Below are 72,089 nucleotides of genomic sequence, written 5' to 3' on the forward strand. Positions count from 1 at the left end.
GAGAATCCATATCCGACGTGCCCAAAGACCCACTCGACGAAGCGGGAAGATCATCCTTGGGCGGACTACAGGGTTGTATGCGGCATTAGAAAGACATAGTGTGGCGAAAAGAAAAATCATGAAGTTATTCGGGAGTCCGGATACTTACGATCTCGCCAGGGGTTTGGCCCTTGAGGGCCACTCCTCGTCGCCGTCGCCGATGTTGGCGGAACAGTCCGGGGGAAGGGTCCTTCCCTTCTTGGACCCTTCGGCCTCCCTCGCTGGGGAGGCCTTCCTCTTCTTCTCTCCCCCCGCTGGGGGAGAGGCCTCTTTCTTCTCCTCCTCGTCCTCGTGGGAGGAGTCCGCCTCGGAGTCATCGGACGATGAGTCCGATACCACCTGACGCCGGGAACTCCTTCGGGTTCCCGTGGCCTTCTTCTTGGCCTTCTTCTCCAACACTACGTAAAGTGCCGGGACCAGCAGCCCTGTCAAACGAGCATCCGCTGGATCTTCTGGAAGAGGAGCCGGACAGTTAACCTGTCCGGACGTCTTCTGCCAGGCCTGTTAAAGGCATTGGGAGTTTAGATCCCGCATAGAGTCAAACTATGAAAAGCAAGTGTCCCATAAAGGATAACCTGGCTTACCTCGCCAGTCGGACGCTACAAGCTGAATCCGCGATCTTCGGTAGCGGATGCGGGGGCCTCGCCGCCCTTAAACAGCACCTTCCAGGCATCTTCGTACATAGTGTCGAAGAGCCCGCTCAAGGTCCGGCGCTGTGCCGGATTGAACTCCCACAAATTGAAGTCCCGTTGCTGGCATGGGAGAATCCGGCGGGTGAGCATGACCTGGATTACGTTGACAAGCTTGAGCTTCTTGTTCACCAGGGTTTGGAGACAGGATTGAAGTCCGGTCAGCTCTTCCAAATCGCCCCACTACAGGCCCTTCTCTTTCTAGGAAGTGAGCCGCATGGGGATGCCAGATCTGAATTCGGGGGCCGCTGCCCATTCAGGGTCACGCGGCTCGGTGGTATAGAACCACCCCGATTGCCACCCTTTGATGGTTTCCACGAAGGCGCCCTCGAGCCAAGTGACGTTGGGCATTTTGCCCACCATGGTGCCTCCGCACTCCGCTTGGCTGCCCTTCACAACCATCGGCTTGACATTGAAGGTCTTGAGCCACAAGCCGAAGTGGGGCTGGATGCAGAGGAAGGCCTCGCACACGACGATAAACGCCGAGATGTTGAGGATGAAATTTGGGGCCAGATCATGGAAATCCAGGTCGTAGTAGAACATGAGCCCCGGACAAAGGGGTGGAGTGGGAAGCCCAGTCCGCGGAGGAAATGGGGAAGGAATACCACCCTCTCATGGGGCCCAGGAGTGGGGATGAGATGCCCCTCGTCGGGGAGCCGGTGCGCAATGTCGCTGGACACATATCCGGCACTGCGCAGCTTCTTGATGTGCCCCTCCGTAACGGAGGAGGCCATCCACTTGCCTCCCGCTCCGGACATGGCTGGAGAAGGTCGAGGTGAGATGGGCGGACTTGGGCGCTGGAGCTCGAGTGCGTGGAAATGGATAAGCAAAGGAGGAAGAAGGCGTAGATAAAAAAGGAGGATCCTTATCCCCTTATATATGGGCGGACGAAACTATGCGTCCCCATCGGCCTGGTAAAACTCGCTTATCTCTGAAGCGCCACAATTGATGGCGTGGTTGGGTTACCCACGTCCGTATTGATGGGAATCCCGGAATAAGGGGAACACGATCTCTGCTTCGACAAGACACACCAAGGAAACCGCTTCGCTAAACGCGCTGAGGTGGTATAATAAAAACGATTCAAGTAAAGGCTTGGTTGTGGTGTGACGTCACGCCACAGAATACGTCAGCAGATTGAACTTGTGTAAATATTATTCTCTCTACGGTGGTATGTGGAATTTATTTTACAGAGCCGGACACTATCCTGGTGTTCACAATCTTCTATGAATTATTCGGAGGAGGAACCCGCCTTGCAATGTAGACAATATGCGCGCCAGACTCGTCGTCATTGAAGCTTGGTTCAGGGGCTACTGAGGGAGTCCTGGACTAGGGGGTGTCCGGATAGCCGAACTATCATCATGGGCCGGACTCCAAGACTATGAAGATACAAGATTGAAGACTTCGTCCCATGTCCGGATGGGACTTTCCTTGGCGTGGAAGGCAAGCTTGGCGATACGGATATGTAGATCTCCTACCATTGTAACCGACTCTGTGTAACCCTAGCCCTCTCCGGTGTCTATATAAACCAGAGGGTTTTAGTCCACAGGACACAACAACAATCATACCATAGGCTAGCTTCTAGGGTTTAGCCTCCTTGATCTCGTGGTAGATCCACTCTTGTACTACCCATATCATCAATATCAATCAAGCAGGAGTAGGGTTTTACCTCCATCGAGAGGGCCCGAACCTGGGTAAAAACATTGTGTCCCTTGTCTCGTGTTACCATCTGCCTAGACGCACAGTTCGGGACCCCCTACCCGAGATCTGCTTGTTTTGACACCGACAGCAATCATTTTATATTATTTACGTGCCATTGAGGAATATATAACTTTATTTAATACTAACGCGTCAAGTCGAACTTTGTTCCATCTAGGCATGGTACCCGACCCTCCTTCGAGTAAACAACCGCTACACGCGTCAAATTATCATGTGGGTTGCCTTTTCGTACAGAAACGAACTCCACCGCGTACCTGCGCGGGTGTGGCCGGGAACGAGACGTGAGTACATGCGTCCTGCGTGCACCTCTTCTTTAGGTGCAGGTACGTACGTGGGTGGGTGTGAGAGAGACGGTTTGTGCGAAATAGAGGCAATGTGTCGATGATATCTCAAACAAAAAATGTAACATATGCAATGTGTGTGAAACAGAGTCATGGACGTGAGATATCGATAGAATTGAAAACAGGGATGAAGTTTGTGGCAGCGCGATCGATAAAGAGTGCCATCGAATTTGTGTTTGCCCACGTCAAAGATACAGGGCGGCTGGCCTACTAGAATTTGAGAGGCCAGAGGTGCAGTTTTTCTCTGTGGCATGGATACCTACCTACAACGTTCGACTATTGGTGTGTGTGGGGGGGAGGGGGCAGAGACTGATCGATAGTATATGTGTGGGGAAGGAGAGAGACCTAGCTATGTATTGAGGGAGATCGATCGCATCCATGGATATGTGTAGCAGAGGAATAAGGTTGGGAGAAAGGCAAAGGTAGAGTATCGAAGGGTTGGTGGTGGAGTGGCGTCTCACAAATGGTGGGAGAGGCCTTCTAGACAAACAGAGGGTACAAGTGCAATATCAATAAGAGAGGGCGGGGGATATCTGTCTGTCTATGCACGTGCATGTGAGAGACTGGTCGGGAGGTATGCAAGGATGATGAGGGGAGACGATATGGTTGTGGTAATCATAGTAACTACATAGGAAGATCAATCGTCGTGTGTCCGAGAAAGGGAGAGACATAACTAGCGAGGTAAGTGTATCGGTGCGTGGGGAAAACGGATTATAGTCGACCTGGCTATATGTAGGGAGATTGGTATGTATACATGCATGCATGTGTTAGAAGCAAATAAGGTTTGGAGAGACAGACAGGGGGAGAGGGGTGTGGCTAGGAGGTGGTGCGAGAGGCCTACCATGTCGAGGGGGGAGGAGTGTGCGAGTATGAGATCAATGAAAAGAGGGGCGGGAGTGTGCACCTACGTGGAACCGTATTGGACATAGGGGGCATGGACGGTGAGAAGAGAAGAGGGGAAGTATATATGTGTTTGTGGTAGGCACACTTGGCTAGAGAGGTATATTGACCGGTGTGTGCCAGAAAGGAGCCGGGGGGCCTACACACACCATGGGTGAATGACCTAAAGAGAAATAACAAATGTGCGTGATGGAGAGGATGCTGAGGGAGGGTGCGAGGGGGGCGGGCGTGAGCATGCATGATAGAAAGTTAGCACTAGCTAGCTACAAATAGAAGAGGATCATGAAGGTGTAAAAGACGAACATAGATCATAATTCATTATAAAAAAGTGGATATGGATACTTGAAGAAGATATCATAATGTAGAACATTGATTATAATTTGGGCTAATGTGTGGCTTTTGCAGCTCAGGGCTAAATACTTGTCATAATGTAGGGGGCGGGGCACTATACTTTGTGTGATAAACATGGTGTACGTATGGAACATGGTTTAGATTATGAATATATAGTTAGTACATCAAATGTACTATTATTTGGAATCAACATCAAGTGTATTCAAAAAATAGAATTCGAGTTGATATAGTACACATAGTTCATATCTATCTCTATAGTAATCATGTGGTGTGTTATTAAGGTAATACAGGAATGATGGTTGAAGTTGGCAACAATCGTGATTGTAGATTCTTATTGAAATAGAGAAACGAATTCAAATTCAGTTTGAATTGCAGCGGTAGTATAGACATTTGGAATGCACTAAAATGTTGGTATGAGTAGGTTACATGCATTATACAACCAGCAAAAAAAATTAATTGGACATAACATGGATTCATACTCCCTCATTCAATATATATAGGGTGTAATGCGCTTTTTAAGACCGCCTTTGACTATTGACAATATTAATAGTACATGACATGCACAATGTGAAAATTATATCATTGAACGCTCCTTTCACACACGAATTTAACGGTGTTCTTTGTTTAAGTTGCATGTCATATATTATTGCTCTAATATTTGGTAAAAGTTAGCATCAGAAAACGCATTAGGCCGTATAAAGATGGAAGGAGGGAGTAAAACGGGACAAGACACTCTCTTTGTGTGGTGTGAATAGTTTTATTTTTTTTGTTTTTCTTTGTTGAGGGAAGTGTGAATTGATTTGGTATGTAAAAGTACAATATTACATGTTAGGCTTGTCCCTAAAACTCAACCCACGCCTTGTTATATCCCGAAAATTCAGATATCGTGCTCCCAAAACTGGTGCCTTCACAACCCACGCCGTGCTATCCTGAAATTACAACGCGCGTGAAAAATCCCTCCAGCTGCCAAATCCCGACAAGCGAAATCCCCCTTCTAACCCTGAGCCGAAAGGGCTGCTAGTTCAAATCGGTGGGGGTACTTTTGTAACACACCCTACATTTCGGACAACCGCGTCCCTAAGTCATGGTTCACCCCCTCCCATTGCCTCCTTTTCGCCATTCGAAATCCCAGGCCGCCATAACCTCTCCGCTCCAGCCGCGAAACCCCACCCTCCTCCGTTCGCCACCTCACCGCTGCCCAACCGGAGCCTCTTCCCCGACGACCTCGTCCACAACAACAGCTCAACGTCCCTCGTCCACCTCCCCGGATGAGGAACTATCGTCCATCTCATCGTCCCGCCGGCCGCCCCGTCCTCCACCTCCAAGGAGCTTCTCCGATGATCGCCTCGTCTATCGCGGCTGCTCCATCCCCATAGCGTCGCCTTAACCTGCTCCACCGGAACGCAGCATCCTCACCGACACCTCGGATGAAGCCGAGGCCTACTCGGCGCCACCAAAGAGGTTGTACACTCATCACATCACACCTTCTCCTTAACTCGACCTCCTGGTGCCGATGGTGCTCCATCCTGCACCCCCATGGAGCGGCTACCTTGAAGCCGGCGCCATGGGCGACATCTCCACGGTGGCTCTCCCCCAGTGCAAGGCCCCTTCCGCGGCAGCGGCCATACCAGCCGGATCTGCTATTGCTGCTCCGGCTCTCGCTCACTCGCTCGCGATTCTGCTCCGGCTCTCGCTTGCTCGCGCAGCTGCTGCTGCTCTCCCTCTCGCTCGTGCTACTGCTCTGCTCCGATTTAGCTACACTTCAATCAACTGAATCGACTTTTGGGTCCTTGATTTTCAGGGGGGCTCGCCGGAGTTAAAGAAGAACCACCCGCAGTGGGGAGGGGGCTCGCCGGAGAGGTACCCCACTATCTATCTTAGGGTTCAGGGTGGGGCGGGGGCCTAGAGAGCTGGCCAGGGCGGTGGGGCAGCGACAGACCGGCAGTGGGGAGTTGTTTCGGGGCAGCGAGGTGGTGCTGGGGCCGGCGGTTCGGCCGGTGGTGGCTGGCGGCTCAGGGGGGTACGGGTTGAAGATGAACTGCAGGCCCTCCCTAAACTACATGTCAAGTGCCTCTCTGCTACCATTGCGTTCGGTTTCGATAGTAACATTCAGATTCCACAATAAATTTCAGTTTCGACAGTTAAGTTCAGAGTCAACAGCTTTTACCTCATCTATTGTAGTCAGGTGGTTTTTGGTGATGTAAATTTTACATCTAATTTACATCATCTATTGGAGATGCTATTAGAATCCCACTTGAGATTAATGATGTTTGTCTTGTGCTGCTTCAGCCTTGACGTCTTACAGCTCACCGGAGCTGCTCCAACGACAAAACGACCCATCACAATAGAGCACTGTCCTAGACGCCGTCTACAGATTCCTCAGATCTTCCTCCGCACCTCGAACAGCCACCTCTGCCTCAACTTCTTCAGCGACCAACCCAATGATGTTGAGGTCGACACGGCTACAGCAAAGAGGTTGTACACTTGTTGCATCACTTATTACTCTACATTCATGTCGATCCATTAGGGCTATTTTGGTTCAACGGAAAAACATAGCAATAGGGAATTTTCCTATGGCACTCTACTATTCAATTATTCATGCATTTTGTTGAAAGGAATGGAGCAAAACATCCACCTGGAGCTAGTTTTCAAAATCCTATGCAGGAAAACTAGACCAAGTGCATTAGTGGCAGAATAACATTCTAACTGTACACGCTTTCATATGGTTTCACTTTATTTTGGCCATGTTTCTTTACATTCCTCTGCTCTTCCAATTCCTGTGAACTAAACACCCAAGTTGACAGAAATCCTATGTTTAGAAATGCTCTGTTTACCATGTGCATTCCTATACTATTCCGGTGTTTTTCCTATCCCTGCGTTGTTAGAATCATGCAATCCAAATGAGCCCTTACAGAATTACTTCAGTTACAGGTAGGTGTCGAAGGGAACTTTGTGTGGTTTGTCCTGCTCCAGCCGCAACGTCGTCCACCTCACCTGAGCTGCTCCATCGATAGAAGCATCCACCAAACCAGACATCACGACTCATGGCCGTCTTTCGCCGTCTCAGATCTCCTTCCCTGCCGCCGGCACCCACCACAACGACATCACCATCATCGACTCAGCAAATGAACCTGAGGAGTACACGGGTCCACAAGAAAGGTCGCACTCTTTTGTTTCTGCTTATGTTATGCATTGCTTAAAATTACCTGCTACTTTATCGTCATGTTCACCTCTTAGACTCCAAGTCAGGTCCAAATTAATGTTCAAACTTGAGTTCTAAATTAGTTGTGGGGCACATATCGAGGCAGCAATGAATAGTAGCTTTGTCTAATATCTGGTTCGCCTAGGGTATGCATATGTTGTTCATCTTGGGTGGAAACAAATAGTAAAGCAATAATCATCTATCTTTTTATTAAATTAAAGCAATCATCAACCTGCTATCATTATTTCTGGATCCATCCACTAGTTGTTACCATCACTCTAAATTTCTACATGCTCTCCTTACATAATCTCACCATATTTTTTTCGTATGCATGTCAGATATTGTACATAGTCATGCTGAACATGTAGAGAAAAGGAGAAGAGTTTTGCGCGGCAATACAATGTCATGCAGACATCTCTCCATGGTGGGTTCAATGGTAAAGTCTCCCCCCCTCTCCAGATTGTAATCCAGAGGAAGATATCTGTTCAGAGGCGGATTCAGACGCAGCTGACCACTCCTATTTACCTCCCAAGGTGTTCGCTCTACCTTGGCATGATGATGATAGTCATATCATGCATATGTTGCCTTGCAGTGCCTACTTTTGACATCATATATGTCATTGCTTAGTTTAGACATGTTCTATAATGCCACCTGTTTAGTTTCTATATCATAGATGGGAATTATGCAGTCTCATGTCTTTTAGCCGGCCATAATATATGTGAAATGTGCAATGCCATCCTGTTTAACCAGGCATCATATATTTGAATGATATCTTGCCCATCCTTTTCTTCTTTACATTTCCATTTGTCGACAATGTTTGTACATTAAACTACTCTTCCTGTGAATCAGCCATTTGGGTGGGAGATGGAAAAATTTGAAGTGAAAACAATGCCTTCGGAGCAGACAGTGCTACATGTCGAAGCAAATCTCTTGTTGGGCCTCGATAGCTCCTCAGAGATGGATTCAAGAGACAGATGACCAGTCCTATTCCCCCACCGAGGTGTATGCTCTAACTTGGCACGGTTATACTGCTCATATCATGCATATGGTGTCTTTCATTGCATAGTTTAGACATCATATACACAATATTCAACACCATGTTCTTAGTTCAGACATCATATCGAATGCTCTCTATTTAGCATATAAATCACATATGTGAATTAAATCATGCGATCTTGATTACTTAGATAACATGTAGGTGAATTATGCCATGCGATCCTGTTTAGTTATTCATCATATCTTTGAATTATGTTATGATATGCTATCCAGTTTAGATAGACATCATATATGTGAAATTATGTCATGCTATCCGTTTTAGTTAAACAATATACATGTCAACTATTTCATGCCCTCTTTTTTCCACACTATCTATTGCATCTGTCTCTCATACAATGTCTGTACATTCAACTATGTTTCCTGTTTATCAGCCACTTGAATTGGAGTGGGTGATGCCAGTATCTAGCAGAGTAAAAAAACGGTCTTCAAATAAAATAGTGCTACCTCTTGGTGGAGATAGCACCCCGGTTGTACATGCACGAGAACCATCCCAACCACACATAACCCAAACTCTCGCAGATTGTACCCCTACTGCGATGGACAGAGAACCAGCTTCACCCAATCTAACCCCAACCCCAGTAGACAGTAACCCAGTTCCTGTTGACACAGCACCATCTCCACCACAGAGCTCCCAAACAAGAGCAGTTAGTAAGGCAGCTCCAGTGCCCCAAGGGCCAGTAGTACCATGGCGAACCCCAACTCCACCAGTTAGTAAGCCTATTCCTATGGAGGAAGCACAACCAACTAGTCGTAGTTTAGCATCTATCGCAGTTGATGTTGTTAAATCCTATGTGCGTATCTTCCCATCTTGGAAATATTATACTGAAGATGAAGGAAAATGCCAGTTGCAGGTGTTTGTCCAGGAGTTATGTGTAAGTAATGTTATTCATGGCAATTACTTTTCTTTGTCCCATACATCCTACCTCCATGATGGTTATAATACAGCAAATTTTCCCATTTTTCTCTATAGAGAAGGACCGATTTGGAAACTCGGGATGAGGTAACCTGTGCTAATACCTCTGCAATCTTCAAGAATGCTTGGTGGCAGTATCGGAATTACCTGAAGAAAACATACTTCACCGGCAAAGAAACTCATCAAATTCCCTTACGTTCTCTTGAGACACATCTACTAGACGACTACTGGGAACGCCTTGTTCTGTGCTCGTCCCGAACCAAGAATGTGGTAATGTCTATGAGCTCATTTTCTATTTTTAAGTACTATATTCTTGTGTCTTACTGTACTCTGTTCATGTAGAACAAGTGCCTAAACCTGAAGAACAACCGTTCTAATTTAAGATTCCATTGCTATCATACATACTGCTTTGCTCTTGTATCACTATATTTACTCATACAAACTTATTTTTAAATTGAAGGATCCAATCGAAACTCCAATGGCACAACAGGTATGTTCACGCTGTTTCTTTAACAGGTTTGCTCTTATCGGTAGCTCTGTTGATTTCAATTTCAATTGTATATACAGTTGACTTCTCATATCATGCACATTACTAACATCACAACAGAGCCAATAGTGTTGTTGTACATGTAGACCCGTGGTACCCATATGAAATCTTGTGCTGTGTAGTTTCCCACGCTTTGTATTCTTTCACTGCTGCTTTGTCTTGAACTGATATGATTTGAACCGTGTCTCTATTTTGATTTGGCAAGACAATGCAATGACCATATGACATAGATATATGTTTGTTTGATGCTTTTATCATGTACTAGTACTTGGCAATAGAAGACTTGGTAGTTTAATCATGTCCACCTTACTAATGAACTGGTTCACCGAAATGAGTTTCATATACTAGTACATGCTAAACCTGTTATGTGTCTGCTTGTTTCTTCTTTTAGAATGCTAACAAAATATTGGGGAAGAGTGCCTTATTAAGCAATGGTAAAGGAAGTAATGCAGATAAGGTTCAGGATAGTGAGACATCCTTGTTGGTCTCCAACAAAGATGATAAAATGGCTAAGTAAGACTATCTTGAAGACAGTGAGACAACCCCAAAGTCCTGCTTGGTTTAGTGTTCGAGTTACTGGCCACTACCGCTTGCACAAGCTATTCAAACTCACTGACTGAATTAGTTCGGTTTCTTGAGTCTCAACTACAAGATGAAAGACATTGATCAGCTGTGCTGCGACAAGAAGTGGAAGGACTGCGGAAGTCCCTGGAGCATTCAGATGCATACTTTCTGGTGCAACAGCAAGCGTTGGAGGATTTTAGTGCCAAACAGGACAAAGCTAATAAGCTTGCTAAGCTTATTGCCAGCATGGTGGATACCTAGGATAATATTTCTTAAGCTCTTCTGAAGTTGTTTTAGTTATGCTCTTGTTTTGCTACCGCGTTTATTTGCACTGGTGGCCAACTTTGACGGCCAGTGTATGTAATATGCTGCTTTGTTCCCTATATTTGCACTGGTGGCGAACTTTGATGCCCAGTGGATGTAATATGTGTAATAGCGGTAATAGGCTAGCGTTAGTTGCTTGTTTATTTATTTCCTTGTTGTCTTGTTTAGTTGTTTGCTTGTAGTCAGTACAGTTCTTTTTTGTGTTTCTCTAGTGGCCACAATAACCTATTTTTGGTAACTAGGCCACAATAATCATGGAAACACACGGATTGTTGTAACCATGGGCCTCCTACAGGTCGTATGATCCATGGGCCTTCTACGGGCCGTAGGATCCATTGGTCTTCTATATGGGCCGTAGGATCCATGGGCCTTCTACAGGCCGTAGGATCCATGGGCCTTCTATGGGCCGTAGGATCCATGGACTTTCTATGGGTCGTACGATCCATGGGCCTTCTATGGGTCGTAGATCCATTGGTCTTCTACGGGCCATAGGATCCATGGGCCCTCTACGGGCGTATAATCATATCGCCAATCATGGGTCATACTATTCATGGGCCATAACGGGCCATTAATAGGCCGTATTTGATAACTCTATGAAAACAGCCCAACGGTTTTTTTACATGAAAATGGCCCAACGTATTAATAGGCCCCAAACGGGCCGACTGTAATCACGGGTTGAATTTGGCCCACAAGCAAAAAATGACAGTAACAGGCCGTAAGTAACCAAATGCTGGAAATGAGCCGAAGAATAAATGGGCCCTGCGAAGGCCGAAAGATAACATGGGCTGGAAATGGCCCAATGGAACAATGGGTCATTAATGGGTATAAAGTTATACACTGTTCATTAGGGGCCAGTTTCACCACAGGCCGTTAATGGGCTAAGAGTTACAAAGGGCCTCATATGGGCCGAAAGACGCTACTAGGCCTAATTCAGATAGGTCGTAATGGGCCCTGGGTTAGCGGGCTGTAAATGGGCTATATGCGAACAGGCCGTTAACTGGCTTTCCGTGGGCCGACCCGCCACCTTTTGACCAAGTCAAACGGTCCGGCCTTTTCACAGGAATGGGCCTCTGTTGGGCCATGCCACATGTCGACGTATCATAGGTGCCTTCGGTCCAATGAGTGGATGACATCTGTCGTAATGGTGAGCCAACACATGTTTCCTCCATCCAATGATGATTTTACACGTGGAAAATCCCCATTGGTCCGGGTTGTTAACGGGTTATCGGATCCAAAACCGGACCCAGTAGCTTAACGGTGTTTCGTTATAGTGGATGCCACGTGTCGGTCACCCTTGACAAAAGCACTTCTGTGACGTGTGATTTATCATCATGGAAGTGGACACTTCCGTGATGATAATTTTGGTAATGTCATGGAACACTTCTACGACAGCACATGTATGACTATATTGATTCTATCATAAAATCTTCATGGATGTACATGCATGACAAAAAATGCGACCTACTGTGACAAACATGTATAATCACGGAAGTGTATTTTTTTGTAGTGCTTTGAGTTGTTTTCTTCTTACCCATGTATGCTTATATCCCTTTTTATGTTTTTTTTGGTTGCTTAATTAGGGTTCTGGAAGTCAGTCCTTTTGTTGAAGGGATAAGTGTGCTGCTAATCGCCAGCCACGCCCTATGTGTAGTGTTCAGGAGGGAGAGGAAGTTGAGGTAAGTGGCATGCTGATGACACAAGCACATTATTTTTGTTTTGTTTGGGTCATATAATATTTTTTTGTTTTTTCCCATGCCCATGTTTTTTTATTTTCTTAGGATGGTGATCAGGTTCGGGTTGTAAAGCAGACTAGACGTGCAGCAGTTGCAAGGGGAGCTGAATAATCTACTATGGTAAATAAATCCTTGAATATGAATCTTTGTCACTTTTTAGATGTTGATGAAATTATGCAGTTGTTGGCACCACTATTTGTTGTAGTTGCTCAATAACAATCTTCTAGTTTGACATCACTGCTCATCTTGATCTAAATATAGTTTTCTGAGAAGTTGACATGAGTTGGCATGCTCTATTTTTCATTGGTGTAGAATATTTTATTTTTGTATTAGTTGGTATGCTCCTTGTTTTGTACATGTGATCTTTTCTATACCACTATTTTGTGCAGGCAGGAGTTGCTGGAGGAGTTGCGTCATCTTCCGCAGCAGATGCTGAGGTATGTGGATTTTTTGTGTGTGTTTATGAGCTATTGAACGGTTCCTTGCAAACTTCTTTTAGTTGCTTGTTATCTTCTTGCTATATCATGCTTATCATTGCACATCCCCTAGAACTTTTTGTAGTTGTCAGGTCAAGTATATTTTATAGTTTTCTTGCAGGTTGCACACTGGTAGTCTGCAGTTGTCATCATGAGCTTTCATAGTTGCATAAGAATATCATATTAGTTGGCATCATCCATTTTATGTTTGTATAGTTTTAGCAAAGCAGTTGGCTCTCCTCTTCTTCTTTTTTGCTATACTAATCCAAATGATCATTCCTAGTTGTTTTTTCAGTCTAGTTTCTTATCTTGTGTTTAATGTTTTTATTTTCTCATCAACAGGGCAGCGGTGAAGGATTTGAGGTGGCTGCAGGGGAAGATGTGGAGCGAACATCACAAGTGGACATGAAAAGGGCATCACTAGGGCTGTTTGCGAAGTTCAACAGCTCTCTATCCCCACCGCAGAAGTCTGAGTTAGTTTCAAGGTTTTTTGGGGGCCTCTTGAACTTATCAGAGATACTTCTAGTGGACCTCACTAAATTCCTGGTGCAGTCCTACCAGCTAGAGAGCTCTGAAATGGTGTTCCCAGGCAGGGGAAGGATCCGTGTCGATGCTGATAGTATTCACAGGGTATTTGATCTCCCAAACAGGGGTCAAAAACTCAGATATGTGGTAGACAAGGATGTAACTAGGAGATTCAAAGAGGCTTTCAACATAACTAGAAGTTCTCATCCCTAGATCAGTATATGGTGCAAGATGATTAAGGATATGGCGGGAAGAATGGATGACACATTCTTTATGGCCTGGCTTTCCGTTGCATTCAGCACTTTTCTAGCACCAACCACGGCCCTGAAGCTGAGCCCAAAGTGCTATGGACTTGTGCTTGATCATCAAATCCTCAAGAACACAAACATCTGCCTCTTTGTAGCAGAACACATTACTGAAGCTTTCCGGGACATGGACCAGGCGAAGCAAACCGTTTGCTACTGCTTGTATCACTTGATGGTGAGTGAAAACTAGCACTTCCATGTTTTTTGTTCTTTATGCAGTTATATTTTCTGAAATACCCCTCATAATAACTGAAGTTGGGTTTCCTTTTTTGGTTCTGCGGTAGATCATGTACCTTGATGCGCTCGTTCATGATATCCCAGTAAGAAACTGCACCATATGAGCAAATGCATGGGATAGTAGGCTAATTGCCAAGGTGATCAAGAAGGACTCCATATCTCCTGGTGTGTTCGAAAAATTACAAGTGAGTTATTGATACGTCCATTTGCATCATGCTTTTATATCGATATTTATTGCATTATGGGCTGTTATTACACGTTATGTCAAAATACTTATGTCTATTCTCCCTTATTTTACAAGGTTTATCATGAAGAGGGGGAATGCCGGCTGTTGGGATTCTGACTGGAAAAGGAGCAAATATTGGAAACCTATTTTGCACAGCTCCAAAAGTCCTGAAACTCCATGAAAGTCATTTTTGGAACTAAAAAGAAATATTGAGCGAAAGAAGTACCAGAGGGGGCCCACACCCTGGCCACGAGGGGGGGGGGCGCCCACCCCTATTGGGCGCGCCCCCTGCCTCGTGGGCCCCCTGGTGGCCCTCCAATGCCCATCTTCTGCTATATGAAGGCTTTTACCCTGGAAAAATCATAAGCAAGCTTACGGGACGAAACTACGCCGCCACGTGGCAAAACCTTGGCGGAATCAATCTAGGGATCCGTCGGAGCTGTTCTGCCGGGGAAACTTCCCTCTGGGAGGGGGAAATCATCACCATTGTCATCACCAACGATCCTCTCATCGGGAGGGGGTCAATCTCCATCAACATCTTCACCAGAACCATATCCTCTCAAACCCTAGTTCATCTCTTGTATCCAATCTTGTATCAAAACCACAAATTGGTACCTGTGGGTTGCTAGTCGTGTTCATTACTCCTTGTAGTTGATGCTAATTGGTTTATCTGGTGGAAGATCATATGTTCAGATCCTTAATGCATATTAATACCCCTCTGATTATGAACATGAATATGCTTTGTGAGTAGTTACGATTGTTCCTGAGGACATGGGTGAAGTCTTGCTATTAGTTGTCATGTGAATTTGGTATTCATTCGATACTTTGATGAGATGTATGTTGTCTCTCCTCTAGTGGTGTTATGTAAACGTCGACTACATGACACTTCACCATTACTTGGGCCTTGATACGTCTCCAACATATCTATAATTTATGAAGCATTCATGCTATTATCTTATTTGTTTTGAATGTTTATGGGATTTATTATACACTTTTATATTACTTTTGGGACTAACCTATTAACCGGAGGCCCAACCCATATTGCTGTTTTATTGCCTATTTCAGTGTTTCGAAGAAAAGGAATATCAAACGGAGTCCAAACGGAATGAAACCTTCGGGAGCGTTATTTATGGAATAGATGTGATCCAGGAGACTTGGAGTTGAAGTAAAGGAAGTTTCGAGGTGTCCATGAGGGTGGGGGCGCGCTCTCCCTACTAGCCCCCCCATTGGGCGCGCCCCCTGTCTCGTGGGCCCCTCGAGGCTCCCCCGACCGACCTCTTTCGCCTATATATTCCCATATACCCTAAAAACATCGAAGAACAAGATAGATCGGGAGTTCCGCCGCTGCAAGCCTTTGTAGCCACCAAAAACCTCTCGGGAGCCCGTTCCGGCACCCTGCCGGAGGGGGAACCCATCACCGGGGGCCATCTTCATCATCCCGGCGCTCTCCATGACGAGGAGGGAGTAGTTCACCCTCAGGGCTGAGGGTATGTACCAGTAGCTATGTGTTTGATCTCTCTCTCTCTCTCTCTCTCTCTCTCTCTCTCTCTCTCTTGTTCTTGACTTTGCACGATCTTGATGTATCGTTAGCTTTGCTATTATAGTTGGATCTTATGATGTTTCTCCCCCTCTACTCTCTTGTAATGGATTGAGTTTCCCCTTTGAAGTTATCTTATCGGATTGAGTCTTTAAGGATTTGAGAACACTTGATGTATGTCTTGCCATGCTTATCTGTGGTGACAATGGGATATCATGTGATCCACTTGATGTATGTTTTGGTGATCAACTTGCGGGTTCCGCCCATGAACCTATGCATAGGGGTTGACACACGTTTCGTCTTGACTCTCAGGTAGACACTTTGGGGCACTCTTTGAAGTACTTTGTGTTGGTTGAATAGATGAATCTGAGATTGTGTGATCCATATCATATAATCATGACCACGGATACTTGAGGTGACAATGGAGTATCTAGGTGACATTAGGGTTTTGGTTGATTTGTGTCTTAAGGTGTTATTCTAGTATGAACTCTATGATAGATTGAACGGAAAGAATAGCTTCATGTTATTTTACTACGGACTCTTGAATAGATAGAACAGAAAGAATAACTTTGAGGTGGTTTCGTACCCTACCATAATCTCTTCGTTTGTTCTCCGCTATTAGTGGCTTTGGAGTGACTCTTTGTTGCATGTTGATGGATTGTTATATGATCTATCTATGTTATTATTGTTGAGAGAATTTGCACTAGTGAAATATGAACCCTAGGCCTTGTTTCCTATCATTGCAATACCGTTTACGCTCACTTTTATCATTAGTTACCTTGCTATTTTTATATTTTCAGATTACAAAAACCTATATCTACCATCCATATTGCACTTGTATCACCATCTCTTCCCCGAACTAGTGCACCTATACAATTTACCATTGTATTAGGTGTGTTGGGGACACAAGAGACTCTTTGTTATTTGGTTCCAGGGTTGCTTGAGAGAGACTATCTTCATCCTATGCCTCTTATGGATTGATAAACCTTAGGTCATCCACTTGGGGGAAATTTGCCACTGTCCTACAAACCTCTGCACTTGGAGGCCCAACAACATCTACAAGAAGCAGGTTGTGTAGTAGACATCAAGCTCTTTTCTGGCGCCGTTCCCGGGGAGGCTAGGTAAGCGGCACTCACACCCTGTTAACTAAGCTCTTTTCTGGCGCCGTTGCCGAGGAGGTGAGTGCTTGAAGGTATATATTTAGATCTTGCAATCGAATCTTTTTGTTTCTTGTTTTATCACTAGTTTAGTTTATAAAAGAAAAACTACAAAAAAATGGAGTTAAGTTTGTCACATACGCTTCATCTTTTTAATATCTTTCGTGAGTATGATGAAAAGGAAAAATCGTGCTCAAGTGCTAGAAGAAGAATGCATTAAAATGTTTGGTACTAGATCTTTGTCTGATGAGCATGATTGCAATGTTGTTTGTATGAATTCCTTGAATATCCATGATGCTAATGATATGCAAACCCACAAGCTTGGGGAAGCTATGTTTGATGAATATGATATTTTTTTGTCCCCCAAGTTTTGATGAGCAAATTCATTATGATGATAGCATGCCTCCTATTTATGATGGTTATATTGATGGAAGTGGATTTGGAGAGGTCATGACTTTATTTAGTGATGATTCCACTATTTCGGAAGAGGTTCCAATTGATTACGAGAACAAAGTTGCTATCTATGATGATTATTGTGATGACTTGTATGCTGTTGAGAATAATGATAACCATGAAACTTGTCATCTTGATTTTAGTTTTCAATTGGATTATGCCTCACATGATAATTATTTTGTTGAGTTTGCCCCCACTACTATTCATGAGAAGAAATTTGCTTATGTGGAGAGTAGTAAAATTTCTATGCTTGTAGATCATGAAAAGAATGCTTTAGGTGCTGGTTATATTGTTGAATTAATTCATGATGCTACTGAAAATTATTATGAGGGGGGAACATATGCTTTGTAGGAATTGCAATAATGTCAAGTTTCCTCTCTATGTGCTTCAAGTTTTGAACTTATGCTTGCTTTGCCTTCCTATGCTAGTTGATTATTGTTCCCATAAGTTGTTTGCTCACAAAATCCCTATGCATAGAAAGTGGGTTAGACTTAAATGTGCTAGTCATATGCTTCATGATGCTCCCGTTATGTTTCAATTCTTATCTTTTATGTGAGCATCATTGTCATCATCATGCCTAGCTAGAAAGGCATTAAAGAAAAGTCCTTGTTGGGAGACAACCCAATATTTATACTTACTGTTTCTGTGTGTTCACATGATTATGCTACTGTAGTAATCATGTTTTATAGATTTTGTTTCAATAAAGTGCCAAGTAAGACCTTTAGGATAGCTTGCGGTGATAGTTGTGTTGATCCTGCTGAAAATCAGAAACTTTTGCACCCAGTCAATTAGTTTCTATAATCCACATAAACGTGCTTTTGATCTGATTCTTTTTGATCTGGATTGGTCCACAAATTTCTCAGGTCCTCCTAATTTGGTAGAAATTTTGGAGTTCCAGAAGTATACGTTTGATACAGATTACTACAGACTGTTCTGTTTTTGACAGATTCTGTTTTCTATATGTTGTTTACTTATTTTGATGAATCTATGAGTAGTATCGGAGTGTATGAACCATAGAGAGGTTATAATACAGTAGATATTACACCAATATGAATTTATAATGATTTGATTACAGTACCTAATTGGTGGTTTTATTTTCTTATACTAATGGAGCTTACGAGTTTTCTGCTGAGTTTTGTGTTGTGGAGTTTTCAAGTTTGGGTAAAGATTCGATGGACTATGGAATAAGGAGTGGCAAGAGCCTAAGCTTGGGGATGCCCAAGTCACCCCAAGGTAATGTTCAAGGACAACCAAGAGCCTAAGCTTGGGGATGCCCCGGAAGGCATCCCCTCCTTCGTCTTCGTCTATCGGTAACTTTACTTGGAGCTATATTTTTATTCGCCACATGATATGTGTTTTGCTTGGAGCGTCATTTTCTTTTGTTAGTTTTTGCTTTCTGTTATTTAGAATAATGTTTTGCATCTATATTTTCAATAAAAATGTCAAGGATAGCCTTTACCATGCTTATTTTGCTAGTATACATGTTGCTGTTTGAAAATACAAAGTTTACGGCTGTTGCAAAAATTCTTTAGAAAAGTCAGAGAATGATATATTGTTGAAACTTTTTGCATATTGAGCTCTGATAAATCTTCTACAGCGTAGTATTTTTCTCATAATTTTTGGAGTTAGGGAAGTATGATGAATCCTGCATTCTTTACAGACTATACTGTTTTGGCAGATTGCTGTTATGGTTGCATTGTTTGCATATGTTTGCTTGTTTAATGATTCTATTTGAGGATAGGAGTATTAAATATGCAGAGGCATTTAGTATGCAATGTTGAATAATAATTTTAGTGATTTGTTACAGTAGAAAATGATAAGGTTTTTGCATTGGTTTATACTAACCTATCTCGCGAGTTCTTGTTGAGTTTAGTGTGGATGAAGCTTTTGAGAAAAAGAGAAAGCATGATATGAGAGGAATTAAGGAGACACAAAAGTTCAAGCTTGGAGATGCCCAAGGCACCCCAAGATAATATTTCAAGAAGTCTCAAGCATCTAAGCTTGGGGATGCCCCGGTAGGCATCCCACCTTTCTTCTTCAACAACTATCGGTTAGTATCGGTTGAGCCTAAGTTTTTGCTTCTTCACATGAGTTGTGCTACCCTTGCAATGTCATTTTATTTTTCTTTGATTGCTGTTTGAATAAAATACCAAGATCTGAAATTCTTAAATGAGAGAGAGTCTTCACATAGTTACATAATTATTTAGCTACTCATTGATCTTCACTTATTTCTTTTTGGAGTAGTTTGTCATTTACTCGTGTGCTTCACTTATATCCTATGAGTAAATGGTTGAATGAGTTGAATGCCATAAATCTGAAATTATATATCTCTCATTTGCTTATCCCATGGGGAGTAATGACTTCACATCTAAGAAGTAGAGGTTGTAAATTTATTGAAGGTTAGCAAGCATTGTATTGGTCATTTGAACAATGCATGAAAGAATATTGAAGGAAGAGAGATTTCACATATAAATATACTATCTTAGACATCTTTTATAATTATGAGCACTCATTAAGTATGACATGCTAAAGAGTTGATGTTGGACAAGGAAGACAACATGATGGGTTATGTTTTCTCACATCTCAGTTAAAGTATATTGTCATGGATCATTCAAACATTTGAGCTTGCCTTTCCCCCTCATGCTAGCCAAAATTCCTTGCACCAAGTAGAGATACTACTCGTGCTTCCAAATATCCTTAAACCCAGTTTTGCCATGAGAGTCCACTATACCTACCTATGGATTGAGTAAGATCCTTCAAGTAAGTTGTCATCGGTGCAAGCAATAAAAATTGCTCTCTAAATATGTATGATATATTAGTGTGAAGAAAATAAGCTTTATATGATCTTCTTATGGAAGAAATAAAAGCGATGAACTGCATAATAAAGTTCCATATACAAGTGGCAATATAAAGTGACGTTCTTTGGCATTAAGATTTTGTGCATCCAACCATAAAAGCGCATGACAACCACTGCTTCCCTCTGTGAAGGGCCTATCTTTTACTTTATGTCTTTGACTTTATGCAAGAGTCAAGGTGATCTTCACCTTTCCCATTTTCATTTTATCATTTGGCAAGCACCTCATGTTGGAAAGATTCTGATATATATATCCAATTGGATGTAAGTTAGCATGAACTATTATTGTTGACATCACCCAAAGGTGAATACGTTGGGAGGCAATACTATAAGCCCCTATCTTTCTCAGTGTCCGATTAAAACTCCATAACCATAAGTATTGCGTGAGTGTTAGCAATTGTAGAAGACTATATGATAGTTGAGTATGTGGATTTTGCTAAATCAAAGCTCTGACATAGACCATTCCTGAAAATAAGATGAATTGTAATTGTTTGATGACTGAGAATGAAGTTTGATAGTTTTCAAGAAAGTTTATGGTCTATGCTTTACATGTGAATAAGTTGTTACTTGATCATGAGAAGTTTTATGAGATGAACTACTGTTATGACATATAATCATGCTAGAAAAGGTGATTGAAATTATCATTGATCAAACTTGTGCACCTTCTAGCATTCACAGTTCATAAATTCTTTCTTTTATCATTTACCTACTCGAGGACGAGCAGGAATTAAGCTTGGGATGCTGATACGTCTCCAACGTATCTATAATTTATGAAGGATTCATGCTATTATCTTATCTATTTTGAATGTTTACGGGCTTTATTATACACTTTTATATTGCTTTTGGGACTAACCTATTAACCGGAGGCCCAGCCCATATTGTTGTTTTATTGCCTATTTCAGTGTTTCGAAGAAAAGGAATATCAAACGGAGTCCAAACGGAATGAAACCTTCGGGAGCGTTATTTTTGGAACGAATGTGATCCAAGAGACTTGGAGTTGAAGTAAAGGAAGTTTCAAGGTGGCCACGAGGGTGGGGGGCGCGCCCCCCTACTGGGCGCCCCCCCCCCCATTACTGTGTGTGCCCCATGTCTCGTGGGCCCCTCGAGGCTCCGCCGACCAACTTCTTTCGCCTATATATTCCCATATACCCTAAAAACATCGAAGAACAAGATAGATCGGGAGTTCCGCCGCTGCAAGCCTCTGTAGCCACCAAAAACCTCTCGGGAGCCTGGTCCGGCACCATGCCGGAGGGGGAACCCATCGCCGGGGGGCCATCTTCATCATCCTGGCGCTCTCCATGACAAGGAGGGAGTAGTTCGCCCTCGGGGCTGAGCGTATGTACCAGTAGCTATGTGTTTGATCTCTCTCTCTCTCTCTCTCGTGTTCTTGACTTCACACGATCTTGATGTATCGCGAGCTTTGCTATTATAGTAGGATCTTATGATGTTTCTCCCCTTCTACTCTCTTGTAATGGATTGAGTTTCCCCTTTGAAGTTATCATATCGGATTGAGTCTTTAAGGATTTGAGAACACTTGATGTATGTCTTGCCATGCTTATCTGTGGTGACAATGGGATATCACGTGATCCACTTGATGTATGTTTTGGTGATCAACTTGCGGGTTCCGCCCATGAACCTATACATAGGGGATGACACACGTTTTCGTCTTGACTCTCCGGTAGAAACTTTGGGGCACTCTTTGAAGTACTTTGTGTTGGTTGAATAGATGAATCTGAGATTGTGTGATGCATATCGTATAATCATGCCCACGGATACTTGAGGTGACAATGGAGTATCTAGGTGACATTAGGGTTTTGGTTGATTTGTGTCTTAAGGTGTTATTCTAGTATGAACTCTATGATAGATTGAACAGAAAGAATAGCTTCATGTTATTTTACTACGGACTCTTGAATAGATAGAACAGAAAGAATAACTTTGAGGTGGTTTCGTACCCTACCATAATCTCTTCATTTGTTCTCCACTATTAGTGGCTTTGGAGTGACTCTTTGTTGCATGTTGAGGGATTGTTATATGATCTATCTATGTTATTATTGTTGAGAGAATTTGCACTAGTGAAAGTATGAACCATAGGCCTTGTTTCCTATCATTGCAATACCGTTTACGCTCACTTTTATCATTAGTTACCTTGCTGTTTTTATATTTTCAGATTACAAAAACCTATATCTACCATCCATATTGCACTTGTATCACCATCTCTTCGCCGAACTAGTGCACCTATACAATTTACCATTGTATTAGGTGTGTTGGGGACACGAGAGACTCTTTGTTATTTGTTTGCAGAGTTGCTTGAGAGAGACCATCTTCATCCTACGCCGGATTGATAAACCTTAGGTCATCCACTTGAGGGAATTTGCTACTGTCCTACAAACCTCTGCACTTGGAGGCCCAACAACATCTACAAGAAGAAGGTTGTGTAGTAGACATCAGGCCTAGAGGAAGGCATTGGGAAGTAATAAGTAGATGATGGGTTGCTAGAGTGACAGAAGCTTAAATCCTAGTTTATGCGTTGCTTCGTAAGGGGCTGATTTGGATCCACTAGTTTCATGCTATGGTTAGGTTTACCTTAATACTTGTTTTGTAGTTGCGGATGCTTGCTATAGGGGTTAATCATAAGTGGGATGCTTGTCCAAGAAAGGGCAGTACCCAAGTACCAGTCCACCCACATATCAAATTATCAAAGTACCAAACGCGAATCATATGAGCGTGATGAAACTAGCTTGACGATAATTCCCATGTGTCCTCGGGAGCGCTTTTCTCATTATAAGGAATTTTCCAGGCTTGTTCTTTGATACAAAAAGGATTGGGCCACCTTGCTGCACCTTATTTACTTTCATTGCTTGTTACCCGTTACAAATTATGTTATCACAAAACTATCTGTTACCTACAATTTCAGTGCTTGCAGAGAATACCTTACTGAAAACCGCTTATCATTTCCTTCTACTCCTCGTTGGGTTCGACACTCTTACTTATCGAAAGGACTACAATATATCCCGTATACTTGTGGGTCATCAAGACTCTTTTCTGGCGCTGTTGCCGAGGAGTGAAGCGCCTTTGGTGAGTGGAACTTGGTAAGGAAACATTTATATAGTGTGCTGAAATTTTCTGTCACTTGTTACTATGGAAACTAATCCTTTGAGGGGCTTGTTCGGGGCATCTTGGCCCCGACAAGTAGAGCAAAGAGTTTCTCCTCAACCTACTGAACCTACTAAATTTTTTTACTTTGAGATTCCTTTGGGTATGATAGAGAAACTGCTAGCTAATCCCTTTGTAGGAGATGGAACATTGCATCCCGATTTACACCTTATCTATGTGGATGAAGTTTGTGGATTATTTAAGCTTGCAGGTATACCCGATGATGTTGTCAAGAGGAAGGTCTTCCCTTTATCTTTGAATGGAGATGCATTGACATGGTATAGGCTATGTGATGATACGGGATCTTGGGACTATAAATGATTGAAGCTGGAATTTCACTAGAAGTTTTATCCTATGCATCTTGTTCATCGTGATTGTAATTATATATATAATTTTTGGCCTCGCGAAGGAGAAAGCATCGCTCAAGCTTGGGGGAGGCTTAAGTCAATGTTATATTCATGCCCCAATCATGAACTCTCAAGAGAAATGATTATTCAAAAAATTTATGTTTGGCTTTCTCTCAATGATCGCACCATGCTCGATACTTCCTGTGCTGGTTCTTATATGCTGAAGACTATTGAATTCAAGTGGGACTTATTGGAAAGAATTAAACGCAACTCTGAAGACTGAGGTTCCGACGATGGTAAGGAGTCAGGTATGACACCTAAGTTTGATTGTGTTAAGTCTTTTATGGATACCGATGCTTTTCGTGGATTTAGCACTAAATATGGACTTGACTCTGAGATAGTAGCTTCTTTCTGTGAATCTTCCGCTACTCATGTTGATCTCCCTAAGGAGAAGTGGTTTAAATATAATCATCCCATTGAAGTAAAAGTAGTTGCACCTGTTACGGTTGAAGAAAAGACTATCACTTATAATGATCCTATTGTTCCTACTACTTATGTTGAGAAACCACCTTTCCCTGTTAGGATAAAGGATCATGCTAAAGCTTCAACTGTTGTTCGTAAAAGTAATACTAGAACATATACACCTCCTGAGCAAATTAAAGTTGAACCTAGTATTGCTATGGTTAAAGATCTCTTAGCTGATAATATTGATGGGCATGTTATTTATTTCTGTGAGGAAGCTGCTAATATTGCTAAACCCGATGCTAAGATACATAGACCTGTTGTAGGCATGCCTATTATTTATGTTAAAATAGGAGATCATTGTTATCATGGCTTATGTGATATGGGTGCTAGTGCTAGTTCAATACCTATTTCCTTATATAATGAAATTATCCGTGATATTGCACCCGCTGAGTTAGAAGATATTGATGTTACAATTAAGCTTGCCAATAGGGATACTATTTCACCATTTGGGATTGTTAGAGATGTTGAAGTCTTGTGTGGTAAAGTTAAATATCCTGCTGATTTTCTTGTTCTTGGTTTCCCACAAGATAGCTTTTGTCCCATTATATTTGGTAGACCCTTCTTGAATACTGTTAATGCTAGGATAGATTGCAAAAAGGATGATGTTACTATTGGTTTAGAGGATATGTCTCATGAGTTTAACTTTGCTAAGTTTCGTAGACAACCCCATGATAAAGAATCGCCTAGTAAGGATGAAATTATTGGTCTTTCTTCTATTGCCGTGCCTCCTACTGATCCGTTAGAACAATATTTGCCATACCATGAAAATGATATGTTTATGAATGAAAGAAGGGAGATAGATGAAGTATTCCTTAAACAAGGTCCTATTCTGAAACACAACTTGCATGTTGAAATCCTAGGGGATCCTCCTCCACCCAAGGGTGATCCCGTGTTTGAGCGTAAACCATTACATGATAATCTTAAATATGCTTATCTTGATGAAAAGGAGATATATCCTGTTATTATTAGTGCTAACCTTTCAGAGCAGGAAGAGGAAAGATTATTGAAAACTCTGAAGAAGCACCGTGCTGCTATTGGATATACTCTTGATGATCTTAAGGGCATTAGTCCCACTCTATGCCAACACAAAATTAAATTGGACGAAGACGCCAAACCAGTTAGAGATCATCAACGACGGTTAAATCCTAAGATGAAGGAAGTGGTAAGAAAGGAGATACTAAAGCTCCTTGAGGCAGGTATAATTTATCCCGTTGCTGATAGTGATTGGGTAAGTCCTGTCCATTGCGTCCCTAAGAAGGGAGGTATTACTATTGTTCCTAATGATAAAGATGAATTGATTCCACAAAGAATTATTATAGGTTATAGGATGGTAATTGATTTCCGTAAATTAAATAAAGCTACTAAGAAAGATCATTACCCTTTACCTTTTATTGATCAAATGCTAGAAAGACTATCTAAACATACACATTTCTGCTTTCTAGATGGTTACTCTCGTTTCTCTCAAATACATGTATCAGCGGACGTCAATCAAAACTACTTTTACTTGCCCTTTCGGTACTTTTGCTTATAGACGCATGCCTTTTGCTTTATGTAATGCACCTGTTACCTTTCAAAGATGTATGATGGTTATATTCTCCGACTTTTGTGAAAAGATTTGTGAGGTATTCATGGATGACTTCTCTGTTTATGGATCCTCTTTTGATGATTGCTTGAGCAACCTTGATCGAGTTATGCAGAGATGTGAAGACACTAGTATCGTCTTGAATTGGGAAAAGTGCCACTTTATGGTTAATGAAGGCATTGTCTTGGGGCATAAAATTTCTGAAAGAGGTATTGAAGTTGATAAAGCTAAAGTTGATGCTATTGAAAAGATGCCATGTCCCAAGGACATCAAAGGTATAAGAAGTTTCCTTGGTCATGCCGGTTTTTATAGGCGGTTCATTAAGGACTTTTCTAAAATCTCCAAGCCTCTGACTAATTTATTGCAAAAAGGTATTCCTTTTGTCATTGATGATGATTGTGTAGAAGCATTTGAAATACTTAAGAAAGCTTTGATCACTGCACCTATTGTTCAGCCACCTGAGTGGAATTTACCCTTTGAAATTATGTGTGATGCTAGTGATTATGCTGTAGGTGCTGTTCAAGGGCAAAGAGTTGATAAGAAATTAAATGTTATCCAGTATGCTAGTAAAACTCTTGATACTGCCCAGAAAAATTATGCTACCACTGAAAAAGAATTCTTAGCAATTGTATTTGCTTGTGATAAGTTCAGACCTTATATTGTTGATTCTAAAGTAACTATTCACACTGATCATGCTGCTATTAAATATCTTATGGAACAGAAAGATGCTAAGCCTAGACTTATTAGATGGGTTCTCTTGCTACAAGAATTTGATTTGCAATTATTGGTAGAAAGGGAGCTGAGAACCCCGTTGCAGACAACTTGTCTAGGTTAGAGAATGTTCTTGATGACCCACTACCTATTGATGATAGCTTTCCTGATGAACAATTAGCTGTCATAAATGATTCTCGTACTGCTCCATGGTATGCTGATTATGCCAATTACATTGTTGCTAAATTTATACCACCTAGTTTCACATACCAGCGAAAGAAAAAGTTCTTTTATGATTTAAGACATTACTTTTGGGATGACCCACACCTTTATAAAGAAGGAGTAGATGGTGTTATTAGACGTTGTGTACCTGAGAATGAACAGGAACAGATCCTACGCAAGTGTCACTCTGAACCATATGGAGGACACCACGTTGGAGATAGAACTGCACATAAGGTATTGCAATCCGGTTTTTATTGGCCTACTCTCTTCAAAGATGCCCGTAAGTTTGTCTTGTCTTGTGATGAATGTCAAAGAATTGGTAATATTAGTAGACGTCAAGAAATGCCTATGAACTATTCTCTTGTTATTGAACCATTTGATGTTTGGGGATTTGATTATATGGGACCTTTTCCTGCCTCTAATGGATATACACATATTTTAGTTGTTGTTGATTACGTTACTAAGTGGGTAGAAGCTATTACAACTAGTAGTGATGATCATAACACCTCTATTAAGATGCTTAAAGAAGTTATTTTTCCAAGGTTTGGAGTCCCTAGATATTTAATGGCTGATGGTGGTTCACATTTTATTCATGGTGCTTTCCGTAAGATGCTTGCTAAGTATGATGTTAATCATAGAATTGCATCTCCTTATCACCCACAGTCTAGTGGTCAAGTAGAATTGAGCAACAGAGAGCTCAAATTAATTTTGCAAAAGACTGTTAATAGATCTAAAAAGAATTGGTCCAAGAAACTCGATGATGCATTATGGGCCTATAGAACTGCGTATAAAAATCCTATGGGTATGTCTCCATATAAGATGGTTTATGGAAAAGCATGCCACTTACCTCTCGAACTTGAACATAAAGCATATTGGGCTATTAAAGATCTCAACTATGACTTCAAACTTGCCGGTGAGAAGAGGCTATTTGATATTATCTCACTTGATGAATGGAGAACCCAAGCCTACGAGAAGGCCAAGCTGTTTAAAGAAAAAGTTAAAAGATGGCATGACAAAAGAATACAAAAGCATGAGTTTAACGTAGGTGATTATGTGTTGCTATTTAACTCTCGTTGAAGATTTTTTGCAGGAAAACTTCTCTCTAAATGGAAAGGTCCTTACGTTATCGAGGAGGTCTATCATTCTGGTACCATAAAAATCAACAACTTCAAAGGCACAAGTCCGAGGTTGGTGAACGGTCAAAGAATCAAACATTATATCTCAGGTAACCCTATAAATGTTGAAACTAATATTATTGAAACTGTAACCCCGGAGGAAAACATAAGGGACACTTTCTAGAACGTTTCAGACTCCGAAAAGGAATAGGTATGTGGTACGGTAAGTAAACCGACTCCAAAACAGTTCTAATGGCAATTTTTCTCCATTTTGAAATATTTAAGAATTTAGGAAAATAAGAAGTAGTCCGGGAAGGACACGAGGCCTCCACGAGGGTGGAGGGCGCGCCCACTGAGGGAGTCCTGGATTAACGGGTCCTCGGACAGCCGGACTATATACTTTGGCCGGACTGTTGGACTATGAAGATACAAGATTGAAGACTTCGTCCCGTGTCCGGATGGGACTCTCCTTTGCGTGGAAGGCAAGCTTGGATATTCGGATATGTAGATTTCCTTCTCTGTAACCGACTCCGTGTAACCCTAGCCCCCTCCGGTGTCTATATAAACCAGAGGGTTTGGTCCATAGGACAACAACAATCATAATCATAGGCTAGCTTCTAGGGTTTAGCCTCTACGATCTCGTGGTAGATCAACTCTTGTAATACTCATATCATCAAGATCAATCAAGCGGGAAGTAGGGTATTACCCCTGAGATCCGCCGGTTTTGACACCGGCATTGGCGCTTTCATTGAGAGTTCCACTGTGTCGTCGTGATAAAGCTTGATGGCTCCCTCGATCATCTTCAATGATGCGGTCCAGGGGGAGGTTTTCCTTCCCGGACAGATCTTCATATTCGGCGGCTTCGTATTGCGGGCCAACTCGCTTGGCCATCTGGAGCAGATCGATAGCTATGCCCCTGGCCATCAGGTCAGGTTTGGAAGCTTAAACTATATCGCCGACATCCGCGGAGCCTTGATCTTCGACGGATTCGAGCCCATGACAGGTGCGCCGAACAGTCACGATGGACATGACTTTGATCTGCCATCGGACAGTATTCGGGAGATCGCACCTGCCTTGGCGCTAGGAATCAATCCGGAGCAGATCGTGCCTTCTGAGGACGGGTGGATGGACCCCGCCACGGAGGCCGCACACTCATCGGCGTCGGAGCCGAACACTGATCCCACCTGCTATGAGAGTGGTGTCATCGGACCCTCAGACTAGTCTCCGGCTACAGGATCCGAACCGCGTGCGTCCGTGCCTGTCGAATCTGATTGGGCACCAGTCATGGAGTTCACTGCCGCGGATATTTTTCAGCACTCGCCCTTAGGTGATGTGCTGAACTCATTAAGAACTCTTTCCTTGTCAAGAGATTCCTGGCCGAACTATGTTCGGCTCGAGTGGGAAGCGGACGACGAAGAAATTCGTTCCCCACCCACCACCCACTTCATAGCCACTATCGAGGACTTAACCGACACACTCGATTTCAACTCCGAAGACATCGACGGTATTTACGACGACACAGGAGAAGAACAGGAACCACCGCCCACTGGGCGCTGGACTGCCACCTCATCATACGATATATACATGGTGGACACACCAAAAGAAGGCGATGGTGACTATATAATGAAGGATAATCCCCTCGATAAGCCACCAAAGCGGTGCCGTAGACGCCGCTCTAAATCCCGCCACAGTAAAAACAGCGACAACAGCGCAAGAAATAATAATACCCCGGTTGACTCCAAAGGAAACAATGACCCCATGGACCCAGCGATGGAGCAGGATGAGCCAGGGGATGACAAGCATAGTCCGGAACCAACCTCAGATGATGCTGATCCCGAGGGTAAAATTCACCAACCTGTCTCCAGAGGAGAGAACAGCCTGGATGATGATGCACTCATCATCCCAGAAAAACTTTTGGAACAAGAGAACTTCCACAGAAGGCTTATCGCCACTGCGAGGAGCCTAAAGAAGCAGAAGCAAAGGCTTAAGGCCGCACAGGATACACTCAACCGCAGGTGGAACAAAGTGCTCGACATAGAAGAAAAACATGACAACGATCATCACACAAAGAGCTATCCAAAGCGCAAGCTGCTGCCCGAATTCGACGTCGAGGCCCTAGAGCCCATTCAGCCAAAAACGACCGATCAGCCGGACCGACCGCCCCGTGGCCGTGATAAGACGGCCAATGGTGCCACACACAAGTCAGCACACGATATACGTGAGCTCCTGGACAGAAAGTCCGGTATGGCCAGATCCATCTACGGATCTAGGAAGCATGCTCCAGCACAGGATCAGAGCTACCGAAATGATCACATTGATCGAACACCAGCTAGGAATTAGAACCGAACACAACCACCATCGACAGCATGCCATGACCCGACCAAATACAGGGGTGCCGCACACCCCCTGTGCTTTACCGATGAGGTACTGGATCATGAATTTCCGGAAGGTTTAAACCCGTGAATATAGAGGCATACGATGGAACTACAGACCCTGGGGTTTGGATCGAGGACTTTATCCTTCATATCCACATGGCTCGCGAAGACGATCTCCACGCCATTAAGTACCTACCCCTCAAATTAAAGGGACCAGCTCGGCACTAGTTGAAAAGCCTTCCCGAAAACTCGATCGGAAGTTGGAAAGAGCTCGAGGATGCTTTCAGGGCCAATTTTCAAGGGACCTATGTCCGACCTCCGTACACAGACGACCTTAGTCACATAATTCAACAGCCCGAAAGCTTTAGAACAGATTTCTTACTAAGAAGAATCAAATAGTCGATTGCCCGGACGCCGAAGCCTTAGCGGCTTTGAAACACAGTATCCGGGACGAATGGCCTGCCAGACATCTCGGCCAAGAAAAGCCGAGGACGATGGCAGCCTTAACAAGCCTTATGACCCGCTTTTGCGCGGGCGAGGACTGCTAGCTGGCCCGTAGCGGCACCAGCAACCCAAGTACATCCGAAGTCAGGGACGCCAATGGGAAGCCGCAATGCAACAAAAACAAGCGTCGAAACAATAATGACAGCCCAGAGAACACGATGGTCAATGCCGGATTCAGGGGCTCTCGACCCGGTTAACGAAAGAAGCCATTTAAAGGCAGCAGAGATGGACCGTCCAGCCTAAACAAGATTCTAGACAAATTATGTCAGATTCACGGCACCCCCGAAAAACCTGCAAACCACACCAACAGAGAGTGTTGGGTTTTCAAACAGGCCGGCAAGCTGAATGCTGAACAAAAGGGGAGGGAGACGCCAAGTGAAGATGAGGACAATCCTCGTCAGCCGAACACTGGAGGACAGAAAAAATTCCCACCAGAAGTCAAAACAGTGAATATGATTTACGTAACTCAAATTCCAAAGAGAACGTGCAAGCGCGCACTCCGAGACGTATACGCTGTTGAGCCTGTCGCCCCCAAATTTAATCCCTGGTCGGCCTGCCCGATCACCTTTGACCGCAGGGACCATTCGACTAGTATCCGGCACGGAGGATCGGCTGCCTTGGTACTCGACCCAATAATTGACGGATACTATCTCACACGAGTCCTTATGGACGGCGGCAGTAGTCTAAACCTGATATATCAGGACACTGTCTGCAAAATGGAGATAGACCCTTCAAGGATCAGCCTAAGTAACGCTACCTTTAAAGGAGTGATACCAGGCGTCGAGGCCCGCTGTACGGCTCTCTAGTGCTAGAGGTTGTATTCGGTTCTCCCGACAACTTCATAAGCGAGGAATTAACCTTCGACATCGCTCCATTCCAAAGCGGCTATCACGCACTACTCGGAAGAACGGCCTTCGCTTGTTTTAATGCAGTACTGCATTACGCCTACCTCAAACTTAAGATGCCTGGTCCACACGGCGTCATCACAGTTAGCGTAAATACAGAGCGTTCCTTACACGCGAAAGAATACGTGGCGGCTCTAGCAGCCGAACACTGAGCGGTCCCTCCAACCAGGACAAATGGTCGGTCATCAAGACCACGGACATGGTTAGACGAGTTCGGCGCTCCACCCAATGTAATAGCCCAGTTGGGATTTCCCCATAAAAGATGCTAGGGGTTGCTCGCAAAAAGAGCCCATAGTTTGGCTCGACCCTATCAATACAATAGCATATTGCATTTTCATGGTTCATTCAGATTAACGAACAACTCGCACGAAGTTTTTCACCTGGGTTTTTTCTTTTCTTTTACAGATGATCATCGTGCTACACCCTTCGAGGATACGGCACAACGGAGATAAAGGAGCAGACGTGCAGCAGGGCCCCGCTCAAAGGTTTCTTTTTAGATTACGACCCTGCGTAAACCTTTTTAATGTCTCTTGTTGCTTCTTCCCCTCCAGAAACTTTATACAACCGGGAGGGATACTGGCGTTTTCGGCATTTTTGTCACACCAGACTACTGCCCATACTTGGAAACTCAGGGCTTATTGTCAAGTGCGTTATTCAGCCCAGTACACATTATAAAGTCCGAATACCTTAGGGAGTGTCCGGCGTCGCGAGTTTGGCCTTATATGCATCAGCTCTGAATCATGTCTTTGGTCAAATGTTGGGTTTGCCCGGCTCCCGTGTTTTGCTACCTTACGTTCTGTTCTATCGGCTAAGGCGGCACCGGGAGAACTACTGCGTTTGTGCCCCGGGTCATCTGGACGAGCACCTCAGTAGAGAAAGCCAAAAACTGACTGTCATGATACAGCGCGAGACTGGTCAACCACTCGATGATCCAGTGGAATCTTCGCGATTCCTCCGCATCAATGAAGGACCGGTTTCCCGGTCACGTACATGCATGCACCATATCCGGCTGAACGCGAAAGTACTAGGGGCTATATAGTAGCCCCACCGTCAAACCCTATGGCTAAGTGAAAGTATTAAAGCTATATAGTCCGATTGCCTGGTTCGCCGTGCTATCACCTCCTTAACGGACCAAGACCTTGGATCAAGTGTGACTACGCGTTTTCTCGAACACCCCCGTATTATATGCGTGGGGGCTGAAGCCGACGACTGCAAACTTTCAGGTTGTATATATACATAAACAGCCGCACAGGAGTCATTATAATACTTTTGGGCAAAAGTATATACACAGCCTTTATAATCAAAATAGCATTGTCTTTACAATCGCGATACATGTCATTCGAACATGTCAGTCTTCAAGCACTAAGCCTCTATTAAACGGGCACCTTCTAAGACTTCTTCACAATAATGCTCGGCCGGGTCCTAGCCATCCGCCGCACTCCGGATTGCAATAGCGGTGGGTTCCATCCTAGCCCAGTATGTTTTAACACGGGCAAGAGCCATCCGCGCACCCTCTATGCACGTCAACCTCTTCACGGCATCGATATGCGGCACAACACCAAGGAATTGTTGCACCAATCCAAAATAGCTGTCCGGCCTTGGTCCTTGTGGCCAAAGATGATCCACGACTGACCTCATAGCAAGCCCGGACAACCTGTGGAGTTCGTCCCATGTGGCCATCTTTTCATTCAATGGCAGCGGATGCGTCGGGACACTGAACTGCGACCAGAATAACCTCTCAGCCTTATGGTCTTTCAGATCTTTGAAAAACTCGGTCGCATCAGCCGCACTCTTTGCCAGGTCCGCATATGAGTTCGCCGCACTCCACAACTGATCCAGAGGGGCATATTTCGGATCTCCAAATTTCATCCGCAACAGGTAGGGCTTCCCAGCCACGATATCTCCGGCTTCACGAAGCTCCTCCCTCACCCCCCTCATTTCAGAGCGGGTTTCCTTGGCTGCCTCCAAGGCCTTCTTCAGGTCAGCCGCTTTTGCTTGATTTTCCTTTTCAAGGAGATCACGGCGGCTGGCGACATCTTCCAGCTTGGTAGCCATCTGGGCTATCTTTTCTTCACTCCGGCGATGAGCAGCCTGTTCGGCTCTTAACTCCTCGACTGCCTTCAGAGCGGCTGCATCACTTATCCGGGCTTTCTCCTTAGCTCGGGCAAGCTCCACCCGAAGGTTCTCCACGGCAGCAGCTCCATCTGCAGTCACAACATATTATAGATACTAGCATCATGCTCCTCTTAAAAATTTGCTGACAAGCCGAATATACATACCCTGGGGCTCGTAAAGCCGCTTGTTAACAAGCGCGATGTCGGCATCGGCCACGTCAAGCTGCCACTTTAGTTCGGCAAAATCAGCAGATCGGTCGGCCGCTGGACCCTCAGCCACCTGCACATAAAGCAGCGCGCTTATTACGAGAGATTACGACCCTCTATTCACCACGTTGATGGCAACTAGAGTCTCAGGGGATACTATCTATATAGAGCACACTTAGCATGTGCGAAACCATCAAAAATACATTTTTTACGTACCTCAAAGCCTCTCAGTGGACTCGTAAAAGCTTCATTCAAACCGCTTTCCACGGATGAAATCCTCTCAACCACCGTACCCATTAAGGCACGATGTGTCTCTGAGATGGCCGCTCACTCCAGAAGGCCCATTAGTGTGTCCGATTGTGTGCCAGACAATCCCGGACTCCTCCTGAAGCTCTCTTTGTGAGCCAGACATTCCAGACTCCGGGCAGCCGAAGTGTCAACTTCTGGCCTTGGTGGACCCAGACACCTCGGGGTCGTCCGCCCCATGTGACGGGGAGGCAGGGGGAGGTGCCTCGCTCTCCATCATCTCCAGAGGAAGATCCCCCGAGGACAAACTCTGTGGAGAAGGGCTACGAGCCGGACTACAACAAATATGTTTCGGTCATTATCCTCAGAGACAAAACGGGATATGTTCACCCAAGTACTCTTTTACTTACGGCTTGGTGGAGGGCTGGCCCCCTTGCGGGCGTTGTGCGGTAAGGACGCCCCCCGGGGCAGGGCCCTCTGGCAAGGGTTTCTTCCCTCGTTTGGAAGCCTTCATTTCCAAGTCTTCAGAGGCGGCCCTTTTCTTACCTTGAGGAGAAGGGATTTTAGATTCCCCTCCCCGATTATCCTCCTTCGCGGAGGCACCTACTCCTCCAATCTGGATGTGTAAAAAAAATGAGGCCCATCTATGGCTTCTCTATTCCTCCCCTCGTCCTCTCCTGATGGCACCTAATACGGCGCGCGGTCAAGCATCCTGGTCAACAAAGGATTCGGCGAGCCTTCGGGAAGAGGGGACGGACACCTAATCCTCTCCGCCTTCTTCAGCCAGTCCTGGCAGAGAACAATTTTTTAATGATGTTACAATAAATATAAAGGATGGTGTGTTCGGTAGCGGAATTACTTACTTGGGTATGCGGGCGGTTGCAATTGAGACCCGCGTCCTCAGTGGTGTCCGGAATCATTCTTCGTGATCCGAAGAATGATTCATACATCTCTTTGAGCGTCAGGCCGAAGAATTGTTGAACGGTTCACGGTCCTTTTGGGTTGAACTCCCACATACAGAGAGGACGACGTTGGCAGGGCAGGACTCGACGAACCAACACCACTTGCATTATCTTGACAAGACTGACATCCCTCTTGAGAAGGTCTCGGATGCGGCTTTGCAATGTCAGCACATCGTTAACCGGCCCCCATTCCAGCCCCTTGTTGACCCATGACGCCAGTTGTGGTGGAGGGCCCGTGCGAAACGTTGGAGCGGCCACTCACTTTGTACCTCAGGGGGCGGTGATGTAAAACCACTCCCGCTGCCATAAATCAGGAGTCTCCACGAAAGAACCCTTTGGCCATGGGGTGTCGGTGCCTTTGCTTATTATAGCGCCTCTGCACTCCATGTGACGCCTGTCGATCACCCTCGGCCTCACATTGAAGGTCTTGAGCCAAAGGCCGAAGTGGGGGGTGATGCGAAGGAAGGCTTCACACATGACGATAAACGACAAGATGTGAAGGGTGGAATCCGGAGCTAGATCGTGGAAATCTAGTCCGTAGTAGAACATGAGCCCTCTTACGAAGGGATCAACGCTAAAACCTAGCCCTCGGAGAAAGTGGGAGATAAAAACAACGCTCTCGTTGGGTTCGGGAGTGGGGACGACCTGCCCTTGAGTAGGTAGCCTGTGCAGAATCTCGGCGGTGAGATACCTGGCCTCCCTAAGCTTCCGGATGTCCTCCTCTATGACGGAGGAGGCCATCCACCGGCCTTGATTGGAACCGGACATGGTCGAAGGACCGAAGTGCTTTAGCTTGAGCCTTGGGTGTTGGAACTCGAGGTATGGGAGGGGAAGGATTGAGCGTGGAAAGGAAAGGACAGGCCTTGGCTCCCCTTTATAAAGAGGACGAATATCAAGCATCCCTCGCATGACCGTTTGGGACTTGCCTAAAATCGAGGAGTCATGTTAAACAAACACGGTTGGGTTACCCACGCCCGTATTGATGAAAATCCCAGGATAAGGGGGACACGATCTCTGCTTTGACAAGACGTGCCAATAAAACCGCCTTGCAGCGTGCGTAGTGGCTGGTTATGAAGACGGTTCGAATAAAGACCGGACCATGGCGTGATGTCGTAAAAAGATGTTGGCAGTTTAGATTTGTGGAATATTATACTCTCTACGGTGGAATGTGGAATTTGTTTGAAGAGCCGGACATGATCCTTGTGTCCTAAATCTTCTATGGAGTATTCGGAGAAGGAACCCGCCTTGCAATGCCGAAGACAATCTACATGCCAGACTCATCGCCATTCAAGCCTGGTTCAGGGGTTACTGAGGGAGTCCTGGATTAAGGGGTCCTCAGACAGCCAAACTATATACTTTGGCCAGACTGTTGGACTATGAAGATACAAGATTGAAGACTTTGTCCCGTGTCCGGATGGGACTCTCCTTTGCGTGGAAGGCAAGCTTGGATATTCGGATATGTAGATTTCTTTCTCTGTAACCGACTCTGTGTAACCCTAGCCCCCTTCGGTGTCTATATAAACCAGAGGGTTTGGTCCATAGGACAACAACAATCATAATCATAGGCTAGCTTCTAGGGTTTAGCCTTTACGATCTCGTGGTAGATCAACTCTTGTAATACTCATATCATCAAGATCAATCAAGCAGGAAGTAGGGTATTACGTCCATTGAGAGGGCCCGAACCTGGGTAAAACATCGTGTCCCCTGCCTCCTGTTACCATTAGCCTTAGACGCACAGTTCGGGACCCCCTACCCGAGATCCGCTGGTTTTGACACCGACACCCACCCCTACTGGGCGCGCCCCCTGCCTCGTGGGCACATCGTGTGCTCTCCAGACTCCATTTTCTTGCATGATACTTCTTTTGATCGGTAAAAATTCATTATATAATCTCCCGAAGGTTTTGACCACCGTATCATGCAAAAGTCCTCTATCTTTGTTTCGAGCTGTTTGTCTGACAGATCTAGAGCATCATGACATCACCCTCCTCCAACAATGAAGACAAAGATGCTTGGTTATTGAAGATAGAGCTGAAAAGAGAAGAACCGGAGGAGATCAACAAGGATGAAGGGATCAAGAAGGCCATGTAGGATCAAGCTCCAGCGGTGGAAGAAGGAAACATCCCTCAACCTCTACCTAGCCTCTTTACCCCAACTGATATTGAAGCTTTCAAGATGATTGAGTTAGCTTGCATACAAAACAAGTATCTCACACAGGAAAATATTTTGTTGAAGGATCATATCGTCGCACTCAAGGGCATTATCCGCAAGTTGGAGGAGCTTTTACGCTCGATGTGCGATTATCCACCATCATCATCACCACCTTCATCACCTCCGAGGACATAATCATATGGGTATGGTCACTCTCCTTGGCAACTGCCAAGCTTGGGGGAGGTGCCCCGGTATCGTATCACCATCACACTCCTATCTTTACCGTTTTACTTAGTTTGATCCTTTTGGTAATATCTTGATCTAGTAGAATAAAGTTTTGGTAGGAATTAGTTTTGAGTTTTGCTTTGTGATCCTTCTATGTAATCGAGTCTGTGAGCTATATATAATAAAGATTAGTGTTGAGTCAAGGGCTTTGCTATCTTGCTATGATCTTGAGAAAATAGAAAGAATAAAAAGAAATAAAAGAGTTCATATTGATCTTATGGATAGTAATGACTTCACATATAAAGAGTATGAAGCATAAAAGTTGTTGAGAGTTGACAAACATAGTTTTGGTCATCGTTGCAATTAATAGGAAGTAATAAAGAAAGAGAGGTTTTCACATATAAATATACTATCTTGGACATCTTTTATGATTGTGAGCACTCATTAAGTATGACATACTAAAGAGTTTATGTTGGACAAGGAAGACAACGTAATGGGTTATGTTTTCTCACATCTCAGTTAAAGTATATTGTCATGGATCGTCCAACATGTTGAGCTTGCCTTTCCCCCTCATGCTAGCCAAAATTCCTTGCACCAAGTAGAGATACTACTTGTGCTTCCAAATATCCTTAAACCCTGTTTTGCCATGAGAGTCCATCAAACCTACCTATGGATTGAGTAAGATCCTTCAAGTAAGTTGTCATGTTGCAAGCAATAAAAATTGCTCTCTAAATATGTATGACTTATTAGTGCAGAGAAAATAAGCTTTATATGATCGTGTGGTATGGAAGTAATAAAAGCGACGGACTGCATAATAAAGGATCATATCACAAGTGGCAATATAAAGTGACGTTCTTTTGCATTAAGTTTTTGTGCATCCAACCCTAAAAGCACATGACAACCTCTGCTTACCTATGCGAAGGGCCTATCTTTTACATTATGCAAGAGTCAAGGTGATCCTCACCTTTCCCTTTTTCATTTTATCCTTTGGCAAGCACCTCATGTTGGAAAGATCCTGATATATATATATATATATATATATATATATATATATATCCAATTGGATGTAAGTTAGCAAAAACTATTATTGTTGACATCACCCAAAGGTGAATACGTTGGGAGGCAACATTATAAGCCCCTATCTTTCTCTGTGTCTGATTAAAACTCCAGAACCTTAAGTATTGCGTGAGTGTTAGCAATTGTAGAAGACTATATGATAGTTGAGTATGTGGACTTGCTGAAAAGCTCTATTCTTGACTCTTTCTGATGTTATGATAAATTGCAATTGCTCCAATGACTGAGATTATAGTTTGTTAGTTCTCAATGAAGTTTCTGAACCATACTTGACATTGTGAATAGATTGTTACTTGAGCATAAGAAATCATATGACATAATCTATATATGTTGTTGTTATAAGAATGATCATGATGCACTCATGTCCGTATTTTATTTTTATCGACACCTCTATCTCTAAACATGTGGACATATTTTTCGCTATCGGCTTCCGCTTACGGACAAGCGAGGTCTAAGCTTGGGGGAGTTGATACGTCCATTTTGCATCATGCTTTTATATCGATATTTATTGCATTATGGGCTGTTATTACACGTTATGTCACAATACTTATGGATATTCTCTCTTATTTTACAAGGTTTATCATGAAGAGGGGGAATGCCGGCAGCTGGGATTCTGACTGGAAAAGGAGCAAATATTGGAAACCTATTATGCACAGCTCCAAAAGTCCTAAAACTCCACGAAAGTCATTTTTGGAATTAATAAGAATTATTGAGCGAAAGAAGTACCAGAGGGGGCCTACACCCTAGCCACGAGGGTGGAGGGCGCGCCCCTTGCCTTGTGGGCCCCCTGGTGGCCCTCCGGTGCCCATCTTCTGCTATATGAAGGCTTTTACCCTGAAAAAAAATCATAAGCAAGCTTACGGGACGAAACTCCGCCGCCACGTGGCGGAACCTTGGCGGAACCAATCTCGGGATCCGGCGGAGCTGTTCCGCCGAGGAAACTTCCCTCCGGGAGGGGGAAATCATCACCATCGTCATCACCAACGATCCTCTCATCAGGAGGGGGTTAATCTCCATCAACATCTTCACCAGCACCATCTCCTCTCAAACCCTAGTTCATCTCTTGTATCCAATCTTGTATCAAAACCACAAATTGGTACTTGTGGGTTGCTAGTAGTGTTGATTACTCCTTGTAGTTGATGCTAATTGGTTTATCTGGTGGAAGATCATATGTTCAGATCCTTAATGTAACATCCCAAATTTTCAATTTGGAATGTTATACAAAGAGATCATTATTGCATATCATATTTATTGCATTTTGCCTCGATCCTAGAAATTCTACGCAACTCAAGGACCTACGGAGAGAGTTGGGGATTTCGATATTTTCATATTTGAGTTTTCTCAAATTTTGGAAATAGGATCATTTGATTTTATTTATTTGATCTTCCATTATTTCAAATTATAAATGACTTTCCTAAAAAAAAGGAAATATTGAGGATTTAATAAAAAAATCAACTAAGATTTTATTTTGGATTTTATTGCTATTTTATTTGAATTTAGGAAAAATGCACGTTTTTCAAAATTGCATTTAGGCCCCAAATAAATGTTCATCTAAACCGGCTTTATTTTAGAAGCCGGGGAAAATTTATTTCGGGATTTTTGGAGTTCGTTTAGTATTTCTTTCGTTTGTGTATCTACGCGAAAATTATTTAAAAAAAATCCAAACCGACTATGGGCCAGGATCGGCCAGGAATCTCCTGGCCGGGGACTTTATATAGCGCCCCGGGCCGCCGCCATCCCCCAGCCCACCCGAGCCGCGCCACCACCCCAAAACCCTAACCCTAGCGCCGCCGCCGCCGCCGCCCGCGCCGCGCGCCGCCGCCGCCTCGCCGGACCCCGCCGCCGTCACCGCCGACCGCTGCCTCCCTCGCCGGAGCCGCCGCCGCCACCGACCCGCACCCCGAGGTTGACCCGAGCCGCCGCCATTTTTTTTAGAAAAACCGTTCGGTTTTTTCGTCGGTTTTTTTAGATCCTTTTTTTATTAGATCGTTTTTTTCGGTTTAGGTTAATTAGCGAGTGTTCGCTCGTTCGTTCGTTTTAACAAACGCGTTCATAGTTTAGCTCCAGATAACGAACGTTTGTTCGTTAATCTGTTCGTCGTTTTTCTTTTTCTCGGATTTATTCCGCGATTTTCTGATCGTGATTTCTGATCCGATTTTTGTTTTAGTATAACTTCTCGCTCGTTTATCGGAATCAGGCGATTCAAGCGCCTAGAGTTTCATCTCGAAACCCTCTTTCCGAATAATATACTCAAACAAGTTTTTGCTACTGTAAAATTTGACTTAGGTCCAGATTAGTAAATGAAGCTTGTTTCTTTCGCCGTTTGAGTTTTGTTGCTTCGTTCGATTTGATTCTTTTTGCAAACCGGAGTTCTTAAGTTGAACTTTCTGGTTAGATCTCTTATTTGAGTTTTACCTGTGTATTATATGAGTACTTATTGTATGCTTGTTTGTTTGTTTGCGATAGAGTACCCGGATTGCGCCGCTTGCTACTTCGAATCCCTAGGTTTTGTGGATCATCAGCATTACTGATCCAGGGATGACACAGATGCATGGAGATCAGACTGTTTGAGGTCTGGTCGCTACAAGATGATATCAAAGCACACGCTGACTATAGGACATGACCACTAAGCTAAAGCCCTAGACCACCACTCTCTCTTCTCATTTCTGACTCCTCATCTTTTCTACTCTTTTAGGATGGCGGATGCAAGGAACAAGTTCACGCAATCGGATGAAGATACACCCTTTGGACGACACCTGAAGGAAGTCACTAGATACCTGAATATCGGAGTACCAAGCTTCACCGGGACCTACAATGCCACTTTACCTGAAGAGGAGCGCTGGATGATTCAAGTTCAAGTTCCAGGAAGGACGTTCATGCCTGTCGCTGAGCCCATACAGTTTTCCTTTGATGCACCAACCTAGAGTCTAGGAAAGAGCATGGCAGCCCACATCACCATGGGACGTATTGGAGAAGTTTACCACAAGGAGCTTAAGGATACTATCTACCAGATTTGTGGGCGCCGAGATGAGCAATGGGAGATGGTCAGTACCAGGAAGGACAGATCAATTGCAGCTTTCATCCAGGAGCTAAACCAACACATTCGACGCCAGGAGAACCAGATGTGCGCAGGCATGATGGATCTGAAGAAGGCCATGACCAAGATCATGGAATTAAATTAAGAACTCAAGTCTACACGCGATGGATATGAGGAGGAAATAGCAACGCTAGTAGAGAAGAATGATGATCTGAAGAAAAAGCTAAGAGTGTTTATGGGATTTCCCGCAACTGGAGAAGATGAAGATTTCACTTGTCCAGAGAACTACATCATCATCGACGACACCGACTCGGACCCGGGCGATAGTGATGATGACTATGTTGACGAAGCTAGAGCAGATATCATGGAGTCTTCATCGGAGCAGTTTTTCTAGTAGACCACCATAACAGTAGTAGTATTTCCCCCATGTCTCTAGTATAGTCCGAGCACTTTTGTACCGATAGATAGACCGTTGTATGCCCTTGCTTGTTTGAATGAAGTGTTTTGATTGCAATTTGTCTCATGTGCATATGGGTAGTGTTTTTTCCTCTAGATCTCAATCCATTATGTATTCTCATCTTTTCTAAACCGTCAGATGCCTCCGAGACGTGACAATGGATTTGCTTTCCCACCGGGGCTCACTCAGTTGATCCAGCAGCAGAATGCATTGATGCAGATTCTAGTCCAGAATCAGAATCAGGGGAACAACAACAACAACCCACCACCACCACCACCTGTTGATCACTTAACCCGTTTTCTTTGGCTGAATCCGCCGGTGTTCTCTAGTAGCACCAAGCCGATTGTTGCAGATGATTGGCTTCACAAGACAGCCAGGGAGTTCACCACTGAAGGATGCACAGATGCGGAGAATGTGTGATTTGCCGCACATCAGCTTGAAGGACCCGCATCATCATGGTGGGAGAATTTCACAGCCACCTATCCAGTAGACACTATCACATGGGATCAGTTTCAGCAGGCTTTCCATACTTCCCATGTTTCAGCAGGAGCTATGGCCATGAAGAAGCGTGAGTTTTGCAACTTACGACAGGGAGGACGTACAGTTGGCCAGTATGTGGATGACTTCAGCAAGCTAGCACGTTATGCCCTAGATGACGTTGCTACGGATGCAGCTAAGCAAGAGAAGTTTCTGGAAGGATTGAATGATGAGCTAAGTATGCAGTTGATGGTAGCAAGTTTCAATAACTACTAGGAGTTGGTAGATAGAGCTCTCATGATTGAAGGGAAGCAGCAACAAATTGAGAACCGCAAGAGGAAGTATGGACAGGGGAAGTACAATTCGGGAGCTCAGCAGAGCCCACGTTTTACCACGAAGTCGGGAGGACAGTTCCAGCATACTCATGGAGGTGGTAGTTCACACAACCATAATGGTTCCAAGAATGGTAACGGGAATGGAGGAAGCAATGGCCAGAATCGTACCAACCCCTCAACACCAGCCAAGAGAGATCTGAGTCAAGTCACTTGCTTTAAGTGCCAGAAGACCGGACATTACGCCAATGAATGTCCTGAAGGCCAGAATGTAAATGGCAATGGAAGCTCTGGTAAGAAGCCAAACCCTTTCAGCAGAGGACAGGTGAACCACGTTAGCGTGGAGGAGGTTGAAGCCCAGCCCGATGCAGTAATAGGTAAGTTTTTGGTTAAGTCATTTACTGCACTCGTTCTTTTCGATACTCGTGCATCGCATTCATACATATCAAGGGGATTTGTGGATAAGTACAAACTGCCAACCCAAGCCCTTAAGTCACCCATGTTAGTAACCTCTCTTGGAGCAGAGTATATGGCTAGATTATGGTGTGATCGGTTACCATTAAGGATTGGTAACTACGTGTTTCCCTCAGACCTAATAGTATTGGAATCACAAGGATTGGACGTGATATTAGGCATGGATTGGTTATCGAAGTATGGAGGGAACATTAAATGCGCCAGTAAGACAATTTTGCTTACGATGCCAGAAGGAAAGAGGATCAAGTATGTACCAAGACATGAGCCGAAGAGGATGCACGTAAATTCCTTATCAGGAGTTGTGCAGGAGGAAGTACCAGTGGTGAACGATTTTCCTGATGTATTTCCAGAAGAGTTGCCAGGCATGCCACCGGATAGAGATATCGAGTTTTTGATTGAGCTTTTGCCAGGCACAGGGCCGATATCCAAGAGACCATACAGGATGCCAGCAAAAGATTTGGAGGAGATTAAGAGTCAGATTAAGGAGTTACTGGATAAAGGTTATATTCTCCCAAGTTCTTCGCCTTGGGGATCGCCAATACTTCTAGTGGAGAAGAAGGACGGATCATTGAGGATGGTTGTTGATTATCGAGGATTGAATGCAGTAACAATCAAGAACAAGTACCCATTGCCAATGATCAATGACCTATTTGACCGATTGCAAGGAGCAAATGTATTTTCCAAGATCGATTTACGATCAGGATGCCATCAGTTGAAGATTCGAGAGCAGGATATACCTAAGACGGCTTTTACCACCAGGTATGGCTTGTACGAGTATACCGTTATGTCATTTGGTCTGACTAACGCACCTGCCTATTTCATGAACATGATGAACAAATTTATGGAGTTTCTGGATAAGTTCGTCGTGGTTTTCATTGATGATATTTTGGTCTACTCGAAGAACGAAGAGGAGCATAAGGAGCATTTGCGGTTGGTATTGGAGAAGCTCAGAGAACACCAGTTATATGCCAAGTTCAGCAAATGTGAATTTTGGTTGAAGGAAGTTGGATTCCTCAGACATGTTATATCCGGAGAAGGAATAGCCGTAGACCCCACAAAGGTTGTCACCGTGACAAATTGGGTAGCACCAACGAAAGTTGGAGAGATCAGAAGTTTTCTTGGACTGGCAGTATACTATCGGAGATTCATTAAGAATTTTTCAAAGATTGCAAAGCCCATGACGGAGGATACCAAGTTCAATTGCACTGAGGAATGTGAGGCTAGTTTCCAGGAGTTGAAGGAACGTCTAGTTACCTCGCCGGTGTTGATTGTGCTAGATCAAAGTAAGGATTACAAGGTGTATTGTGATGCTTCACGTCGAGGACTTGGAGCAGTGCTTATGCAGGAGAGGAGAGTTGTTTCGTATGCTTCACGATAGCTTAAACCTCATGAGTTGAATTATGCTATGCATGATTTGGAGTTAGCAGCCGTAGTGCATGCATTGAAGACATGGAGACATTTTCTCATCGGAAATCATTGTGAGGTGTACACGGATCACAAGAGTTAGAAGTACATTTTCATGCAGAAGGAGTTGAATCTCAAGCAAAGGAGATGGTTGGAGCTCATCAAGGATTATGATATGAGATTGCAGTACCACCCCGGGAAGGCTAACGTAGTAGCCGACGCGTTGAGCCGTAAGAGCCATGTCAATACACTCATGACCACAGGGTTGCCAAAGGAGTTAGCCGAGGACCTTTGCGAACTATGTTTGGAGATAGTTCCGAGAGGCTATATAGCAGCATTGGAAATTCAGTCGACTTTGATGGATAAGATCAGAGAAGCACAGAAGGCCGACAAGGAAATTGCTGAGATAAATGAGAAGATGAGCAAAGGTAAAGCTAAGGGATTTCGTGAGGATGAGCACGATACCTTATGGTTTGAAGACCGTGTTTATGTGCCTAATGACCTGGAGATCAGGAAGTTGATTTTGCAAGAGGCCCATGATTCGCTGTATTCGATTCACCCAGGAAATACCAAGATGTATTTGGATTTGAAGGAGACTTTCTGGTGGACCGGAATGAAGAAGGATATTGCGGAGTATGTAGCAGTTTGTGATGCATGTCAGAGAGTAAAGGCAGAGCATCAGAAGCCAGCAGGATTGTTACAACCATTGCCGATACCCGAATGGAAGTGGGATAAGCTAGGCATGGATTTTATCACAGGATTGCCCAGGAGTCGTTCAGGATATGGCTCGATTTGGGTTGTAGTCGATTGTTTGACGAAGGTAGCTCATTTCATTCCAGTGAAGACCACTTACACCAGTGCTAAGTTGGCCTAGATATACATGACCAGGATCGTATGTCTGCATGGAGTTCCGAGGAGCATTGTATTAGACAGAGGAACCCAGTTTACCTCAAAGTTCTGGAATCAGTTGCATGAAACTTTGGGTACCAGGCTAGAGTTCAGTACAGCTTTTCATCCGTAGACAGATGGATAGACCGAGAGAGTCAATCAGATTTTGGAGGATATGCTGAGAGCTTGTGCGCTAGATTATGAATCTAGTTGGGACGATAATTTGCCAAATGCAGAGTTCTCTTACAACAACAGTTATCAATCCAGTTTGAAGATGGCCCTTTCGAAGCCTTATACGGAAGGAGGTGCAGGACCCCGTTGTCTTTGGATGAAGTTGGAGACCGCCAGTTGTTTGGACCAGATTTGATTAAGGAGTCTGAACGGAAAGTGAAGTTGATTCGCGATAGGCTCAAGGTAGCCCAGTCCAAGTAAAAAAGCAATGCAGATTCAAAACGCAAGGAGACAGTTTATGAAGTCGGAGATAGAGTCTATCTTCGTGTATCTCCACTTCGAGGAGTTAAGCGTTTTGGAGTTAAAGGAAAGTTAGCGCCATGTTTTGTGGGACCGTACAAAGTTTTGGAGCGTATGGGAGAAGTTGCCTACAAGTTGGAATTGCCTGAGGGATTGTCACGAGTTCACGATGTGTTCCACATTTCTCAGTTGAAGAAGTGCCACGTAGAGATGGCTGACATACCGCTGAGAGATACCGTGCCGCTAGAGGCGATTCAGTTGGACAGTGATTTGACCTATGAGAAGAAACCAGTCAAGATTCTTGAGTATGCCAGCCGAGTCACACGCAGCAAGGTTATCAAGTTTTGCAAAGTTCAGTGGAGCCAGCACACCGAGGATGAAGCCACCTGGAAGAGAGAGGAAGATCTGCTGAAGGACCACCCTCACCTATTTTCTAGCCAACCTGAATCTCGAGGGCGAGATTCATCTTAAGGGGGGTAGGTTTGTAACATCCCTTCAATTTGGAATGTTATACAAATAGATCATTATTGCATATCATATTTATTGCATTTTGCCTCGATCCTAGAAATTCTACGCAACTCAAGGACCCACGGAGAGAGTTGGGGATTTCGATATTTTCATATTTGAGTTTTCTCAAATTTTGGAAATAGGATCATTTGATTTTATTTATTTTATCTTCAATTATTTCAAATTACAAATTATGAGAGAGGGAATAAAATGACTTTCCCAAAATAAAGAAATATTGAGGATTTAATAAAAAAATTAAATAAGATTTTATTTTGGATTTTATTGCTATTTTATTTGAATTTAGGAAAATGCGCGTTTTTGAAAATTGCATTTAGGCCCCAAATAAAAGTTCATCTAAACCGGCTTGATTTTACAAGCCGGGGAAAATTTATTTTGGGATTTTTGGAGTCCTTTGGTATTTCTTTCGTTTGTTTTTCTATGCGAAAATTATTTAAAAAAAATCCTAATCGACTACGGGCCGGGATCGGCCAGGACTCTCCTGGCCGGGGCGTTTATATAGCGCCCCGGGCCGCCGCCAGCCCCCAGCCCACCCGAGCCACGCCGCGCCCCCAAACCCTAACCCTAGTGCCGCCGCCGCCGCCACCGCCGACCCGCACCCCGAGGTTGACCCGAGCCACCGCCATTTTTTAGAAAAACCGTTCGGTTTTTCCTTCGGTTTTTCGTCAGTTTTTTTTAGATCCGTTTTTTATTAGATCGGTTTTTTCCGGTTTAGGTTAATTAGCGAGCATTCGCTCGTTCGTTCGTTTTAACGAACGTGTTCATCGTTTAGATCTAGATAACGAATGTTCGTTCGTTAATCTGTTCGTCGTTTTTCTTTTTCTCAGATTTATTCCGCAATTTTTCTGATCGTGATTTCTGATCCGATTTTTGTTTTAGTATAACTTCTCGCTCATTTATCGGAATCAGGCCATTCAAGCGCCTAGTGTTTCGTCTCGAAACCCTCTTTCCGAATAATCTACCCAAACAAGTTTTTGCTACTGTAAAATTTTACTTAGGTCCATATTAGTAAACGAAGCTTATTTCTTTCTCTGTTTGAGTTTTGTTGCTTCGTTCGATTTGATTCTTTTTTTAAACCGGAGTTCTTAAGTTGAAATTTCTGGTTAGATCTCTTATTTCAGTTTTATCTGTGCATTAGATGAGTACTTATTTTATGCTTGTTTTTTTGTTTGTGATAGAGTACCCGGATTGCACCGCTTGCTACTTCGAATCCCTAGGTTTCGCGGATCTTCAGCAAGGCAAGTAACACTTTGATCATATCTCTTTACTACCCGGTTTTATTGCATTAGATCAATCCTCAAACATTGCATGATTAGGATCTAATTAAATTGTGGGTTTTGGGAAGTAGATGAGGTAGTATCTATTACCTGTTTTAATATCAAACCTTTGGGAGTTACTTCTACGTTTGCTTATTATGCCATGCTATGCTAGTAGACGTGGATTGGGTGAGTGTATCCATGACAGATGTGAGTTTGTTAATTAATGGTTTATTTAAGGTGGCAACTTTAATACACATCTGGGTGGATTGAGGTACCTGGGTATTCCAGGATTGCCTGTTGTTTTTCTTTTGGACCGCCACCCAGGCCCAAAGGGATTATTCATGCTAGAAACTTCCGTGTGCAGCCACAAGCTACTATGGGCTCTAGCATAGTTGACTAAGTTGTGCGAACTCTTACAGTGGTGGACTAGCAGATGTAGGGGATGTAGGTTGGTACGATCTACCCGATCGTAATGTGCTAGCGCTTTTGAAAGACTATGTCTCGGTCATCCGTTTCTCAAACACCATGTAGTGCGAGAATCCCAACGGAGGAGATCGAGTCTTGTGGGGAAAAGTGCGCAAACTTCTGCAGAGTGTATAAACTAATCATGGTTAGCCGTGTCCCCGGTTATGGACGTTTTGAGTATCTAGTACTTGGATTATCACGTGAATCTCATCATGTTACTTTAATTAATATTGTTGGGTTTGTTTAATCATGATGTTACTTAATTGGGATTGAGAATGCTGTCAACCATTCTCAGTGTTTAACAACCACCATGATAGTTAAATAAATTTATTCCTTTGAAGTAGGGAAAAACTGGCTTTACGCAAAACTGTAACCATAGAGCTTTCCACCAGCCATATATGCATGTAGTATAGCATTACTCTTTCATTACTCTCTATGTGTTACTTTGCCAGCATAATCCATGTGCTGACCCGTTTTCGGGCTGCAACGTTCATGTTGCAGACTTTTCAGACGATGAGTAAGATGCCTTAGGATCATGGTTCTATACTCAGTGATGCCGTTGGAGTTGATGGACTCACTTATCTTCCAAGCCTTCCGATGTTATCGTTATTAGATGGCCTTATGCCATATTCATTGTAATAGGCTCTCTTTTGAGACATTCGATGTAATAAGTGTGTGATTGCTACTCTGTTATAAATCCTTCGAGTACTGTGCGTGTCAGCATTACTGATCCAGGGATGACACTGATGCACAGAGATCAGACTGTTTGAGGTCTGGTCGCTACACTTAATGCATATTAATGCCCCTCTGAGTATGAACATGAATATGCTTTGTGAGTAGTTACGTTTGTTCCTGAAGACGTCTGTGAAGTCTTGCTATTAGTAGTCATGTGAATTTGGTATTCGTTCGATATTTTGATGAGATGTATGTTGTCTCTCCTCTAGTGGTGTTATGTGAACATCGACTACATGACAGTTCACCATTACTTGGGTCTAGAGGAAGGCATTGGGAAGTAATAAGTAGATGATGGGTTGCTAGAGTGACAGAAGCTTAAACCCTAGTTTGTTGCTTCGTAAGGGGCTGATTTGGATCCACTAGTTTCATGCTATGGTTAGGTTTACCTTAATACTTCTTTTGTAGTTGTGGATGCTTGCAATAGGGGTTAATCATAAGTGGGATGCTTGTCCAAGAAAGGGCAGTACCCAAGCACCGGTTCACCCACATATCAAATTATCAAAGTACCGAACGTGAATCATATGAGCGTGATGAAACTAGATTGACGATAATTCCCATGTGTCCTCGGGAGCGCTTTTCCCATTATAATAAATTGTCCAGGCTTGTCCTTTGCTATAAAAAGGATTGGGCCACCATGTTGCACCTTATTTAGTTTCATTGCTTGTTACCCATTACAAATTATCTTATCACAAAACTATCTGTTACCTACAATTTCAGTGCTTGCAGAGAATACCTTACTGAAAACCGCTTATCATTTCCTTCTGCTCTTTGTTGGGTTCGACAGTCTTACTTATCGAAAGGACTATGATAGATCCCCTATACTTGTGGGTCATTAGTTATCTTTGTTTTTTTAACAGTGGCTCTTTTTATCTTCTATTCATGTCTTCTCAGTTTTTAATTCCTTGGTAGCTGCACATATGCTTTTGAGATCAGCTTTCGACACTTTTTGGTAGTCGCACAAAAATTGTCATCAGTTGGCACAACAACGCCTATAGTTGCACAACTTGTAGCTTTAGTTTGGCATCTGCACACATGTTCATTTTTAATTGGCACATCATCTGTTTCAAGTTGCACAGTTTTACTCATCTTGTTGCACAGATGTGGTACATCAGTTGGCAGAAACATTTTTAGGTGTCCCGTGGGTTGCACAGTTTTTTGTTTGTTCAGTTGCATATATGTAGAATCAGGTGTGCCCACCATTTTGTTGTAGTTGCACAGGTTATAATAATTGTTTTTGGTCAACACTAAATCTGTTTGATAACCTTATTCTTTACTTTTTCTCTTTTTCACATCAGCTCAAAGAGGAGTATAGAGGCATGGAGCAGACACCACTGTTTGGGGGTCTTTTGCAAGCTGAAGCATTTGTGGCATCCAAGTTACCACTAACCTACAATCCGCAGGTAAGTCTTTGCATAAAGGAGTTTGGATCAGTTACCAACATTAAAAAAAGGTTTTCTAATTGAATCGGCACTGAATCTTTTTTTGTGCTGATGCAAAAAGGCAAAGATTGCCAAAGTGGTTAATGACCCGTGCAAGGCAGTAACTGAATAGGTTGGCACCTTCATTGAAGCAGTTGCCAAGATCAATGACGAGGAGCCGGATATTGATCCCTACGTACAGCAGCCATCAATAGGAACCCGCATGTCACACCGTGCTCCAAAAAGAAAGAGACGGGTTTCACCTAGACAAGAAGAAGAAGAGTTTGTTGAGGAGGAGTCAGAAGAAGTTGATGAAATGGAAGCAGCACTAGATGTTGATGATGACGAGGACACAAATGAGGATGAATCAGAGGAGGAGGACAAAGAGGAGGATGACAAAGAAGAAGAAGATGAGGAGGAGGAGGAGGGGAGGAGGAGGAGGAGGAAGAAGAAGAAGAGGAGAAAGAAGACAAGGAGGACAAAGAAGAAGCCGCCAAGGCCCGGCCAGCGACACACCTGGCAACCTCCTTGCCGGGGTCGCTCGCCTTGGTCTTCTTGGTGGCGCCAGTGTCATTGGATCCCTCGACGACAAGCACGGCCTTGCCCGCGCTTCCTGTTACGGCGTTGGCCCTTCTTTGCTGGGGTGGGAGTGTCGCCAGTGGAGTCGGTTTCCACGCCGGCATCTTCGCCGGGGTACTTCCTTCCCTCTTCAGCGCGAGCGCATCGATCGGCAAGGACATAGAGCTCGGCCACATCCTTAACCTTGTTCATCGCCAGCTCTTCGCGCATCATGCGGTTGCGCACATTTTGGTGGAACGCACTGATCACGGCGGCGGGATGAATATCGGGGATGTTGTACTGCACCCTGCTGAACCTTTGGATGTACTTGTGCAAGTTTTCTCCTTCCTTCTGGGGATGATGTGTAAACCACTCGCCTGGCCATCAGCTTGGTGACCTCCGGTAAAGGCGCCAACAAACTCATGGCACAGATCCGCCCAAGAAGAGATGGAATTCACCAGCAAGTGCATCAACCATGACATAACATTAGGCTTGAGTGCCAACGGGAGTTGGCAAGCACCTTATCGTGGCAGGCCCCGGCAGCTTGCATCATGATGATGTAGATGCTGAGGAACTCTGACAGGTGAGTCTTGCCGTCGTACTTCTCACCAACGTCGGGCTTGAATGTACGGTGGGAGGGCCACTGGAACTGCCGCAGCTAACGGGTGAAGGCCGGACAACCCACCTCGTAGGGTAGGCCACCGTAGCCTCTCGGCGCTGGGTGGTCCACAGCGGGCACTGCCCGCCTGTCCGACTGGTGGCGCGCGTCACGTTGGCGCTCAATCATAGTTCGAGCGTCCTCATGAGCCCTCTCCCGAAGGACTTGACGCTGATCGCGGTTAGTTCGCGGGTCGGACGACGCGATGGAGATATCATCACGAGCGTCATCGCGATGGACCGACGCCCGGGGTGGCCGGGATGGAGGTGGGGAGTACACCGTGGCCGCGTCGCCTCCGACACGGCCTCCGCTAGCATGCGGTAGCCCGACGGAGCGACGGCCTACGGGTCCTGCCGGCCGCAACTCATCGTTGTTGGCGATGCCTACAAGGCTCCAGATGGTGGCCCTCCATTCGTCAAGCTTCTTCGCGGCGGGAGGAAAATCGAGGAGCAGCTGCGCGCGTGCTAGGGCCTCCGCTGGCGTGGGTGGCAGCGAAAGCTGGGTGGTCCGCGATGCGCCTCGACTTCTAACCACGTTAGAAGGGGCCGCGTCATGGCCCCGCAGCCATTCGCCACCTCCATCAGCACCTCGGCACGCATGCTGGCCCTCCTCATCATGTGATGGGCGCGCGGGACTCTTCCCAGGGCAGCGTGCAGGGTCACCGGCAGGGTGACGCTGCTCATCACGCACAACCTGGGAAGAGCGCGCCGTGGGCGCCGGTGTTGGCATCTTGGAGGCCGCCGTGCCGCCGTCTGGCAAGACGGCGGCGCCCCTGGAGGGCCCCGCACCGCCTACGGGGGCCTGACTCCATCTCTGGAACCAGCGACTGGTGGCCCGTCGCCTGGCGCGCAAACGACGCCACTCGCCAGGCCTGAACCGCCAGGGTGATGTGGATGTTCGCGGGCCGCGCCACGGGTTCTCTCTGCGACTGGCCCGCTATTGGTCCACACCAGTACTGGCAACCTGGTCCCGGACGAACCAATCGCCGTGGTCTTCTTCTTCTTAGGAGCCATGGCGATGAAGAACAGCTAGGTCAACTGCTAGACCAGATTCTCACAATTGCGCTCCCCCTACCTAGCGCGCCAAATATGTCGGTGGGAAACGACACCTATGGGATCACTGGAACCCCTACTATGGTTGCGGGGTGCGGGGATCGTGAGAAGAGCGGGACTAGCAGACAGCACAAAGGGGATTTACCCAGGTTCGGGCCACAAAGATGCGTAAAACCCTACGATCCTGCTTTGGTGGATGTATTTAGTGTTCTTGAGCTCTTCAACTAGCTCTGGGTGCTACTAGGTTTCAAAAAGCCGAATCCTTTTCCAGTGCGCCATGGGCCTCCTTTTATAGGCGAAAGGGGCTGCCGCAGTGGCACACAGGAGGTGGAAGGTGCTACAGCGCTGCGAGCTTATCGCAGGTATTACAAGACAAAGTGCATTTAATGCGAGGCTTAGGTGTCCCTTCACTTTATCGGGGACGGGAGCGAGGCCCGTCCCGTCCGTCGCCGCTCCTCCTTGCTTTGACACGCACCCTGGTCAGCGATGCATGCGGTGCCATGTAGGAAGGCAGGCAGCTGAGGTGGTGTCGGGGGTTGGGTGCGACATATGCCAAAGGATGGCTTATCATGGTGGGGGCGAGTAGAACGTCGCCGGTGCCTCGAAACGGGATGAGGCGCAGACATGCACGCCAGCGAATCTTACCCATCTTCGGGGCTCTCCGGGGAGATAACACCCCTACTGCTGCTCTGCGGGGTCTCCGCATGGTCACTATGGCGAAAAGGTTACAAGGGTGCTCCTAGAGCTGTATCGGGAGGCAGGAGGGAGCTAGGCTGGCTCTCTCCTCCCTTGTCTATGTGTCTAACTCTATCCAAGGCCGAACCCTTTGCATGGGTGCCCCGGGGGGTTTATATAGACCTACCCCCCGGGGGTACAATAGTAATCTGACTGGGCGTGGCCCCCAGCCGTCAGTCTCTCAAGCCGCCGTCCTTCCTGCCGGCTTCTGGGGCCCGCTGACTGGTGGGTCCTGCGGACAGGCCGACACTGTGCAGCACTCCTGATGACGCAGGCTTGGTCATGGGGTCGTGGCAACAGTGCCGCCGTCTGTCAGGCGATCACTGTCGCCACTCCCCATCCAATCTGGTTTATGGCTTGTGGGGCCCTGGCGGGGAGACGGCCGACTCCGTGGAGGCCGACTCCCTCAGGGCCGTCTTCTGGCGCTCTGGCCGTCTCTGATTCACCCACTGACGGGTGGCCCTGCGATCTCTGGGCCGTACAGGCCGGCGTCGTGGGCACAGTGCATCACGCACTGTGGCTGAGGTCAGGGGAGGCATGGCAACAGTGCCGCGCCTCGCCGGAGATCTCCCGGCGATACGGCTCACTGTAGCCATGCCAACCCCTCGTAGGCAGGAAGGGACGGCCACGTCGGGGCCGTACCCTGCATCGGTCTTCGTGAAATGTCGCGGGCCGACTCCCATAGTCGGCACTCCTGGAGGTCGCAAGCCGGGAGTCGGCTTGCTTTAAAGTCGTCATCTGGGACTCGGCTTCTCGGGGGATCGCCCTCTGGGACTCGGCCTCTCCGAAGGTCGCCGGCTGGGACTCGGCCAGAGGGGCGCGGCCTGCCCCGATGTCTTGAAAGATCCTGGGTCCCGGGTCGGCCTACCCGTGGCCCATTACTCCGACAGTAGTCCCCGAAGCTGGTGAAGCCCTGCGGGCGCCGCCTCGTGGGGCTTCAACAGTTTCAATCTTCCCAGCGCCGATTCTGAGACTCGGCCGCTGTTTCTTCGGGCCGACTCGCCGAAGTCGGACTTGTTCAGCGAGGGGCCATTATTCGTAAGTCGCGGCGGGAAAACAGGCGGCGTATCGGATACGCTTCCCTGCCGCCATCGAGACGGTCCTATCGCGTGGCGCCACGTGGGGAGGATAGTCTGCCCACCCACGCGCGCGACGGGACGGGCCGCCAGGTGGGGCCCGCCATTACCGCGCCTCGGCTTCCGAGCGGATCCGCTGTGGCTGCGGACGGTTGGCATCCCCACGTTGTTACTGCGCGCAGTAACTTCGTGGGGGTAAATCGTGGGCGGCGTGGGGCTTCGGGCGCAGTTAATCCCACGTCCGCCCCCTCGGCTCCTCAGCCCGTAGGGCTATAAATAGGCGGGGAGGAGCGGGGCGGCACTGCACGCACACCCTCTCCCCCGCTCTCCTGCCTTCTCTTCTTCCTCCGCCGCGAGCCAACGCATCCTCTCTCGTCGGCGATGAGCTCTTCCTCCGCCGCGCCCCCCGCCTCGCGCTCCGGCGTGTGGGATGGCTCGGACGTGGAGGCGGAGCACATCGAGTTTCTCCGCCGGACCCGCCGCCTCCCCGGCGCAGACCTGGTGCACGCTCGTCCCGCGCCGGCGGGAGAGATCCGGCCCGCGCCGGAGGAGGGCGAGCGGGTCGTCTTCCGCTCGCACCTAATGCGCGGGCTGGGGCTTCCGGCGAGCGGGTTCTTCCGCTCGTTCCTGGAGTTCCATAAGCTTCAGCCGCACCACCTCACCCCAAACGCGGTGGTGCTGCTTTCCGCCTTCGCCACTCTGTGCGAAGGCTACCTCGGCGTTCTCCCCACCCTCGAGCTGTGGGGAGAATTTTTCTCTTCGAAGCTCGGTACTCAGGCCGCCGGCACGCCGGCTCAGTGCGGCACCTACATCACGGTGCGGCGCTCGACGGCCGACAACCCTTTCCCTCCCATCTCGTTGGTGAAGTCGGTGAAGATGTGGCAGCAATCTTACTTCTACGTGAAGAACGTCTCCACCGACGGCGACTGGGTCAATTTGCCGCCCTTCGACCCCGAGCCTCTGACTGGCAGGCTTGCCAGTTGGTCCCACTGGTCCAAGTCGCTGTCCCCCTCCGGAGCCGGCTCCGTGGCGCGACTCCGAGTTCTGCTGCAGTCGGAGGGCCTCGTCGGATCCGATCTTCTGGCCGCCTTCGTGGCGCGCCGAGTCCTCCCACTCCAGGGCCGGCCTCACCTCATCTGTCAGATGAGCGGCCGCCACGATCCGAGCCGGCTGTGCACCAAGGAAATGCCCCGCGGGGAGGTGGCGAACTTGGTGAACCACATCGCGCACTGCGAGTTCACGGAGAACTGGCAGTTCGGCAAGGAGCCGTACTCGCGCGACAACCCCCCTCCAATGGTAAGTCGCATCCTTCTGTAGCTTGATCCTCTTTGCAGCCGACTCCGGCCTCTAATCATCGTTGGTTTCTTCTGGGCAGAATCCCCTCACGGCGCCCGCAGCCGGCGCCATGAGAGAGCCCCGCGACTACGTCCCAGATCGCGAGGACAGTGATGTCGACGACCCCGACTTGGGGGCGGCGGCGCTGGAGGCCGACGCCGAAGGCGGCGGAGAGGGGGCGGACGGCGGCCTCAGGCCATCGGCCACCTTCGCCGACTGGCCCGAGGACGACGCCGACGTGGAAGTCGTCCCACGCCGCCAGCCGAGGGCCGGCCCCTCCGGCCAAGTCGGCGCAAAGAGGCGTCACGCCGGGCCGAGCGCGCCCGGCGGCAAACAGAAGAAGTTCAAGGGGGCGGCCGCCGCGACCAAGCGGGAGGAGGCGGCCGCGAAGGCCAACCGCTTCCGAAGGGAAGTGAGAAGGCCGCCGCTAGTTTCTGCGTGAGTCTTTTTTACTCTTTCATTTTCTTTGTTGGATCTTATCCGAGTCTTCTTTGATTTTTCCCTCTGGTCTTCTCCAGAGCTCCCCTCTCCCTTGAGAGAGCCGCCGTCCCCTCTGTCATGGGGTCGGTAGAGACATCCGCCAACACTCGGCGGGTCGATCCCGCCGCCGACCTTCGGGAGGCGACGGAACAGAACGCGCGGGAGAAGCGCGATGAAGAGGAGGCCGACCGCCTGGAGAAGGCGGAGGCTGAGAAGGCGGCCGCCAATGCCCAGAGGAGACTGGAGGAGGCCGAGACTGCCGCCGCGACGAAACGGCGCGCTGAGGAGGTCGCGCGTCGCCGATCGGCGATGCTCGTCCCTCCGTTGTCGTCGGCGCCGCCGGCTCTGGAGTTCACGGGGCAGACCGGAGAGGTCGGCACCGAGAACCCTCTCGTGGAGGAGGGCGGCGACGCTTCAGGCTCGGACACCCACGCGCCGCCTCCGCCGCCTCCGCCTCCGTCTAGGAGGCCGCATGGCAAGCAGCTGGTGGACCCGCAGGATCCTCCGACTACAGACGACGCCGAGGCGCGGCTGCTTCTTCAGGTCGCCGTGCCGGCACGCCGCCGGCTTGAGAGGACGAGCTCGGCGCCGCGAGCTCGGGAGACTGGCGCCGCAAGTTCGGCGAATCTGGACGTCGAGGCCTCCAGCGCCGCGCCCACCGGCTGGTTACGCGGAGGCGGCACCGGCCCGCTGAATCAGGCCCTCCTGGACGTCCAGTCAAAACTGCGCACGGAGAGCGACGCCCTCCAACTCTGCACCAGAGCGCATCTGGCCGTGCGGACATCCGTCCGGGTATGTTTCCTTTCTCTTTTTTAAATTTCTTCTTTCTCTGTGGGGGCGCGCCAGCGCACCCACTGGGTGTAGTCCCCGAGTTCCGGGTCGGCTGCTGAGCAGGCGGTTCGGAACTCCCTCTGGTGAGCTCCGAGGACTAACTTTTGCCTTTGCCGGCTTTTTGCAGGAATATCATAATCTCCGCGCCACTGCCTTCAACCGCAACGTCGAGGAGCTGAATAAGCGGACCGCCGACCTGACGGAAAGCCGAGGTGAGTTATTTCTTCCTTCTTCGCGGGGGCGCGCTGGCGCACCCGCGGGCTGTAGTCCCCGAGATTCGGGCCGACTGCTGAGCAGTCGGGCCGGATCTCCCCGGCGATCTATCTTCCTTCTTCTCCGCGGGGGCGCGCTGGCGCGCCCGCGGGCTGTAGTCCCCGAGATTCGGGCCGAGTGCTGAGCAGTCGGGCCGGATCTCCCCGGCGATCTACCTTACTGATGACTTTCTTGTCTTGTTCTTCGTTCTTCAGGCGCCAATGCCGCCCTCCAGGAGCAGCTGGGCGAGGCCAACACTGCTCGTCGTGCCAAGGAGGAGGAGTGCGACAGGCTCGCCAAAGAGCGCGATCTGCTGGCGACGCAGCTGGCCGAGCAGAAGGAGTTGCTCCGGAAGGCGCAGGACGACGCCAAGTCGCGGGAGGATGCCCTCATGGCCGAGTTCGAGGTCGAACGCTCCGCCTGGACTGATCGGGAGGCGATGCTGACCTCCGGCTACCACGAGCTCGAGGACATCGTCGACGGTAAGCCTTTTTTGCTTCTTTGGTCTTCCGACTCTGTGTCGGGCTGATTTCTGATTTTCTCGACTATCTTCTTTTCTGCCTTGGCAGACTTCTTTCCCGGCCATTCACAAGCCGTCCCTCTGGCCATCGAGGCGGCTCGGGAGGCGCGAAGGGCGAAGGGTGAGGTGATTGCCGCCAACGCCCCCCGAACCATCGACGAGCAGCTTCTGAGCATCGGGGCTCGTCTTCGTCCTGCTCACCGTCTGCTGCGCCGTCTTCAGCGTGCCGGTGCCCAAGTGGTTGCCGCCCTGTGGCCGGACGTGCCGGCTCTTCGCACCGCCAGTCGGACCGCCGACTGGCTGGAAGTCGCCGCCGGCCGCCTTGAGGCTTGGAAGGGCTCCTCGGCCCGGGCCGGAGCACGCCGGGCCTTGGAGTTCGTCAAGGCGTGGTATCCGGGGCTGGACCTGGACCGTCTGGCCGCATTCCGGTCAGAAGCCCAGGCCGAGCTGGAGGCCGTAGAAGGCGCCCTTGTCGAGCGCGCGGCGGCCATCGCCGAGTACACGGACACCAGCGTCTTCGTGCCCGAGCGGACTGAAGGCGGCGAGGAGGCACCGCCGGACTGGTTCGTGATGAACCCGGAGTATGAGGAAGACTCGGCGGAGGTGATTGACTCCAGCGCCGAGGAGGAGGACGAGTCGGAGGACGGAGGCGAGGAGGAGGCGCCAGAAGACGAAGCAGGCGGCCAGCCTCAGCCCGATCGCGCCTCCAGCAACGAGCCGCGCAAGGACAAGGCGACCGCCGCCGGAGGCGACCAGGCTGAGACCGCCCAGCCGACTGCCCCGGCATCCGACACCGCCGTCACCTCCGATCCTCCGGCCCCGGAGGCCGCCTCCTAGACTGCTTCTGTTTATCTGTCTTCATTAATCTTTTGCAAGACTTGTTAGATTCGAACAATTCCACCCACGGGGTGTATCCTGAATTCTTATTCGGAGATTCGGCCGAGGGCCTATGTAAATATTTATCTAATTTCCGCCTTTCCTTGCTTATTGCTCCTTAGACTTTTTCCTTTGCCGCCTTCCTTTAGTTGCCGCCTTGCCGGCTGGGCAGCCGCTCTGCGGACTGTCGCCGGGTCAAGTGCTTGGCTACTTCAGGAAGGCAAGTACTTAGCCATTTAGAGTTTTTTCAGCAAATCGGCTAGAAAGCGACAGGCCGACTATTCGAGAGTCGGCTGTCCTTGATAAAAGTCGAGATGGCGAGCCGACTGCTCATGAGTCGGCTCGGTGGGGGGAGGCTGGTAGCCGGCTTGGGCTATGCGTAAGCTTTTAGGTCCTTAGCCATTTTTCATGCGTGCGCTCGTTCTTGCTTGTCCCCTGCCTACCGACAGTCGCTCTGCGAGCTGCGGCTTTCGACAGGAGACGGCTTGAGCGCAACACATTACTTGTCTGACCGCAGGAAGCATTCCATAGCGCAAGACGGCAAGTCCCCGGGCCGACTAGTCGGACCCGGTGCCAGACAGTATGATAAAAAAGAGCAGCATATTCGGAAGCGTAATTCTTATCATACAAATAATCAAAAAGGCAGTCCCCGAGCTCGTCCCGGGGGGCCTAAGGTCTTAGTACTTTAATACAAAGAGGGTAGTGCGATACATACTGCATCAACTGTAAAATCTTCGAAGAAGATTCGCGTTCCACGGGCGCTCTGTTTCTTTGCCGGAGTCGTCCCTCTTGCGCGCTCGAGGCTTCTGAGCATCGATCAGATAGTAGGCGTCGTTCCCTAGCACCTTGCTGATGATGAAGGGACCTTCCCAAGGCGCCGACAACTTGTGCTGGCCGGCTGTTCTCTGAATCAGCCGGAGCACAAGGTCGCCCTCTTGGAACGATCTTGGCTTGACCATACGGCTGTAGTATCGGTGCAGACTCTGCTGGTAGATGCTGGACCGACTGAGTGCCAACAGTCGGCCCTCTTCCAGAAGATCAACGCCGTCTTGGCGTGCTTCTTCGGCTTCCTCTTCGGTGTACATGGAGACTCGCGGAGAGTCGAACTCTATATTAGTTGGGATGATGGCTTCGGCACCATAGACGAGGAAGAAAGGCGTGAAGCCAGTTGACTTGTTTGGGGTCGTGCGCAGACTCCAGAGGACGGCAGGCAGCTCTTCGACCCAACAGCCGGCCGAACGCTCGAGTGGTTCGACCAATCGAGGCTTGATGCCGGACAGGATGAGGCCATTGGTTCGTTCCACCTGGCCGTTTGACTGCGGATGGGCAACGGACGCTAAGTCCAGTCGGATGCCCTGCGTCGCGCAGAAACGAGCCAAGGCGCCCTTGGCAAAGTTGGTGCCGTTGTCGATGATGATGCTGTGCGGTATGCCGTACCGCACCGTGATGTCGGCAATGAAAGTCACTACAGTAGGCCCGTTCAATTTCTTGATGGGCTTTGCTTCCACCCACTTGGTGAACTTGTCCACCGCGACAAGCAGATGAGTTAGGCCGCCTCGGGCCGTCTTGAATGGTCCTACCATGTCCAGGCCCCAAACTGCGAAGGGCCAGGCAATGGGGATTGTCTTCAGCGCGGAAGCCGGCTGAAGGGGCTTGGAGCGGAACATCTGGCACCCCTTGCATTTTTGGACTAGCTCTTTAGCTTCTTCCAGGGCAGTCGGCCAAAAGAAACCGTGCCGAAAGGCTTTGGCCACGAGTGCCCTTGAAGCCGCATGGTGGCCGCACTCGCCCTGATGGATGTCTCTGAGAATCGCTTGGCCTTGCTCTGATTCTACGCAGCGCTGGTAGACACCAGTGACACTGCGCCTGACTAGCTCTCTGTTGACTATGGTGTATGCTGCCGCTCGGCGCTGCACTTGCCGAGCCAAGATCTCATCTGTTGGTAATTCTTTGTTCACTAGAAACTTGAGGATGGGCTGTGCCCATGAAGGTGCTGCTATCTCTTCAACTGCTACCACAGCGACTTGGACAAGGGTGGCTGGGCTGGGAGGCGGCGGGTTGGAGTCTGCGGCCGTTTGCTGGATTGAGGGAATCTCTGGGATGATTGGGGCAGCTCCCGGGCCGACTGGCGCAGTCCCCGGGCCGGGCTCAGAAGTCCCCGGGCCGACTGGCGCAGTCCCCGGGCTGGGCTCAGAAGTCCCCGGGCCGACTGGCGCAGTCCCCGGGCTGGTTTCAATTGTGGCTTTCTTGAGGTCGCCTGCCGGGGTCTTGGAGTCGGATCCGACTATTTCTGGCGGAGCCGGCACGAAGATGGAGTCTGACTCTGGTGAAGGCTTGATAGACGGCTTGAGGAGGCGCTGAAGGGCGACGCCAGAAGGTATCGCTTGGCGAGTGGAGCCGACTCGTGCCAAGGCATCTGCTTGATCGTTGTCATTTCTTGGCACGTGAAGGAATTCGCACCCCTCGAAATATCCGCTGAGTTGCTGCACCAGGAAGCGGTAGCTTGCCATGTTTGCGTCTTTGGCGTCCCAGTCGCCGGATGATTGCTGAACCACCAAGTCGGAGTCGCCATAGCACAGGATCCGGCGAATGCCGAGTTCTTTGGCAAGCCGGAGCCCATGGATGAGCGCTTCATATTCGGCGACGTTGTTGGAGGCGGCGAAGTGGATTTGCAGCACGTATTTGAGCTTGTCGCCCTTAGGGGAGGTGAGGACGACGCCGGCTCCAAGGCCGGTGCGCATCTTGGAGCCGTCGAAATGCATCCGCCAATGAGTGGAGTCGGGCGCTGGCGGCAGGTACTGGGTCTCGGCCCAGTCGACGAGGAAGTCGGCCAGCGCCTGCGACTTGATGGCGGTGCGGGGCTGGTAGTAGATGGTGTAAGGGGCTAGATCTATAGCCCATTTGGCCACTCGGCCGGAGGCGTCTCGGCTTCCAATGATCTCGGCGAGTGGAGCGGTGCAAACCACAGTGATTGGATGCTCTTGAAAGTAGGGCTTCAGCTTCTTGGCGGCAAAATGCACGCCGTAACACATCTTCTGATAGTGAGGGTAGTTTTGCTTGGAGGTCGACAGTACCTCGCTCAGGTAATATACCGGTCTCTGGACTGGGAGCGCCTTGCCTTCCTCCTTGCGCTCGACTACGATGACTGTGCTGACTACTCGGCTGGTGGCGGCGATGTACAAGAGCATGGGCTCTTTGGGAGTCGGAGCCGCCAACACGGGGGGAGTAGTCAACATCTTCTTCAGTTGGAGAAATGCCTCATCTGCCTTGTGGTTCCACTCAAAAAAGGTGGTCTTCTTCATCAGTTGATACAAGGGCAGAGCTTTCTCGCCCAGCCAACTGATAAATCGGCTGATGGACGCCAAGCGGCCGGTGAACTTCTGCACATCCAACAGTCGGCTGGGTACCTTCATTCTCTCAATAGCCTTGATCTTGACGGGGTTGCACTCTATGCCGCGTTCGGAGACCAGGAAGCCAAGGAGCTGGCCGGCCGGGACTCCGAAAACGCACTTCTCGGGGTTGAGCTTGATCCGGAATCGGCGCAGATTTTCAAAGGTCTCTTTGAGGTCTTCCAGCAGCGTCCCACGCTTTTCCGTCTTCACCACCACATCATCCACATAGACGTGGGCGTTCCGGCCGAGTTGCTTGAGGAGGCACTTCTGCATGCAATGCTGAAAGGTGGCGCCGGCATTCCTTAAGCCGAACGTCATCGTCAGGTAACAGAAGGCTCCAAACGGCGTGATGAATGCGGTCTTCAGTCTGTCTGCTGGATTCAGCTTGATCTGGTGGTATCCTGAGTATGCGTCTAGGAAACTCAACAGCTCGCATCCGGCTGTGGAGTCTATCACCTGATCAATCCTTGGCAGAGTAAACGGGTCCTTTGGGCAGGCTTTATTGAGGCTTGTGTAGTCGATGCACATCTGCCACTGCTTGTTTTTCTTCAGTACCAACACCGGGTTTGCTAGCCACTCTGGAAAAAACACTTCCATGATGAAACCGGCTGCCAGGAGCCGGGCTATCTCTTCTCCAACAACTCTTCTTTTTCTTCTGACAGGCGGCGCAAGGGCTGCCTGACGGGCTTCATATCTGGCCTGACGTGTAGCTTGTGCTCGGCGAATTCCGTCGGTACACCCGGCATGTCCTTGGGGGACCATGCGAAGATGTCCCGATTCTCACGGAGGAAATCGACGAGCTCGCCTTCCTATTTGCTGTCAAGGCCTGTGCCTACGACAGCGTATCTCTCTGGGTGCTCTGGGTCCAAGGGTATCTTCTTGGTTTCTTTAGCCGGCTTGAATGATCCTTCTACCTCCGACTCCTTGGGGTCGAGCGACATCTCTGGCTGCTTTCCGGCCATCGCCACGACTCGGTCAAGGAGCCGCTTCTCGGCTGCGATCACCAAAGACTCGGCCAGCCGACTGCTCTCGGCCGTGCAAGCGGACGACATCTTGTAGTCGCCGACAATGGTCAGAATGCCCTTGGAACTCGGCATCTTCATTTTGAGGTAGGCATAGTGGGGAACCGCCATGAACTTGGCCAAGGCAGGCCGGCCAAGCAGTGCGTGGTACGGGCTCTCCAAGTCCACCACCTCGAACCAGACCGGCTCTCGGCGGAAGTGATCTTTGTCCCCGAAGAGGACATCTATCAGAATCTTGCCGATCGGTGAACAGGAGAGGCCGGGTACAATTCCATGGAACACGGTGCGGCTGCTCTGCAGCTGCCTTCGCCTGATTCCGAGCTTCTCCATGGTGTCTTTGTATAGGATGTTTATGCTGCTGCCTCTGTCTATCAGGACCCGCGAGAAACGGGCGGCCCGCCTATCAGTGGCCAAGGTCGCACCTAAGACCAGGGCATAAGAGCCTGGACTCGTCATCACCTCTGGGTGATCCGCCCGACTCCAACTGATAGGCCTCTCGGACCAATGCATGAACTCTGGAGCATCCGTTGCTACTGCGTTTACTTCTTGCTGCTGTTGGCGCCTGCTGCGCCGGTCATCTACCACACTGGTGAACACTATGTAGGCTCCGTGCTCTTCTGGGAACTCGTCTTGTACTGCGCCGACTGGCCGAGCCGCCGGCTGCTGGGGCGGCGGCGGAGGCGGCGGCCCTGCAGGCGGCGGAGGAGTGAGGCCGTCTCCCTTGGCGATTCTGGCGAGCCAGTGGCACTTTCTGGTGGTGTGGTTCGATGGCTTCGCGCCGCTGTGGAACTTGCAAGGACCATCCAAAGTCTGCTCATAGGAGAAAGCCGGCAACCAATTGGACTTGCCGCCTTTCTGCCGCTTGGCCGGAGGCTGCCCCTCCGGCTGCTGATCTTCTACTGCTGCGACCTGCCGACTGTTGGAAGTCGGCTGTGGGGCCTTGCGCTTGTTGTCGTTTTGTTGCTGTCGCCGACTGGTGTCTCCAGCCGGGGTTCTAGGAGCCTGGGGAGTCACTTTGCCAGCCGCGGTGACTTGAATCTCCGTCTTCATAGAAGAGTCGGCCGTGGCGTACTTATCCGCTATGACTAGCAGTTCGTCAAGGGTTTCTGGCTCGTCGCAGAGGAGCTTGTGCTTGAGGAGGGTGCCCTCTCGGCACCCGGCAGTGAAGTACTCAATAGCCTGCACCTCGTGCACGCCCTCGCAGGAGTTTCGAAGTTCGCCCCAGCGTGTGAGGTAGTCGCGCGTTGATTCTTCAGGGCCTTGCACGCACAAGGAGAGCTGGCGCGGCTTGGGAGGTCGCTTGTACGTGCTGGTGAAGTTGCGAATGAAGGCTTCGGTGAAGTCGACCCAGCTATTGATGCTACGGGGCTTCAGGCTGTTCAGCCATGTCCGGGCCGTGCCCTGGAGCATGAGAGGAACATACTTCACGGCAACTCGCTTGTTGCCGTTTGCTATGTTGACGGCTGTGGAGTAGTCTATCAGCTAGTCCTCCGGCTTCACGGGGCCAGTGTACTTGGGCGTGTCTCGGGGGAGTGTGAACCCTTTGGGGAAGGGCTCATCTCTGATGTGGGGCCCGAAGCAAGGCGGACCCAACTCATCTTCTTCTTCCAGCGCCAGGGATCGGTGGAGTCGGTCGATCCGATGGCGGGCGTCATTCTCTCCGACTCCCTCTCGGCGGCCAAGGCGACCTCCGAGAGTCGGATGCTCAACAGGTGGCGGAGAAACTCGCCGTTCTCTTCGGGACGGAGGAGACAGATAATCGTCCCGTCGTTCCACTGCTCTTGGGCGGCCGTCTTGGTCACGCTCGATGGTGATGTGAGTCTGACTGTGACTGACAGCCGGCTCCTTCTCTTTCCTTCCGCGGACTCCGCTAGTCAGCGTCCGGGAGGTCGCGCCTTGATCTCGGCGGGGAGGTAAGTCGTCGTTCGGCTGCTGCAGCGCATCTACGCGGCCGCCGGCCGCGTTTTGCGCAGCAACCGCATCGAGGAGCTGCTGGACTCGCTCCGTCATCACACGGCGCTCTTCGCCCTCAAAGTTCTTCAGCTCGTCAGTCGCCGCTTGGGCGGCGCGGATATTCTTCGCTGGGGTAGCGTACACGGGGCGTTTCACCCCGAGCAAGTCGGCGATGGCTGCGCCACGCTGTCGGACCGCACCCAGACGGCTCGGCCCAGTCGGAGCCGGCGAGCCGCCTACGGCGCGATCCATCTCGCGCTGGTATGCCTCTGACAAGCGCCTCATGCTCGCCAACTTCTTGGCGCCTTCGATGATCTGAAGGCGGCGTGTTTCCAGCGTCTCGGCGTCCGCGTCCTCTGGAATGGGCGCGGTTAGGTCCTGCAGGATCGCTGGCAGCGGGTCCTGGGCTTCTTCGCCGGAGTGCTTGCCGTGGCTGATGACGAGCACCTTCGTGACGGCGCTTCCGCCACTCTCCTCGTACGGAAGCGGCTCGTCGTAGACCACCACGTTGGTGGGGAAGATGTCAACCGATACAGCGTCGGAGTCGACCAGCATCGGGTCGGAGGAGCCTACGGACTCCAAGTCTACGGCAGGCTCGCCGGCGACGTGGAGTTGGTCGAGGAGGCCCGTGAGAAGGTTCTCGGGGCCACCCGTGCCTGCGTCGGATGCAGGCTCGTCGGAGAGGCGCACCTCGCCAATAAGTTTGGCGAGGCCGCTCGCAGCGCAGGCAGCTTCGGCGCCGCGCAGCGTGTCGATGCAGACTCCATCTGGCGAGCCGGGCTGGCTGCGCTCGCCAGGGAGGAAAAGGGTTCCCGTCCGGAACAGACCTCCGGACGACGGTGCACCTCGCCCCACGGTGGGCGCCAAATGTCGGGGGTTGGGTGCGACATATGCCAAAGGATGGCTTATCATGGTGGGGGCGAGTAGAACGTTGCCGGTGCCTGGAAACGGGATGAGGCGCAGACATGCACGCCGGCAAATCTTACCCAGCTTCGGGGCTCTCCGGGGAGATAACACCCCTACTGCTGCTCTGCGGGGTCTCCGCATGGTCACTATGGCGAAAAGGTTACAAGGGTGCTCCTAGAGCTGTATCGGGAGGCAGGAGGGAGCTAGGCTGGCTCTCTCCTCCCTTGTCTATGTGTCTCACTCTATCCAAGGCCGAACCCTTTGCATGGGTGCCCCGGGGGGTTTATATAGGCCTACCCCCCGGGGGTACAATAGTAATCTGACTGGGCGTGGCCCCCAGCCGTCAGTCTCTCAAGCCGTCAGTCTCTCAAGCCGCCGTCCTTCCTGCCGGCTTCTGGGGCCCGCCGACTGGTGGGTCCCGCGGACAGGTCGACACTGTGCAGCACTCCTGATGACGCAGGCTTGGTCATGGGGTCGTGGCAACAGTGCCGTCATCTGTCAGGCGATCACTGTCGCCACTCCCCATCCAATCTGGTTTATGGCTTGTGGGGCCCTGCCGGGGAGGCGGCCGACTCCGTGGAGGCCGATTCCCTCAAGGCCGTCTTCTGGCGCTCTGACGTCTCTGATTCACCCACTGACGGGTGGCCCGGCGATCTCTGGGCCGTACAGGCCGGCGTCGTGGGCACAGTGCATCACGCACTGTGGCTGAGGTCAGGGGAGGCATGGCAACAGTGTCGCGCATCGCCGGAGATCTCCCGACGATACGGCTCACTGTAGCCATGCCAACCCCTCGTAGGCGAGAGGGGATGGCCACGTCGGGGCCGTACTCAGCACTGGTCTCCGTGAAAGGTCGCGGGCCGACTCCCATACTCGGCGCTCCTGGAGGTCGCAAGCCCGGAGTCGGCTTGCTTTAAAGTCATCGTCTGGGACTCGGCTTCTCCGAAGGTCGCCAGCTGGGACTCGGCCTCTCTGAAGGTCGCCAGGTGGGACTCGGCCAGAGGGGCGCGGCCTGCCCCGATGTCTCGAAAGATCCTGGGTCCCGGGTCGGCCTACCCGTGGCCCATTACTCCGACAAGTGGCGCGGTGGTGGAGCCTCCACAAAGGGCTGCATGCCGCCACGCAGGTGCGTGCTGAGTTGGCCTTGAAGCTGCATGTTGCCACGCAGGTGCCTGCCCAGCTGGTTGGGCTGGCAGCTGCATGTGAACGGCGGCGGGGAGTTGGTTGGTGCGGGCCTAGCAGTGGCCCCGTGGTTGCCTCTGGCAAGGGTCTTGCGGGGTGGCTCGGCAAGGGTCTTGCCGTGGCGCGCTGGCGTCCCCGACAAGGATCTTGCCGGGGGTCTTGTGGGTTTCTTCGGTGAGGATCTTGGTGAGGATTGTTGCCTTCCTATCCTCATTTGATCTTGAGCATTCTATGTCTTCACAAAGATCTACATGCCACCACGGAGGTGCCTCCCGAGCCCTGTCCCAATGTGTGGTTGTGGACATTGGAGACTGTGGGTTCAAGGGTGGCTCGCTCTACCGGTGTGGACGAGTTGCCCCGGCAAGGGGCTTGCCGGGGCTGCGGAGGCTGCCCCCGATAAGGGTCTTGCGGGGGAAACCTGCTTCACCCATCTGCACTTTGTGGCCTTGGTCCTTGTCGTTGCTTTGTTTGTCTTGTGCCTTTGGCTTCTCTCCGGCTTCCCTTTCCTGCCCTGTTATGCGTGGCCGTGGCGGGAGGCTCTGACTGCCCGTGCACAAGTAAAGGGGTCAAAAGCAGAGCCCCTACTTTTGTACGCCGACACTTTTGAAAGTTAAATGAGAGGGAATCAAATGAATTTCCCACACTTTCACCTTGCATTTATGATCTCCATGAATTCAAATTCTTTTCATCACAGAACCCTAGAGTGAAGATGATATGACTTCTTCCATTTAATAAATGAAAAAGGGTTTCGAAAAGATTTGAATTCCATTTGGAAATATTTCAAATTCGGAAACTTTATGCAACTCAATGATTTTCATGAGAGAATATAAAATGACTTCTTCAAATCCTATGAAATATGAGTTGGGAGTTTAAAAGAAACAAATTGAGAGTCCATTTGAAATTATTTTCAATTTGGAGTTATTTGGGTTTTATTCAAATTATTTTTCTCCAAAAATAAAATATATGAAAATCACGGTAAAATGATTCCCTACAGCAGAAAATTGGAGATAAATAAATTTGAAATCGTTTTGGTCTTTTTTAAATGATTTTATTGGGTTTTAAATAAATCAGTAGAACTCTTTGCTTCATTTAAATTTTTGTGGATTTAATTTGACGTTAGAAAAATGTTCAAGATGTAGAAAAGCTTTTTCTAAAAATTTTGATATATAAAATGCCTATATTATTTATTTTATTTTATTTATTTATTTGGTTTTCTTTTAATTATTGACTGTTTTAAAAAAATGGAAACTTTCTCTTCCGACTGTGCCGGCCCGTTACCACCAGGCCACGGCCAGCCGGCTCACGCCGCTCGCCTCCTCCGTCCCCAAGTGGGACTCCGCTCGGGAGTCCGCCGCCGCCACGGCCGCGCCGCCATCGACCTCGCACCATGTCCGCCCCGGCCTCTCCTGCCCCTTCCCCACGCCACTGGCCCTTAAAAGCCGCCGCCCAGACCCCCCTTTCCTCCTCGCCGACGCGCAGCCGCTGCCACATCTCGCCGCCGAACTTCGCCGCCGCCACTGCACGCTCCCCCGCCGCGCAGCTAACAGCGTGTCGCGCCGCTGTCGCGCCTTGCTGCACCCCGCACTGCCGTTGCCGCCGCCCTGTGTAGTTCCCACCGCCTCCTCGCCTCACGCAGCTCTCGCCGGAGTTACGAGCTTCACCGAGCTCCGCCACCGTCGCCCCGCACCATCCCTCCTCCCTCGACCGACGCTGACGCCGCCTTCGCCTTCGCCTCGTCGCGTCGCGCCTCCCCGTGCTCTTCGCCGCCTGCCCCGACGACCGAAGCCGCCGCCCCGACCGGAGCTGAGCCGCCGCCGCCGTCCCGCGTTGCCGGACTTCGCCGCCTCCCTTGCGGTAACTCCCCGCCCTCTCTCGTCCGTTAGATCTAGGATCAACGGTAGGATTAGAACGTGTTTTTTATTCGAAACGTTTTTGTTTAATTAGTGCATGTTCGTTAGTTTAGGCTCTGGAGCCACCGAATTTCGTTCATTAGCGTTCGGTAGCGATCATTCCGTAAATAGTTTTTTTCGTTTTATTTTTTCTGCCAGGGACCCGTTTGCGATTACTTTATTCACAGATTAGTCCCTGTTCTTAAAACGATCACAACTTTTTACTCGTCTATCCAAATCCAACGAAACCAACGCTCACTTTTTTGTTATGATCTCATCTATCCAGGTAAACAACTTAAACATGTTTTTGAATGTTTTAAAAATTGAATTCAAACATATTTGTATTTGAACTTCGTTTGATCGTAACTTGAGTTTTATAACTCCGATTTAGTTGATTCTTTTTGCAAATCTAAGCTCTTAATCTAAACTTTATGATCAGGCCAAATTCACTCAATTTTGGTACTGTTAGAAGTTGTTTTCTGTTGAAAAAGTTAATAGCTTGTTTTCAAAGTTTTCCGAGATCTTTTCTTTGAATTTTATGCTTGAGTGCTTATGTATGCAATTGTTTGCTTACGATAGACTGGCCGGAGTGTGACGAATAGAACTATCAGGAGTTATGAGTGCGAACCATATTCATCAACAGTACAAGGCTAGTTCACACTTTGATCATATTTTTCATACCCGGTTTTTATGCATTAGTTTCAACCCTCAAACATTGCATGAGTAGGTTTGATAACATGTGGGTACTGGGAAGTAGTTGATGAGGTAGGAACCTATTGTCTTATATTCATACCCTTGGGTGTTACTACGTTATGCTTATACTACTATGCTATGCTCGTAGACGTGGTTTGGTTTAGGAGAATTCATGAAAGGTGTGAGAGATATTGTTAATTAAGGGTTTAACGTAAGGTGGCTACTTTAATACACATCTGGGTGGATTGGTTAGGGCACCCTGGAGCACCCAGTGGTTTGCCCGGGCACCTGGAGAACCCAGTGCTTGCCCAAGGGGATCCCGGATTACCCGTGTGATCACCCTATGGAATGCCACCCAGGCTCAAAGGGATCATAAGATTATTCATGCTATAAACTTCTGTGTGCAGCCACAAGCTATTATGGGCTCTGGCATAGTTGAGTAAGTTGTGTGAGCTCTTGAAGAGATGGACTAGCAGATGTAGGGGGATTGTAGGTGTACCGGTCTGCCTGTCTTAGAGAGTAAATGCCTCTGAAAGACTATGTCTCGATCATCTGTTTCTCAAACATCATGCAGTGCGAGAAATACAACGGAGGATATCGAGTCTTGTGGGGAAAAGTGTGCAAACCTCTGCAGAGTGTACAAAGTAATCATGATTAGCCATGTCCCCGGTTATAGACATCTTGAGTATCTGGTACTTGAATTATTGATTTGATCTCAACACTTTACTTAATTAATTTGTTGGGTTATAACTATTATTTGGGATTGAGTTGGAGGAACCTTCTCAATAATTTTCAACCAACTTGGTAGTTAAATAAAATATATTGCTTTGTTGTAGGAAAAAATTGGCTTTATGCAAAACTAAACTTAGAGCCTCCTCCAGCCAAATATGCATGTAGTGATAGCTATTATTCATCATTATCCTATGGTGTGAATTTGCCAGTACATTCAATGTACTGACCTACATGTCTGCAACGTCTCATTTTGCAGGAATCTTATGACGAGTAAGTGATACGTTAGGGTTACGATTTCTACACTCAACTTTGTCGTTGGTGTTTATGGGAATCCACAACCTTGTTGTTTCTTCCACTTTATGGATTGAGGTAATAGTATTTACGTTACTTTATACATGTGATTTACCTCTGTTATAAATCCTCGAGTATTGTGTGTGTCAGCATAACAATCCAGGGATGACACTTAAGAAAAGAGACTTCCGTCTGAGGTCGGGTCGCCACAAGATGGTATTAGAGGACATGTTGACTGTAGGACGTGACCCTAGAGACTGGCAAGCTCATAGGAAAGATTTTCTCTAAAAACTTTATTCTCAAAAAGATCTTTTACCTCTCTTCTTTTCTGAGATCTATCAAATATTCCCTTTTAGTTAGACCATACCCCTTTCCCCTTTTGACCACACGTAGATTCGACTGATGAGACCACTCCAAGAAGTACAAGATATCGGATAACTAAGACCACTTTGGAATAAACAGGATTTTGCCGTGCATTGGAATAATTGAAACTACCACGGTTGAAGACTCCAATGACTCAGAGAATTGAAGGCTCTGAAGAATTCCCAGAGTGAAGTGACTTGGAAGGCTCTGATAGGATCGATTTAAGAATTTTTTTTCTGAAGAACCCTTGGCTTCCATATTATAGAGGAAGGGCTTAACCCTGAACCAAAGACAACGCTATGAATATTTTCCCTATGGTCCAGCCCTTATGGAGTTTGTCACACTATTGAAGTTGCCGATACCTGCAATGAAGGTGTGTCAGAGAAAGACCGGAACATGTAGCGGCAAGACTCAAGTTTTTGGTCGTCAAGAAAACCCCAGGACAATAGATATCAACTACGGAATGATAGCTCATAGCAGAGACATGAGCATAAGTTACAACTATCTGTGATGATATCGCTCGCTTGTGCTATCGTCACCATGCTGAGTTAAGCATGCATTTTTTGGAAGGATTGGATGGCAGAAGGCTAATGGAGCACCTGTCGCCTTATCGAACGAGAAGAAGATGAAGTTTTCACCTCAGCTGGTGTATCACCAGGATCTGGAGTATTATCTCAAGGATTTTCGGATGGAACTTCTGGAAGCCTTATTCGACAAGGAAACATTTCATAAAGAGCTCAAAACCCAGAAGCTGAAAGTAGCCAAGATGGAAGAGCAAAACCTCAGGGTACTCT

The sequence above is a fragment of the Triticum aestivum genome, chromosome 1B (assembly GCF_018294505.1).
Source record: "Triticum aestivum cultivar Chinese Spring chromosome 1B, IWGSC CS RefSeq v2.1, whole genome shotgun sequence".
Lineage (NCBI taxonomy): Eukaryota > Viridiplantae > Streptophyta > Magnoliopsida > Poales > Poaceae > Triticum > Triticum aestivum.